At 44.1% G+C, this 72089-nt stretch overlaps 1 protein-coding gene across 1 annotated transcript; it reads left to right on the top strand.

The window, feature by feature from the left end:
- The first annotated feature begins 16299 nt into the window (after nucleotides 1-16299).
- Nucleotides 16300-68074, top strand: SRD5A2 (steroid 5 alpha-reductase 2). The gene is made up of 5 exons (XM_077811881.1): nucleotides 16300-16583; nucleotides 55997-56160; nucleotides 61081-61182; nucleotides 66079-66229; nucleotides 68008-68074. Exons 1-5 carry the CDS (start codon nucleotides 16300-16302, stop codon nucleotides 68072-68074), a joined length of 768 nt encoding a protein of 255 aa, XP_077668007.1.
- The last annotated feature ends 4015 nt before the right edge of the window (nucleotides 68075-72089 follow it).

Raw genomic sequence — 72089 nt, 5'->3', positions numbered from 1 at the left:
CCCACAGTGCCTCTGGATTACCTTGCCTGATGCTTACCACCGGCCAGACTCCCAGGGAATAGAACGGAGAGGGCACTAAAGAGGGGGAGAGAAGAGAACAAAAAGGCAAGTTAAAACAAAAATATAAAAATACATAACAAACATAGAACATCTTAACTTAGTACTAAGCATAGTAGATCACAATGAAAAGGAAATGATTATCAAATAAACACTTAACACTACAAACAAAACTGAACCAATCGTAAGTTCCAGAGGTGGCAGGCCAGGGAGACACACCATACAGGCCAGGAGCTCCATCAATATCCATTATCTAAATTATTACTCTTTTTAACAGGCATCCTATTTTCCCCATACCGCAAAGTAGTAACTACATTGTAAGGAGATAGAAAGGGCGCACACGCTCCACAAATATAATATTTCTTAACCTGGTATGTAGAGGGTATGCCTGTGATTTATCCCATAATTTGAAATTGTAAACAGGGTCTGAATGAGCTCTTCCCTGACATCTAGTGATGAGCTGGGGGAAAAGAGCAAACCTTATTTTCATAGACATGCCTATTCTGCCTAGGTACACCGCATGATCGAGCTGCTTTGCCAAAATGATCACTTTTGGCTGGCGCTGGGTTACAAATCAATTGAATGTAGGGGTAATGAAATGTTATCCTTAGTGTATGAGTAAAGGGCAGCAGAACTGTACTTAGCCTGGGTTGATTGAGAGGGTCACTCTAAACTGAACCTTACTCGCTAAGCAGGGGGTAGGGATGCCAAATTATGGAGGTTGGGAGAACAGGTGTTCTTACCTTGTGGTGTATGCCCAAAGAGTCCTAGAAACCATGTGACCTTCCCCTCTAGTGTTTAAAGACAGAACTAATTAGACTCAATTGAGAGTCACTGTTTCGGTTCAGTGAGTACCAGAGCTGACTCCCTGATAAGCCGGTCATGAGGCTACAGCTTAGGCCTGGTGTAGAGAGAGTGGTGAAAGAAAAGACAACGCAGAGGCTATACTGGCAGTGAGGATCCCTGCTGCCCTGTGCAATCACTAAGAGCTGAAATTACTGAAGACCTGGGCTAAGCAGTGGCAGCTCAGAACATGGCGCTGCAGAAGTGGCAGTGAGCATCCAGCATCGACAGCACACAACCAGCAGCCGCAGAGAAAAGCCGTGGAGGCAGCAGCAGTCAGTTGCAGAGGCACACAGGGACCACAGAGACATTGCCTGATGCCACCCCCACCCTGTTTTGGGATGAACCCCTAACCAACGACAGCCAGCTGTGAGTAGGGTGCAGCGGAGGGAGGGAGGAGCGATGTGTTAAAGGGACATTTGTTAGACTTTCCCACCGCAGTGGGAACAGTTAGATTTTTCCCTGTTAGCTGTGTAACCCTTCTGCCAGGCCAAGTTGATAGCAGCAAGGGCCGGGTTCAGTACACAGGGGTTCCCTCTCATTAAAGCAAATGCAAAACTGGCTCGAGCCCCCACCCAGTGACCTGGGAAAATCTTACACACCCCCTGGGCGCCTCAAGGAGGCAATACTTCCCCTCTCGCAAGCACGGCGTCTCGGTGTAGTAGAGAATCTTTAATAACATGAGGTAAACAACATCAGCATTAAATTGGGGAAACACCACAACTAGTGTTCATTAACCAAACCATGAACACCGACCCACCCCAGAAAAATTGGGCCACATCCTTTCCCTTAGGCCCTTGAGTCCCAGAACCCAAACGTCTCTTGAGTCCAGCAATCCACAAATCACCCAAAGTCCAAAAAAGTCCAGCCCCGGAGTTCAAAAGTTCATCTGCAGAGTGTTACTCCCCAGTCTGGCCGGAATGTGCCTGGGGGTGGGGGGGGGAAAGAGGTAAGGGGCACCTTACGTGTCCTGAAGCTGACTGCCCCACAGGGCTCTGCTCCGCTCCACCACGACCGGCTCCGCTCTGCACAGCTCGCCGTCTCACGACCGGCTCCGCTCAGCTCGCCGTCTCACGAACACACCGCTGACTCACGACCAGCTCCGCTCGCCGTCTCACGAACACACTGCTGTCTCACGACCAGCTCTGCTCAGCTCGCCGTCTCACGAACACACCGCTGTCTCACGACCAGCTCCGCTCGCCGTCTCACGAACACACCGCTGTCTCACGACCAGCTCTGCTCAGCTCGCCGGCTCACGAACACACCGCTGTCTCACGACCAGCTCCGCTCAGCTCGCCGGCTCACGAACAGCTCCGCTGCACACTAGATCTTCCGACTCCCCACTACTTGACACAGTGCTCAGTGATTTCAGCTCTCAGTGATTTCAGCTCATAGTAGTGGGAGCCTTAGTGCTGGTGCACCATAAGGCTGAAGTGAATTCAGCACAGTACCTGTAACAAAACTCTTAATAGACCCAAAATTAGCTCTGACATTCCACAGTGGAGAGAGACAGAGGTGCAATTGGTGCTTCAGGCCCTCACAAAGGGGCCTACACCACCAGGCACTAATACCTGTCTCAAGTCTCTCTCAGTTCACAGAGTTTTGGAACCCATGTCCCTTGCCTAGCGAGTGCTACTCAGTTGATGGTGAGTCCTCCATCATAACAAAAAGGCCAAGTACAGTTCCAAGCACAGTTCCCATAATCAGGGTACTAACAATTTATTCTTCCCGCCCCAATAACAGAGACACTGGGGATCCCACAGCAGCCAAAGTGACCATTTGGGCAGTTATGGCCTCATTCTAGGCGGGGTGGGTGTGCCTATGCAAATGAGATCAGCCCCTGAAGTTCTTTTCCACAACTTGCCACACCTCACCACCAGATGTCAGGGTGGAGCCCACCCTGTCTCTGCTTACAGCTGTATGTTCTTTTAACGTGGGGAAAGGAAGCTGAATATATGGTTGTAAACTAAAAGGGAGAGGGAGTTTGTGGCCCTTGGAAAATAATCCCCACAACATACAATGCCACCGAACTGAATTACCAATACTCTGTTGTTTGCTTTGGCAAACTGAAAAGATTATGTAACCCTTCTCTCAGATGGAATCAGCAGTACAGGTTCAGTATTTAGGGGTTCCTCTTAACAATACAAAACCGAACCAGCTCAAGCACCCACCCAATAATCTGGAAAATTTAACACCACCCCTTGAGGCATCTAAGAGGCAAAGGACACTGCCCAGTGCACTGTGGGGTCAGGTTTTACTTATGGTTGCATGCTTTTGAATGTGGTTGTGGTGTTTTCCCAAACTAATACTTGGTTCCCTTTCCCTTATATTAAGAGCTCTCTTTTGTTATACACAGACTCAGTGCTTGTGAGAGGGGAAGTATTACCTCTTAGAGGTGCCCAGGGGAAGCAGGGGCAGGGGGAGAGGGAGGAAGTAGGGGGTTGGTAGGGAGATCAGAAATCATTGTCCATGTAGCTCAGCAACCCACGTTGGTCTTCACTGCTCTGTTAGTCCACAGGGTGTACAACTATGTTGCTCAGCGCCTGTGCAGCTTTTCATGACATCTTGCAGGGAGGAGAGCCATCTCTCACACTTACAGCACACAGGATGCCAAGCTCCTGGGCTATTAGGACCCACAGAGGTAAAGCATGATGACACAGCAGAGTTTTACACTGCCAACAATTTTAAGAAGTGGTATTGGAGCCCTCAAATTTCTACAGAGCAACAGAAAGCTATCCTGCACCCTGGTGATCTCTTTGGTGTATGCTGGTGACGAGCTAACACGCAGGCCTTGTATAATCACAAGCAAATGGTTCCTATTGATCTGTTCATTGAGGGATGTTGTCAAATGTTTCATTAATTTCCAGGAGCAAAGGCACTTTATATTGTTAATACATTATTTAAATAAATCTTTTCTACAGTCAGTTCACTCCAGTGAGATCAATTTGAGATGAGGCATTCCCTTAACTCCATTGCTGAGGTGCTTCACATTCAGCCATTTGAAGATAATTGATCTATATATCCCAAAACTTAATAAATATAAGCTTGGAGCAGAAAAGATAATCCAAATCACTAAGTAAGTTAGTCACAGTGACTGTATAAGCTTATAAGTACAGATAGGGCAGATACAACAACTGGTAAGTAAACTTGGTATAAAAGAGAGCAAGTACTCAATTTAAAAAAACTATTCTGCTTCTTGTGGCTTTTAGAACAGATGCATTTATTTACTAACGTTGACATGAAAGTCAGCTGGAACCTATAAAATATTTGAGGCCTCGTTGCTTGGCAAGTTCCCCTGCCCTTCTCAAGACTGATCTCTGTTCAAGCACATCTTTTGCAAACCTTGAAAAATCATTATCTTATTTTGTGGCATCCCTCGTTAAGTTCTTTATTTTTTCTTCCACAAGTCAGCTGCAACGTTTTTTCTTTTACAGTAAATCTAAGAAATCTGGCATTTGAGGTGGGCTTAGGGGCCAGGGACCTATGTGTTCTCTCTAAATCAAAATTTAAAATCAACCAGCAGGCTGAGCACTTCTGAAAGGAGTTGGGGAACAAATTCTAAGGTGTTGCCTTTCTCTTCTCCTTCAGGGACTCTTATGATTCTCAAAGCATTGCCTTGAGGTCTGCCACTTTAGATTTAAGAGAAGATAAGTCTGCAAGGCTTCTCTGCAGCTGGGCAGAGAGCCCTTGTATGTGATCTTCCACAGTTCACATTCTCCCTTCTGCTTCGTTCATCCATCCTGTCACAACTTGCAGGCAGGAGTCATTGTCAGATGTATTGTGGCCATTGTGGTCTTGATATCTACTGTGTCTACAGCAACTTTATCCTTCATCATAGACATAGTGTCCTGGGCAGCAGCCATCTTGTTTAGGGTGTGGGGAGCCTCCATTCTCCTTGCTTTTCATCTACGTGTAGAGCTCCCAGCAGACAAATCTTTGCCCGCTGACATCCCAGAGATCTGGGGGTACCTGTTCCTTTTTATCACAGGAGTTAGCTGAGTGGCCCGGCATAGAAATGGATATTAGTGAATGCTTCTGGAGCTCCAGGGGTCTACTCCTCCATGCTGCACTGCACCTCCCAGAGTACTTTCTGCTCTCCTATTTAAAAATAACAGCTAGCCACACATTTAGAGAGTAAACCAAGTGACTTCTGATTTGTCAGTTTATTTTTAATACCGCACTGAAATACAATTAGAGAATTAATTATTTGGAATGCATATATAGTTGCCACTTCTCAACTATTACATATTAGGAAATGTATTCAAAAAGTTTAATGTAGCAGTCTGAATTTACAGAATTCACAATAGATCACTGTCCTTGCTGGGACAGAGATGGGGGGGAAAAAAGGTAAAGGCGGCGGAGTTCATTTTCCCTTTGTTTGGCTTGTTGTGCTTAGCATAGGAGCCAGAACTCTCACCATGCACTTTGTGTATCTGTACAGGGCTGTCCTTTTTATTCTCTTGAACAATGTCAATGAAACTTTCAAGGAGACAGTGTTCAGTCCCCTCGCAAATATTTCTAGGCCTTGTTTCTTCCCCCGTTAGAGGAGACATTCCCACACCCCTCTGCCTTGAGTTCTGCTGGCACCATTGCAGCAAACAGGTTAGCAGCACACAGCCCTTGGTGGCTTCAGGATATCAGTAACAGCTGCATTCTCTGGGCTTTTGTCACCCTCAGGAGTGAGATATCAGCCAAAACCAAGACTGCCTGTGAAAATATCAGCAACATTCACTGCTCTTTTCCTATATTCAATTACAGGCCAGTAAGCCTGACTTCAATACTGGGCAAACTGGTTGAAACTATAGTAAAGAACAGAATTGTCAGACACATAGATGAACATAATTTGTTCGGGAAGAGTCAACATGGTTTTTGTAAAGGGAAATCATACCTCACCAATCTACTAGAATTCTTTGAAGGGGTCAACAAGGATGTGGACAAGGGGGATCCAATGGATATAGTGTGCTTATGATCTGCAAAAAGGGAGTAAACAGTGAGGTGGCAAAATTTGCAGATTATACAAAACTACTCAAGATAGTTAAGTCCAAAGCAGACTGTGAACAGCTACAAAGGGATTTCACAAAAGTGGGTGACTGGGCAACAAAATGGCAGTTGAAATTCAATGTTGATAAATCAAAGTAATGCACATTGGAAAACATAATCCCAAATATACATGTAAAATGATGGGGTCTAAATTAGCTGTTACCACTCAAGAGAGAGATATTGGAGTCATTGTGTACCATTTTCTGAAAGCATCCTCTCAGTGTGCAATGGCAGTCAGAAAAGCTAACAGAATGTAGGGAATCATTAAGAAAGGGATAGATAATAAGACAGATAATATCATATTGCCTCTATATAAATCCATGGTACACCAACATCTTGAATACTGCATGCAGATGTGGTTACCTCATCTCAAAAACGATATATTGGAATTGGAAAAGGTTCAGAAAAGGGCAACAAAGATGATTAGGGGTATAGAACAGCTTCCGTATGAGGAGAGATTAATAAGATTGGGACTTTACAGCTTGGAAAAAAGATGACTAAGGGGGAATAAAATAGAGGTCTATAAAATCATGATTGGTGTGGAGAAAATAAATAAGGAAATTTTATTTACTCCTTCTTATAACTAGGGCTGTCGATTTAAATGCAGTTAACTCATGCAATTAACTCAAAAAATTAACTGCAATTAAAAAAATTAATCATAACAAATCACACTGTTAAACAATAGAATACCAATTGAAATGTATTAAATAGTTTTGGATGTATTTCTACATTTTCAAATATATTGATTTCTATTACAACAAGAATACAAAGTGTACAGAGCTCACTTTTTATATTATTATTTTTTATTACAAATATTATCACTGTAAAAATGATAAACAAAAGAAATAGTATTTTTCAATTCACCTCATACAAGTACTGTAGTGCAACCTCTTTATCATGAAAGTGTAACTTACAAATGTAGATTTTTTTTTGTTACATAACTGCACCAAAAACAAAACAATGTAAAATTTTAGAGCCTACAAGTCCACTAAGTCCTACTCCTTGTTCAGCCAGTTGCTAAGACAAACAAGTTTGTTTACATTTATGGAAGATACTGCTGACTGCTTCTTATTTACAATGTCACCTGAAAGTGAGAACAGGTGTTTGCATGGCACTTTTGTAGCCAGTGTTGCAAGGTATTTATGTGCCAGATATGCTAAATATTCATATGCCCCTTCCTGCTTCGGCCACCATTCCAAACAACATTCTTCCACGCTGATGATCCTCATTAAAAAAAAATGCGTTAATTACATTTGTAACTGAACTCCTTGGGGGAGAATTGTGCAATCTCTTGTGTCTCCTGTTCTGTTTTACCCGCATTCTGCCATATATATCATGTTATAGCAGTCTTGGATGATGTCCCAGCACATGTTCATTTTAAGAACACTTTCACGGCAGATTTGACAAAACGCAAAGAAGGTACCATTGTGAGATTTCTAAGGATACATACAGCACTTGGCCCAAAGTTTAAGAATCTGAAGTGCCTTCCAAAATCTGAGGGAGACAAGGTGTGGAGAATGCTTTCAGATGTCTTAAAAGAGCAACACTCCGATGTGTAAACTACAGAACCTGAACCACCAAAAAAGAAAATCAACCTTCTACTGGTGGCATCTGACTCAGATGATGAAAATGAACTTGCGTTGGTCCGCTCTGCTTTGGATCGTTATCCAGCAGAACCCATCAGCAGCATGGATGGATATATTCTGGAATGGTGGTTGAAGCATGAATAGACATATGAATCTTTAGCACATCTGGCATGTAAATTTCTTATGATGCCAGCTACAACAGTACCATGCAAACGCCTGTTCTCACTTTCAGGTGACATTGTAAACAAGACTTGGGCAGCATTATCTCTTGCAAATTGTAACCAAACTTGTTTGTTTGAGCGATTGGCTGAAGTAGGACTGAGTGGACTTGTAGGTTCTAAAGTTTTACATTCTTTTATTTTTGAATACAGTTTTTTTTTGTACATAATTCTACATTTGTAAGTTCAACTTTTATTATAAAGAGATTGCACTACAGTACTTGTATTAAGTGAATTGAAATATACTATTTCTTTTGTTTTTTACAGTGCAAATATTTGTAATAAAAATAAATATAATGGTATTCTATTATTGTTTAACAGTGCAATTAATCATGCGATTAATCACAATTCAATTTTTTTAAGATATGTTTGTATATTTGTCAGTTTCTTCTTTCTTTTGTCTCTTATGTTAAATTGGCTTTGGCTTAGCTGTATAAATAATTTATCTTGAGCCTTAGAGAGGGGCTCACATCTGGGTGCATTAGCAAAGCACTTTACTAATAAACAGAGTGGTCTGACAAATTATGTGAGTCCTGAATCTGACTTTGACAAACTTAACTGCCTCAAATATATAAAGGGAATGTAAGATGTAAAAAACAGGGCAGTGTGGAAGGGATGTTAAGGAAAAGAAAGTGTGTGTGTAAATATGTGAAGTTCTAAGGACCAATTGGTTTTGTTTTTGTTTTAAATAATGCCACTAAAAATCCATTTGACTCTTTAATTCAAAGTTGCAAGACTAACAGACCTTTTTGCTAGACACAGGTAATTAGTGTTTGGCTTTGGGATTTGGCATTTAACCCTTAAAAGGTAATTCGATGCTTTACAAAATTCAAAATGTTTTTAAGTTGTGGCTGAAGCAGGGCAGTCAAAATCAGGAGAAAAAAAAATTCTGGATTCTTTTTGTTTGGTTGGTTGGTTTTCGTTTGGTTTTGTAACAAAATAGCAGATGACAGCTGTAGAAAAAAAATTAAAAAAGACAGTGCCCCTCTGAAGCAACAGCAGGGGTGATGTGCACAAAACAAAAAGAAGCAATGTTAGAAACACTGAGTCTTAAAATGGCTCTGAGTAATCAGACTGTCACTTTGATAAAGGTACGTGAAAACTCTGTAAGCAAAAAAAAAAAAAGAAAAAGAAATAGTTACATCTTATGTAAAAATTGATATGGATAATGTTATAGAAGTTAAACTATGGAAGGAATGTGCATTTGCCCCAGAACATGTGCAGGGTATATTGTAGAAAGGGCAAAAGAAATGCAAACATACCATGCTACTTAATTAAAATGCTATTAGGGCTCCAAAGGGAGCCACAATAGGTTGGGATTTCTTTTTCAGATTGTTGTGTGTTTTGGAAGGAGAAGTTAAAAGTAATCAAAACTCTGGTGAAAGTTGATTGTGTCCCTTTTAAGATAGAGTCTCTGAGCGGCTGATGGCTTTAAATCCAAAAGCAGGAAGCGTCTGTGAAAATGCAAATTACCTAAATGATAAAGGAAGGAAAGAACTAGCAAAACAAAGGAGCTGCAGATAAAGGACATGCCTGATCACAAACATAAATAAAAATAAATAAAAGGCATGGGATAACAAGATAATTTTAATAAATTTAATGATAATAAGTACCCCTGTAACAATGTATAGTGTGTATGATTTTTGGAAAAACCCTTTAAGGTCGTATGGTAATGATGCTTCTCAGCTATTACCTGTAAATAAACTTAAAGCTTAACACAGCAGGAAAAACATTATAAACTTGGTCTGCTGTATAAAAAGGGAAACTGGGGTACCCCACCTCAGGGATTTAATGACTAAACAGTGGGATAATTTCCCCATAACCCTTAAAAGACAAGCTATTGGAACCTGGCCTGCCTATAGAACAAAAACAGGAAAATGTGGGGGTAATTCCTCTGTTTTGCCTGCAATCAGCAAGGGTATTTGTAAAAGAAATATTTTAAGCAATAATCTGCCACCCCAAAAGGGGTAGAAACATGTTCTTTTTGTCTTTCAGAAAATCAGGAAAAGCTGATGCCAGCTGAAGAGCAACCCAATACCATGAATCTATTGTCACAATAGAAATTGTGTTTTGTGTTCTATGTTTTGTCTTGTGTTTTGTCTTGTTGCTAGCACTGTTGTGTGTTTAAAAAAAAAAAATACTGAAGACCTGCAGGTACTTAAAAATAAATTAAGCTCTCTGTCCCAGCTACAGGACAGCCTGATACAAAAACAAGTACATGCCAATGTAGACTTGGTCCAAATTGGTCTGGGTAACCTAAAAGCCTGATGGAATCTTTGGAAATGGCTTAATACTACCACATGGCTTATGCATAAGAAAAAAAAATTTAGAAATAGGAAACTACACAGCCATAGCTATGGTATACACTGAAATGCAGATACTTGCCCTAGCTACTTTGGAACATGAAATGTTCTGGGTCATACTGGGAAATATTAAGGGTTTGATGCATTTGTTAAAACAAAGAAAGAGATCATTGTCTGACACTTATCAATATGAATGGATGCAATACATTTCCAGTATTGTAAACCAGACTTGTTAATGGGAGAAATTGTTGTCAGAATTGCACACCAACAGTCCCTGGAGGCAAAGGTATTGAAGGTTAGCCCACTCCCCATATTACACATGGGATCCTTCTGGCTACCCTGGACCTCAAGCCAGTGGGCTGGGGAGGGAGGGAAGCTATTGGACACTAGAGGTTGTACCGAATGGACTCCTCAAAAGTGGGAGTGCCTCACCTTGCCTGTTGCCCCAGAACCTTGTAGTAAAGATACATCACTAGGATCATGTATGTGGGATGAATTGGAATCACAAACTCAAATTGCCTCACAGTACCTTCTCTTGAATAGGCTACATAGAAAGTGACACTGACGATTATAAATCTTAGTGTCAAAAGGGGGATTATGTTGGATCATATTAAAGAAGTTCTGTATTAAAATCACAAATTAGTTTGATTCCCCATAGTTTAAATTCCAGGGTATTACTAATTAAGAGGTCTCTTGGTTTTTGGTACTGTTTCTCTACCTCTATGTGTGAAACTTGCAAGCTGCTAATTGTTTAGCATTCTAAGACAGAGTCTGTTCTCAAAGCAATTCTTTGTAACAACTACTCACACAGAGAGAGACTCAAAGCAATACTCTGTAACAATACAAACAGCACCCAGAGACTCCCCACCCTTTTGTTGTATTCATCTCACTTTGTTAACAATTGTGATTAAAATAGAGATAGAGGATGGATGTGGATGGATGCTTGGTGTGGATAATAACTGAACGTTCAGGGAGGTGCCAGCCTAAGAATGCTGTGTCCATCGGCTGAAGAAGGTGTCAAGTGAAAATAACCAGAGGACCCCCGGAGGGCAGACTGGAATCCACCCAACAGTCTCAAGAATGAGAGAACCAAAGAACAAGATAACATCTGGCAGCAGGGAGCCATCAGGAATGTGCCATCTGCTGACTGATTTATATAGCATCACACTTGGGCAGTCTGCCCTGAGGTTGGCACTCACACTCGTGAGCCCGCTTGACAGTATCAAGTCTGGAGAGAGGAGTTAAAAGGGGGAAAGCCCAGCTCATTGGGAGCTGATCAGAATGAGGAAGGGATTAGCTTGTGTTAGCGCCTTGAAAAAAGGCTTAGCTGGGGCCAGGGACTATGGCAGGAGTCAGGAGCCTCACTAGGGGACTCTTACATGGACTTTGTTTTCCGGGATTATGGGATTTTTCCTTTTGGGTTCTGTGGAGGAGTACGCCCAGGTGGAAAGGCCTAGAGGTAGGCTGTGGTAGGAAGTGGCTCAGGGAGGAAGCAGAGAGTCTGAATAGCTTCTTATTACAGGTCCCTGGGCCAGAACCCAGAGCAGAAGGGGTGTCTGGGTTCCCCTACTGACCCAGGGACACAGGTGGCATGGAGACACTAGAGATAAAGGCTGGAAAGGATTTAAGTCTATAGTTGAGCTGAAGACCTGGTCTGAAGCCTCTGGGTGACAGGCAGATAGGACTTGGTTTACCCTGAAAGTGGTGGGACCACATGTGACCCAGCCGGTGGGCAGAGTCATGAGAAGAAGCAGAGCACTGTAGACCTGGAGCAGCTGTCATCAGAGGGAACCAAAGGAAGAAAGCCTGCTACAGTGCACCCAGGCATGAGGGATGTGCCACGACTGACTCTACTCTTTGACAGGCCCACAAGAAGGGGGCAGGCACGACTGGTTGATCTGGAGCGTCCCAGCGGGAGCGCATGGCAGTGGTGTAGTGGTAAAAAAAAGAAGAAGTGGGTAAACTAACCTTTTTTGTATTCCAGGTTGGGCAGTGGCATGGCAGGCACTAAAGGTGTGCAGTATCAGTAAAATAACAGTTATACTTACAAATTAATAATAATTAATAAATGAAGGCAAGCTACAATGTGTATAGGAACAGTTCGATTTCAGAAACCAAACTCAAATTTGTTGAGGAAACATTTTGTTTCTTCCCCAAAAATAAAAGAGGGTTTGATTGCTGATGCTTCCTTTTCTACAAATTAAAAGTAAATTCTGTAAAGTTGTAAAAAATAAATGTCATACTTTTTAATGGTTGGCAGATGTATTCTGTCAATTCACACATGCAGTAGAACTGGCTTGTTGCAGATTTTTACAGGCCAGCATTTCTGTGACTGATCAGTTGCTGAGCATAACCAGCGGTAGATAACTTGCACATCAGTTGTGTTGGTTGTGCAGCCAGGATTTGTTTATCATAGGAGAGTAGGATGAGTTAAAGCTTTATTTCTTACATAAGAAGTGGGTAAATGCCTTATTCCCCAAACGAGAAGTGGGTAAACTCCAGTTCTCTGTGTTTACCCTCAATTACACTTACTGGCACATGGCACAGAAATGGATGCCCTATTTTAGAGCACGGGTTCCGCTCTGTGCAGGGAGCCAACCATCACCACATGTAAGGAGGATTTGCAGGAGAGAGAGGGCAGGATGAACTCTGCCCAGCCTGTAACTCTGACAAACCACAGAAACTACAGAAGTGTTGAGCTCAGACTTGGGGAAGGTGTGTTTCATGACTTGTTCTGTCATTTTCAAAAATTAATAGCTCTTGAGGGCTTTAAGAATAAACTGCCTGTGGCTAAGAAACTCCTTGGCTAAGGCTATGTGCCTTACTTTCCTACCATGTCGTCCCCAAAGAGTGAAACTAGAATCTCAGTGCGACCACAGCCCAGGTGGAGTTCTGGGGGAGCATGTGTAAGTGACTAGAGGGCTCAGATTCAAACAGTTCTGAAAGTGGTATGAATCAAAAGTCATCTAGATTTGCAGAGATTTTGTAACAGGCTCCTCCATATTCGCATAGCTGCTGCAGCTTCATACTCCTGGTTGATTTTTTTTTTTTTTTTCTGAACTAAGGTGCGTGACAAACCCAAATCACATGTCCTCTTACAACAGCTCCTACATGTCAAGTATTCGATAAACACAGCCTTGGTTGATGTCCTTGTTAACCAACATATATTTCTAGAAGGTTCTGTACTTATGCTAAATTGTATAACTATGAACTCTACATCCAGAATGCCTTGTACTCGTGCTGCACTTTATAGTGGAATTTACTAGTGGGTAAACTTTGTATACAACCTCTGTTCTTTGTATATGTAGAATCTGTCAGAAACAAGATGTATGTTCAGTTGAGGCTTGCCAAATATGAATAGTGGGCTAGCTACAGCTGGTACAGAGTGCTAGGGACAGTTGGCACAGATGTCTTTGTACTCAGAAAAATAGGTATGAAACTAGATAAGTAAAGGTGAGTAAGGTCTGTAATAATACAGTGGAATTTTCTATCTGTTTTAAACAAGGGGAATATAAATATGAGCAGAATTGAGCCCACACTTTAGAACAGATTGAAACTGCTGCAGGACTGTTCTCCAAATTGGTAATGTATGAACCTCTCTGTTTGCACTGATTTATCGATATTTAATAAACTGATTGAGCCAAGTTATCTGATGTCTCATGAATTGATCATTTAAAGTGAACAACTAACATCATGTTCTAATTGATAAAATCATGGCTCCTTCCAAGTTTCTCTGCCTTCATAAGCTTACCATCCCTTGTAGTCTTTATCTGAGGATTGGACAATCAGATACTACTAGGACAAGCACTGGTAGATTAGTACCAGATTTACAAAGGTATTTTAGGTTTGGGAGCATATCAAAGAGCAACCACCCATCCTTCTCAAAAAGAAAAGGAGTACTAGTGGCATCTTAGAGACTAACCAATTTATTTGAGCATAAGCTTTCGTGAGCTACAGCTCACTTCATCGGATGCATTCAGCGGAAAATACAGTGAGATTTATATACACACAGACATGAAAAATGGGTGTTATCATACACATTGTAAGGAGAGTGATCACTTAAGATGAGCTATTACCAGCAGGAGAGCGGGGGTGGGGGGCAAGAAAACCTTTTGTAGTGATAATCAAGGTGGGCCATTGCCAGCAGTTAACAGAAACAGAGTCTGAGGAGCAGTGGGGGGTGGGGGTGGGGGGAAATAAACATGGGGAAATAGTTTTACTTTGTGTAATGACACAGCCACTCCCAGTATCTATTCAAGCCTAAGTTAATTGTATCCAGTTTGCAAGTTAATTCCAATTCAGCAGTCTCTCGTTGGAGTCTGTTTTTGAAGTCTTTTTGTTGTAATATTGTGACTTTTAGGTCAGAGATCGAGTGACCAGAGAGACTGAAGTGTTCTCCAACTGGTTTATGAATGTTATAATTCTTGACATCTGATTTGTGTCCATTTATTCTTTTATGTAGAGACTGTCCAGTCTGACCAATGTACATGGCAGAGGGGCATCGCTGGCACATTTTGCCCCATATCTGCACTACAGCAGGGGTCTCAAACATGGGGCCGCAGGGTTCTTCCCTGGGACCCAACAAGCTCCCCGCGGCCCCCCAGCCCCTCCACAGCGTGCCACGTCCCCAGCCTACATCCTGGACAGGGGTAGGCAATCTATCGCCCAGAGCCGGATCCAGCCCCTCAGGGCTTTGGAGCTGGTTTGCAGATTTGCGAACCCCGTGGTGCTGAGGACGCTGCACCGCTTCCCTGCGGCCCCGGGTGGAGGGGGAGCAGAGAACTCCTGTGAGCTGTTCTTGCCTGTGATTACCTCCTCCAAAGCTCCCACTGGCTGGGAAAGGGGAAGCGCGGCCAATGGGAGCTTCAGGGGAGATATCCACAGGCAAGAACTGCTCACAGGAGTTCTCTGCTCCCCCTCCCCGTGGGGCTGCAGGGACAGGGTGCCCACCGCTTCCCAGAGCGGAGTGGAGTGGCACGGGGCCGGGGCTGGGGCTGGGGCCAGGGCAGGCAGGGAGCCTACCCTGGCCCCGGTGCACGCCCCTGCCACCCTGGAGCCTCTAGGTAAACAGCGCCGTGCTGGAACCCAAACCGCTCCTGCACCCCAACTCCCTGCCCTGAGCCCCCGCTGCACCCTGCACCCCAACACCCTGCCACACCGTGCACTCCCTCCTGCACCCCAACCCCCTGCCCTGAGCCCCCTGCTGCACCCCGTGGGCAGGGGCGGGGGTGGAGTGGGGGATGGGGGCAGTGGCCCTCGGGTCAACGAACGAGTCCTCATGTGGCCCTCCTGGCGATTCCAGTTTCAGACCCCTGCACTACAGCATCTTTCACCCAAAGATCTACAAATGGTTTACAAATATTAATGAATTAATCCTTACAACAGCCCCATGAGCCAGGGAATAAAGAATCATTATCCCATTGTAGAGACGGAGCAACTCTTGTACAGTGGATAAGTGCCTTGCTCACGGTTACTTGGGTAATGTGTGGAAGAGCCAGCCAGGACTACAGACTACAGACCTCCTGTCATGAGCGCTGTTCCCCGAAGCATCCTTCCTCCTGTCACGTCTTCTGCTTAGGTCCAGTATGTGCCTTTCAACTGGTGGATGAGCTTTTGTGTTTCCTTAGCCTCCTCTCGCTCAGTTCATTTTCGAAAACCACCATCCTGTTGAAGCGCAGGTTGGTCCTGTGCTGCGAGGGTGCTCTGGGTGGCTCCCTGGGGCGGGGCTCGCTGTGCAGTAATGTTTTTCTGTTTGACATTTCTATTTCTCGGCCCTTTATTGCTATAGCCTAACAGACATTTTAGTATTAACCCTTGCATGAAGCACAGCGCTACATATTCCTACTGAGCTTCTGACACCTTTATATACTTTCCCGCCTCCAGTGGTAACCGGGTTTTTGGTCCAAAGATTGTCTAGGGAAAGGGAAAGACGCTGACATAGGGAGCCTGGTCCAAAGCCCACTGAGATCAATGGGAATCTTCCCAGTGACTTCAGCGCGCTGCGCAGCAAGCCCTCTCCAGACGCCCACAGGAGGGGCAGATGGTCGGAGCGCAGGTGAGGGGCGCGGGATTCCCGGTCTGAGGGGCCAGTCTAGTCGGGCCGCCCCTCCCTGCCCCAGCTCCCCCTCCCTCGAGGAGGGGCTCCGCAGTCTAGTCAGCCCAAGTGGAGGCAGCCCGGCTGGGCGGGGTGACCGTTGCTCTATTAATGCAGGGGCTGGCGGTGGCTTGGGCTGCCCTGTCGCCACCCCTAGCATGCAGTGCTCCCCGAGCCTGGTGCTCGCCCTCAGCTCCCTCCTGGGCGCCCTGGGGTTCCTGCTGCTCTGCCTCAACCTCCGTGCCCCGTCCAGGTACGGGAAACACCAGGAGAAGCCGGGCAAGCCCTGGGCCAGGCTGCCTGCCCGCTGCGCCTGGTTCCTGCAGGAGCTGCCCTCCTTCTTGGTGCCCGCGCTGCTGCTGGCGCTGCGCAGCCCGCCGCGCCTGGAGCCCCTGGGCTGCCGGCTGCTCTGCGGCATGTTCTGCGCGCACTACTTCCACAGGTAACGCGAGCCCCCGCCGCCGCGGCGTGGCGGGCGGCAGGAGCGGGGTGGGGCGAGGGCTCGCTGCGGGGCTCGCTGGGTGGCGAAGGGTCTCTGGGTGGCTCCCTGGGGGGGTCTCGCTGGGTGGAGAAGGGTCTCTGGGTGGCTCCCTGGGGGGGTCTCGCTGGGTGGCGAAGGGTCTCTGGGTGGCTCCCTGGGGGGGCAGGGGGAGCTCTCTGGGTGGCTCTCGGGGGGGGGGGGAGCTCACTGGGTGGCGAAGGGTCTCTGGATGGCTCACTGGGGGGGCTTGCGGGAGTTTGCTGGGTGGTGAAGGGTCTCTGGGTGGCTCCTGCGGGGGGGCTCGCTGGGTGGCGAAGGGTCTCTGGGTAGTTCCCTGGGGGGGGCGGGGGAGGGCTCACTGGGTGGTGAAGGGTGTCTGGGGGGGGCAGGGGGGCTCACTGGGTGGCGAAGAGTGTCTGGGAGGCTCCCTGGGGGGGTAGGGGGGTCTCACTGGGTGGCGAAGGGTCTCTGGGTGGCTCCCGAGGCGGGGTGGGATCGCTGGATGGCGAAGGGTGTCTGGGTGTTTCCCTGGGGGGGGGGTGGGGGGTCACTGGGTGGCGAAGGGTGTCTGGGAGGCTCCCTGGGGGGGAGGGGTGGGATCGCTGGGTGGAGAAGGGTCTCTGGGTGGCTCTTGGCAGGGGAGCTCGCTGGGTGGTGAAGGGTCTCTGGGTGGCTCTCGGGGGGGGGAGCTCGCTGGGTGGAGAAGGGTCTCTGGGTGGCTCTTGGCGGGGGAGCTCGCTGCGTGGTGAAGGGTCTCTGGGTGGCTCTCGGGGTGGCGGAGCTCACTGGGTGGCCCCCCGGGGGGGTGGGCTTGCTGACTGGTGAAGTGTCTCTGGGTGGCTCTCTAGGGGGACGGGCTCGCTGGGTGGCAAAGGGTGTCTGGTGGCTCTGTAGGGGAGAGGAGGCTTGCTGGGGTGTGTGTGTGTGCGGGCTCTCGCAGTGGGCTGGCGGTGCAGACGGTGGCTCTGACCCCAGTGGAAGGGGCTGGGTGCTGGATTTCTACCTTGGCTCCCTCCTGCGACTGGCGAAGTGATGCTCCTGGCCCTGTTCACTGCCGACTGGATCAGTCTGGACGACCGGATTCGGGTTAAGAGGCTGAAGTTGGTTCTTTACTCCCGGTTCCTTGTTAAGTGCCTCCTTATTCAAAGGCCAAACTTATTTCAAATGGCCACGTCCCACTTTTAGAAATGTCATCCATGGAATGTGGTCAAAACTTTTAATTTCTAATCGCCTGTCAGTGTCTCAGTAATTATCCATGAATTTAAATAATCCAATCAGAGGATGGGTGGTGACGGGCTGGCTGTGACAAAATGAGGCTCAGGTCACCCGGCCCCCCTCAACATGTTCTGAAGGCTCTGGGAGGTATCACTCACTTTGCTCCTGTGCAATGCGCTGTAAGATGTGAGGTCCCTACCACAGTTGCCAAATTTCAGTGGCAAATAAGCATCCTGACTTTCACAATAAGCCAAAAATCAAGCTAATCCCATTTCAAAACAAGGCCAAAACAAGCCAGTCCCTAAGAACCCCAACTCTCTATGTGACTAGATCCCCCGGCACACAATCTGGGGCTGTGCTGGGCCCACTGTGCACCCCTGATTCTCTCACCACCTTACCCCTGCTTGTCTCCCCTTGCCCCTGCTTGCTGGGAGCCGATCAAAAAAAAGAAGCTACAAGCAACAAGCTACAAGCCAAAGAAGCAACAAGCTACAAGCCAAAAACTAGCCAACAAACAACTCACAAGCCAATTAAGCCAAAAACATGCCCAATTTCTGCGTTTTTTTCATGGGTTTGTAATGTCTGGTCCCAACCCCGCTTCCATATTGCAAATGGTGCATTAATAAGGAACTGTGTTTTGCCTGGCTGCATGTGACAAAAATGTCTTGGTCAGCTCAAGTGACATGTCCCTGTGACTGTCCTGTGGTTCCGAAGGAGCTGGGATATCCCACTCTCTGACCTGAAGCTTTGTTCTTGTGCAATATGCTGCCCCATGTCAGATCTCACACCTCTTCCATATTGTACAGGGCTTGAATAGGGATCTGGGGTTTCACTGACTCTAGGTGACAAATTGTGACTTGGGTCACTCCCCACAACTGTCAGACTGTTCTGAAGGAGCTGGGACATGTCACTTCCTGACCCACAGGTTTGTTCTTGAGCACTATGGTGTGAGATGTGATTCCATCCCCCCATTTCATTTTGTAGATGGAGTTTGAATAGGAGCTGGGTTTCGACTGGCTGTGCTTGACAAAATAGGTATTGGGTCAACCCTAGTGACACCTCCCTGTGACTGTTCTTTCATGATGCAGAGTTAAGCATATGCCACTCCCAGAAGTGAACCTTTATTTCCGGTCTGACAAATTTATTACCCCAATTTTAAATATGTGCTTTCTTTGTTAGTAAACATACAATTTTTTTTGTATATTTTCTTTGTAAATATCAACAAAAAGCAGTATTTAGCCAATTTGTTGGAAAACCGGCTGTAAAGTTTTAACAAATTATATGATAATTACAAATGAAGAAGTCTATAGAAACTTTGTTTTGTTGTTAGATTAATTAAAAACGGGGAAAATGGCTAAAGTTACCAAAAATTGTTTGTTATAAATCTAGAAACATTTGTTATGTTTAGTGTTGTCTTTTCCCTGTTACACAACAAAAATAATAGGAAGACACTACCAGGGCGTAGGTGACTCTCAAATAATCTTGTTTATTAACTGTATGCAAATGTACAAGACCTAGCTTAATGCACACTTCTGTTCTGAGTGGTTTCTGATAGCTTCTAAAACATAGAAAACAGTGAGCACCACTACAGCACTCAAAAACTACGTGAAGGAATACTATTCTATATCTTTCTTTGAAGGAGCTAGCATCTGTAGTGTTGCTGTGAAATTCATATAATAGTAATGTGGCTTGGTACAGTTCAATGGAATCTGGAGAACTCTTTAGGCTGGAATATCTCCACCTCGATTCCTTTTTAATTCCAAAATTCCATCATGAAGTCCTCAGTTTTACCAAGTTTCTGGATCCATACAAAATGGTTCCCAGTGTTATATGTTATCCCAACAACTTTGTACCTATAATGACAACACCTTTTCTTTAATAAATTTTACTGTTAATACAAATAACTTTGATGACTTTTATTGAACTAATCAATATTTGAAAAATTATTTTAAATAGTAATGCTATTTTCAAGTTACATGGAAAAGAGCTATAGAAAGGACAGATGAAGGATTTTTCTGGGGTGGGAACATTTCATTTTTGTCTGAATAGTCAGTGAATGGTATTTGAAAATATGCAGGCCACTACTTTGAGATGCATCCACAAAATACATCTTGTTTTCTTTTAACTTACTTGCTGTCATGCACAGAAATCTCTGATGGAAATAGCAGAATGTCAAATTTTTGAATCTTTCTGTGATCAGACTTAACTGTCAGAGTAATGATAAGGTGCATGGTTCACCATTAATGAAATTATACATATTTAGTTGATGTAATCTGATTGCCCTTGTTCACTTTGACTCTGAAATTGTAAAAGAAGTAAAATGTTGTTATTTATTGTTATAAAAATATTTTAATTAATTGAGCAATTGTTGCTGTTGTTAGTGTTTATCACTGGTTACACCTATACAAACAACAAGAAACAGACTTCAAAGAGAAACAGCAGAACTAAAATTCATTTGCAAATTTAACACCATTAATTTGGGCTTGAATAGCTCTTTTCCACCCAGACTTCTTGTTGTTTTTGTTTCAGAGTAACAGCCATGTTAGTCTGTATTCCCAAAAAGAAAAGGAGTACTTGTGGCACCTTAGAGACTAACCAATTTATTTGAGCATGAGTTTTCGTGAGCTACAGCTCACTTCATCGGATGCGTACTGTGGAAAGTACACAAGATCTTTTTATACACACAGAGCATGAAAAAATGGGTGTTTACCACTACAAACTGTTTTCTCTCTGCCCACCCCACTCTCCTGCTGGTAATAGCTTATCTAAAATGATCACTCTCCTTAGCATGTGTATGATAATCAAGGTGGGCCATTGATTAAGGAGAGTGATCACTTTAGATAAGCTATTACTAGCAGGAGAGTGGGATGGGGGCAGAGAAAACCTTTTTTAGTGGTAAACACGCATTTTTTCATGCTTTGTGTGTATAAAAAGATCTTGTGTACTTTCCACAGTACGCATCCGATGAAGTGAGCTGTAGCTCACGAAAGCTTATGCTCAAATAAATTGGTTAGTCTCTAAGGTGCCACGAGTACTCCTTTTCTTTTTGTTGTTTTTGTGGATACAGACTACCACGGCTACCCCCAATACTTGGTTACACCTATATTTGAGCATTCCTGAGGATTTGTATTAAAAGGCCCCGTTTTGCATAAAGGGAATTTTCTTCGTGAATTTCTGCATAGAATTGCTGCATAACTTAGTGGTATCTGCCTCTCCCTAAGGAGGTATTTACAGTCTGTAATCCTGACACCACCATTGACTGCTCCAAACATCCACATGGAGGGGGAAACTGATAAAGGTGTGGGTGCAGAGGGGCTAGTAAAAGCGTTTAATAGATTGAGACATTTTCTGGCCAGAGGAGACCATTAGATCATTAGTCTGTGTCTGACCTCCTGTATATTACCATAGAATTTCATCCAGTTTCTCCTATATTGAGCCTGGTAACTATTCTTTTTATTATTATTAATAATTTTTTATTGATTTTCATAAAGAAGCAGGCAATGAAAAATATAAGAAGATAAATGACTTCCATTTTGATATTTTTTCCAAATATTAGGGTCGAGACTCACAGCTGAACCCAGACCCAGCTCATTGCTCTCAGATGACTCAGCTAATGAAACAGGCCTCCTGATTGGCTGAAGACTCCCTCAGCCACAGTCTTAAACCCCGCAGCAGGCCTGGGTTTCTGGCTCTCAACAGCATTCCATGCCCGCAGCTGCATTTCTATTCCTGCTCTCAGCTCCCATCATGTTCCCCGCACTTGCTCTGGAACCCACTTCTGTATCCTGCTCCCTGACCCTGGTTCCACTTCTGTTTTCCTACTACTGGTTTCCTGTTCCTGGCCCTCCCTTCTTGCTCCTGTCCTCACTCTGACGGATAGTCTGGCTCCAACTGTTGGCTCCAGCTTGTTCCCCAGACTTGGCATTTGGTTTCTGGCCGTTGCTCTAACAGCTGATACCTGGTCTCTGGCTGTCAGCTCTGGCTTGCTCCCCACACTTGATAACTCAGCTCCTGACTTGGCCACTAGGCCTGACTACCTCTGTTCCAACCAGTAGGCAAGGCAGCCACAGACCAGTTGTTATAGCAAATCACTATATTTAGTCATACATATAATCGCTATATGCTTCACTGGATCTACAATAGAAGTAAGCAATTATGCAGTTTTGTAACTCATTAAAGCTGCAAGACCAGACAATACAAAACCAGACAACACTACATAGACATAACATGTTAAGGGGGATTAACAGTAATAATATAGAAAACATATATGAATAGGGAGAAGAAACAAGCAGGAGATGGGGAGGGGAAAGAAAGAGGAGGGGTTAGGTAGACTGGAGGTTTGGCATTCTTTGAGTCATCTCAATATTTTTATCCAAATGTATCTAGAAAGAGGATCCAAATTTCTTCAAAAATCATATAATTGATCTATATGGCAATACCAATAATCTGTGTTTGACTAACATGTATCTTCTAGAATGGCATCCACTCTTGATTTGAAGACATCAAGAGATGGAGAATCAACCACTTCCCTTGGTAGTTTATTCCATTGGTTGATTGCCCTCACTTTTAAAAGTTTGAACATAAATTTCTAATTTGATTTTGTCTGCCGTTAACTTCCAGTCATTGGTTCTTGTTCTGCATTTCTCAGATAGATTAAAAAACCCTTTATTACCCATGTGTACTTGTATACCATAATCTAGACATGTCACAGTCATCTTTTTGATAAACTAAACAAATTGATCTCTTTAAGTCTCTCACTGTATGGCATTTTCTCCAGCTTTTGAATAATTTTTTTGGCTCTTTTCTGTGCCTTTTCCAAGTTTTTCAACATCCTTTTTAAAATGTGGACAGCAGAATTGGGTACAGTATTCTAATATGAGTCTCACAATACCATAAACAGAGGTAAAATCAGTTTCCTACTCATATATCCAAGGATCACATTTGCTCTTTTTATCACAGCAGTGGGAACACATGTTCAGTTGCTTGTCCATTTCATTCATGACTTGGATAATGGAGAGGAGACTATGCTTGTAAAATTGCAAGGATTTTGGATGACAGAGTTAGCATTCAAAATGACCTTGGACAAGTCTGAAATTAACAAAATGCCATTCCATAAAGACAAGTGCAAAGAAATACATCCAGGAAGGAAAAATCAAACAGACAACTAGAAAATGGGCAATAGCTGGCTATGCAATAATACTTCAGAAAAGATTCTGGGGGTTATACTGGATCACAAATTGAATATGAGCCAACAATGTGATGCTGTGACAAAAAAGGAGTATTAACAGGCATGTTGCGTGTAAGACACAGGAGGTAATTGTTCCTCTCTACGTGGCACTGGTGAGGCCTCAACTGGAGTATTGTCCAATTCTGGGCACCACACTTTAGGAAAGATGTGGACAAACTGAAGAGTGCCTAGAAGACAGCTACAAAAATCATAAAGGGCTTAGAAAACCTGACAAATGAGGAAAGTTTTTAAAAAACTGGGCATGTTTAATCTGGAGAAAGAAGACTGAGTGGGGACTTGATAACATTCTTAAAGTATGTTAAGAGCTATTAGAAAGAGGACGGTTATCAATTGTTCTCTGTGTCCACTGAAGGGAGGACAAGAAGTAATGGGCTTAATCTTCAGCAAGGGAGACTTAGGTTAGGCATTAGGAAAAACTTTCTAATTGTATGGATAGTTAAACTCTGGAACAGACAGCCAAGGGAGGTTGTGAAATCCCCATCACTGGATGTTTTTCAGAACAGGTTGGACAAATACCTGTCAAGGATGGTCTGGGCATACTTCGTCCTGGCTGTGTATGGGGAGACAGACTTTATGGATCTTGAGGTCCCTTCCAGCCTTACAGCTCTATGAAGTTATGATCCCTAAATCCTTTTCAGAATCACTGCTTTCAAAGACACAATCCTCCCGTCGCCTCCGTTTGGTACTTACGGCATGCATTCCTTGTTCCTAGATGTATTAAAACATATTTTGTTTGAATCCGACTGCTCTGTCCTCTTCATTATTTACCAGTCCGCTAATCTTTGTATCATCTACCAAACTTCAACAGCAGTGATTTTATATTTACTTCCAGTTGTTAATGAAAATGTTGAATAGTGTTGCGCCTAGTATTGATCTCTCCAAAACCCCACTAGAAACACCCACATTCTGTGATGATTATCTACCATCAACTATTTTTTGAGTCCTGCCAATTAGCTATTTTGTAATCCATTTAAAATGTGCTTTATGGGTATTGGATAGTGCTAACTTTTTAACCAGAATGTTGTGCAGTTCTAAGTATATTGTATCTATTCTATGGAGGCCCTTATTCTGCAGTGATGAGCTTGGCATCTGAGCACCTTCCAGCAGTGCATAAAGCAATGTGACTACACAACTCTTGTATGGTATTTTTTCTCTCATCCGATCCCAGGGATAGGAACATGTGAAGGGGAGTATATTGTTTTGGCAGGGTTTTAGCTTTTTTGTTTGTTTGTTTTTGTTATTTAAATATATGTGTTGCTTTGTGTTTGTTAGAGAAGGCAAGATCAAAGAAATGTGCCTTGCAGTTGGAGCAGAAGGTGGTGAGGTTTGTGATGGTTCCTGAGGGAGTTCATTCCACAGTTTAAAATTGACCGCAGAGAAAGTTCTTATCTACTACACAGACAAGCTTTACCCTACTGCAGAGAGTTCCGTTGTGGCTGAGGAGTGGAGTTGTTGACCATAGTCTCTGTTCCTGGAGCTTAGGAAATCGTTTGGATATCCTGGGCCCACACCATTGTGCACCTTAAAGATAAGGAACGGGACCTTGAACTTGATTCAAAATCCTATAGGAAGCCACTGTAAGGAGGAAGGACAGGTATGTGATGTATGCATGATAGCCTCTGTTGCTGAGGAGGTGCCTTGCAGTGTTCTGTACTACTTGGAGTTTCCTAAGTGCTGACAGCTTCATGCCCAAGTATATTGCATTGCTGTAGCCGAAAGGTGAGGAAGGCATGAATAACTGAGGCCAGGTCATTGTCTTCTAGGATGGGATGGAGTCTCCTAGCTGGTTGGAGATGGCAGTATATCTCGCGCTGCAGCATGACTGCAAATTCTTTACCTTTGTTAACCAAACTAGAAATGCCATTAAAAAAAAGAAAAATCAAGTTTGTTTGACAAGACCTATTTTCCATGAAACCATGTTGACTGTAATTAATTGTATTCCTATTCTTTAATTCTTTAGCAATTGAATCCTATATCAGCTTTTCCATTGTTTTGCCCAAGACTGATGTCAAGCTAACCTGCCTACAGTTACCCAGGGCATACTGCTTGCACTTTTTGAATATTTCACAATATTAGCATTCTTTCAGTCTTCTGGAATTTCCCTGGTATTCTAAAATGTATTTAAAATTAAAATTGATGGGCCAGAGATCTTCCTAGCTCACTTTTTATAACTCTTGGGTACAAGTTATTAGGGAATTCTGATGGTCTGGAAAGTAGTTCATCAGTCTCATGTGATACAAATATATCATCCTGCTTCTTTTAAATACAGACAGAAATATTTATTGAACGCTTTCTGCGTCATTGCTAACAGTTCTACCAACTCTATCTAATAATGTGTCTCTTCACCTATACCATTGCTGGGATTTCCTTAGTTACTAATATTCTTTAAAAACTCCTTCTTATTGTCAGGTTTCAGAGTAGCAGCCGTGTTAGTCTGTATTCGCAAAAAGAAAAGGAGTACTTGTGGCACCTTAGAGACTATCCAATTTATTTGAGCATAAGCTTTCGTGAGCTACAGCTCACTTCATCTGATGCAATATTGCGACTTTTAGGTCAGAGATCGAGTGACCAGAGAGATTGAAGTGTTCTCCGACTGGTTTATGAATGTTATAATTCTTGACATCTGATTTGTGTCCATTTATTCTTTTACGTAGAGACTGTCCAGTTTGACCAATGTACATGGCAGAGGGGCATTGCTGGCACAGGATGGCATATATCACACTGGTAGATGTGCAGGTGAACGAGCCTCTGATAGTGTGGCTGGTGTGATTAGGCCCTATGATGGTGTCCCCTGAACAGATATGTGGACACAGTTGGCAACGGGCTTTGTTGCAAGGATAGGTTCCTGGGTTAGTGGTTCTGAGGTGTGGTGTGTGGTTGCTGGTGAGTATTTGCTTCAGGTTGGGGGGCTGTCTGTAGGCAAGGACTGGCCTGTCTCCCAAGATTTGTGAGAGTGATGGGTCATCCTTCAGGATAGGTTGTAGATCCTTGATGATGCGTTGGAGAGGTTTTAGTTGGGGGCTGTGGGTGATGGCTAGTGGCGTTCTGTTACTTTCTTTGTTGGGCCTGTCCTGTAGTAGGTGACTTCTGGCTACTCTTCTGGCTCTGTCAATCTGTTTCTTCACTTCAGCAGGTGGGTACTGTAGTTGTAAGAATGCTTGATAGAGATCTTGTAGGTGTTTGTCTCTGTCTGAGGGGTTGGACCAAATGCGGTTGTATTGTAGAGCTTGGCTGTAGACAATGGATCGTGCGGTGTGGTCTGGGTGAAAGCATGGCTTTTTGTTCATCTAATAAACTCTCCTTTAAGAATTCCCAATTTTCATGCATGTTTTCCTGTCTATCTTTTTCTTCCAATCAATTTCACTCATAATTTTCCTCATCTTTGAGAGAGTAACCCTCTTGCAGCACCAAGTTTATATATTACTTGTTCGGACTGTCCTCTGTTTGCCCATATTGAATGTAATCAGGTTATGATCACACATCCCTAGGCAACCACCAACATCCAGTCCAGTGATTAATTCTTTATCTGTCCTATTGAGGACTAAAATAGAGCTACCTTGTATTGGGTGCAGCACCTTCTGTGCTAGAAAATTATGATCTGTAATTTTTAATTACTGGAATGATGTTTTATTACTGGCTGCATGAGTTCTCCAGAATATGTCTCCCAAATTGAACTCCCCATAACAACATTGTTTCTGGCAAAACATTAAGCACCTGTCTGTAAAGAGGAACTCATCCTGTTCTCTGGTTTGAGTCAGTGGCCTGTAACAGACCCCCACCAGATGCCAAATTGGGCTTTGTTAGTTAGCACATTGAACCATATACATTCAGAATTCTGTGGTTCTGAGTTACTGATAACTCTAAAACAAGTAAGATGTCTTTAATATCATGTGTCACCCCCATCCTCTTTTACCCATTCTCTTCTTCCTAAACACATTCTAGCCAGTCATGTGAATTGTCCCACCAAGTTTTAGTAATGCCAGTTATATAATTTTTTCCCTCATCAATGAGAATTGCTAATTAATTCTTAGTTGTTACCCAGACTCCTAGGTTTGGTATATAAGCAATTGAAAAATTTCTTCTCTTCACATTCTTTGCCACATCAGTGCCATTTGTTCATGACATCTTGAGTTTGAGTTTTGTACTGCATTTGCCTCCTTAGCACCCTACCCTGGTATTGGTAGTTTAATGCCCTCCTAGCTGCTCCAGCTAGTCTCCAACAAAGCTGTACCATTGTGACCCAAAATAATCATTAGTGAATTATTGAGTCTTTGTGTGAGTCAGAATCCCAGAAGAGATTTTAACAGGGAATCAATTTAACCTCCCGTATGATGTGGGAAGTCTGCAGCTTGTTGAAGATGAAGACCCTTTGGATATCTGCATACCACCCTCAGACTGATGAGCTGGTTGAGTGGTTTAATCAGACCTTGAAGAAAATGCTCCCAAAGTTATTCACTCAGGACCTTCGACATTGGGATCAGCTACTCACAGCATTACTGTTTGCTATTTGGGAAGTACTACAGACCTCAAAGGGGTCACCTGCAATGTGATTACACCATAATGACATTGTGGGGATCACCCAGATGGGTAAGAAATCCTGTTATCACCTGCCCTGTAATGCTGGGGGCCTTTGTGCTGTGCAGCATTGATTCAATTTCCTGACAAGTACAAGGGCTCCCCCTGGCTTCTATCAGCCTAGTTACTTTTTGCAGGATGACACCAACAGCCCTTCCAGTCCCGAGTCTCCCCAAATCCATTCTCCCCGAGATCTTAAGTACGAGGCACTCGGACTGTTCCCCCAATTATCAATTCCCTTTGACACACAAACAGCACAAGATTTGCACACCAGACACTATCTTGGGATCAAAATAAACAAAAGGTTTATTTAATAGAAAAACCACAGAGTCAAAGATGAAATAGTCCTAGTTCTTCTAAACCAATTAATTTTACATCCAACAACTTCAGGGTGCTGGGCATGTTTTTGCTGAATTCAGGCTGATGTGGCACAGTTGATTTAAGAAAAAGAAATTATATCTGCAAGGTGGACTATTTGGGCAAAATTCACCCCTGGCCTAATTGCATTGGATCAGATTCTGACCTCAGCTACACTGGCTTAAATCTGGAGTTACACCAGTGACTCCAAAAGGAGTTACTCAAAACTTAAACCAGTGTAGTTAAGATTATTGGGGGAAGGAGTCCCTTATGGTTAAAACATAGAACTGTGGACCAGTACATCTGGATTCTATTCCCAGTTCCAAAATTTAAGCATTCAAAGATTGCTGGCTGTGGCTGCTGAGTTTGTACTCCACTGCGGAACAGAGAGCTGTAGCAGGAAGGAGTGCTGCTTCTGAAGAGGCCAAAGAAAGGTGGATGCTGAAGGCTGCCTAGTGAGTGTGACTGCTGCTTTTGAAAGATCATGGAGCCTAAAATAAACCCAGGAGGGCTACAGAGAAGCTCAGGAGAAAAGCAGAAGACTTGTTGGACTTTGATACCCCGGTTAGGGTTTCCAGTTTTGGTTTGACGTGTTCCTGGAGATTTCATCACATGACATAATCTTTAATTAAAAATCAATCTTTAATTCTTGGAGACTCCAGGACAATCCTAGAGGATTAACAATCCTAATCCTGGAAGAGGTGGACTCATGGGGCTTAGGAAGAGAGCTAAGTCACCACAGTGATTGTCATCTGAATGCCTTGGGGCTGGTGAGTCCACGGGTTCACATTCAGCTAAAACGGTTCAGCCCCTTCTGAGAACAAGGTTATGAAAAAATACATTGTTTGGCCCACACTCAGAAAATTCTTATAACTGTTTTGTTGAGACATTCTAGCCTCCCGTGCACTGGAGCAGGGACTTTAAACTTTGCAGAGGGACCATTCTGAGTCAAGGACGTGCCTTTGATTATTCCTGTAAAAAGCTGTCCAAATCTGGCCAAGTCATAAGCCTCTGTTAGATTTGACTCCCTAAATTTTCTGAAGATTCTGTCCTCAATGAACATGCTCCATCCCTTCACAGTTCCTGCTTGTGACTGAACAGTGCATGTGCCATCCTCACAGAGCAACTGAGCATGCTCTAGCCCATGGTTGCAGAGGCTGAGCAGGACTTTATTTGCAATTGCTACTCTTGGCAGTGGCCCCAGGTACTGGAACTGAGAACAGTGACTGTCTCCCTGGTCCTTGGTGCCAGGTGGTGTGGAATAGAATCATAGAATCATAGAATATCAGGATTGGAAGGGACCTCAGGAGGTCATCTAGTCCAACTCCCTGCTCAAAAGCAGGACCAATCCCAATTAAATCATCCCAGCCAGAACTTTGTCAAGCCTGACCTTAAAAACTTCTAAGGAAGGAGATTCCACCACCTCCCTAGGCAACGCATTCCAGTGTTTCACCACCCTCCTAGTGAAAAAGTTTTTCCTAATATCCAACCTAAACCTCCCCCACTGCAACTTGAGACCACTACTCCTTGTCCTGTCCTCTTCTACCACTGAGAATAGTCTAGAACCATCCTCTCTGGAACCACCTCTCAGGTAGTTGAAAGCAGCTATCAAATCCCCCCTCATTCTTCTCTTCTGCAGACTAAACAATCCCAGTTCCCTCAGCCTCTCCTCATAAGTCATGTGTTCCAGACCCCTAATCATTTTTGTTTGAGGAGAAGAACAAGTAAGCAAACTGATCTGAATGCAGGGGGAGGAGGAAGAGCTGCAGAGCCAGCTGGAGAGGAAAGGGTACCCTTAAGTCTGGCATTTTCTAACTTTTGTGCTTGGCTTTAAAACCTTAATGTTAGCATATTTTTGATGTAAAGTTATATATAGACACACATTCTGGGGGTAAAGGAAGGTTAATATGAGCTATTAGAAATCAGCCCCAGGCAGCCCTCTTTATCTTCTTTAGAAAATAGATTTAAAAACTAATCTATTCTATTTTTAATGGAAGTACACACTTGGCATCTAAACTCATTATTTCAAATTATACTCTCCTTTACACTATGTAACCCCACCTGCATTTAAGTGCAGTTGGACTACTACTTTTCAAATGTAAGTCAGATGATTTAGCGAAGATATAAAAAAATGGGTTCAAAAGGATTTAGAAACCTAACTTAATTTTTGCACCTAATTATTTAGGAGCCTAACTTTATTCACCCATTTTTGAACAGACGTTTGAATTATTGAAGGAGAAGGACCCCTCAAATAAAGTTGGAGAGGCCAATTTTTGAATGGCAGCATTGTTAACTTTTTCCCTGATGATGGTTTTTATGGAACCATCTTGCTACTGTGCTTTTCGCAGAGTCCTAAACTGCTTCCCCCCCTTTTTTTTAGGGGGGGGGAGAGATACTTTACTGGTAGTATTATTCATTTTCATGTGTAATTAATAAAAACAATCAGAATTTTAAAAAGTTAAATGAAGGTACTGCAGAATTTCCAGTCAGCTGTATCAGAGTTCCACCAAATCCAGGAATGTTGCCACAAAATGTAGATCAAGCAAAATATACAGGGCCCTGATTATAGGCAGCCAAGGAGCAGTCCCAGTGTTGTGGGATCTGTATGAATAAGCAGCATCTGTGTGCAGGCACCAAACCAAGCCAGGGAAGAGAAGAGGCTTAAAATGCAATGATCCACTAAGGAAGGAAGAGAGACAGATGTTAAGATGGAAAGAACCATAGTGAAGAACTGTGAGGTAAGGAGAATCAAGAAGAGGAAGGGGGCAAAGAAACACAGGCAAAGGAAAGGACAATTAATGAAGAGCAGAGGACAACAGGAGCAAGAATGGGAGGTTAGGGATGAAGGAGACCATGAGAGAGGGGAAGTAGGACAGAGTGGAAGAAGCAAGATGAGGGGATTTTAAGGACCATCAGATCCCCTGTCAAGCACAGTTCCACCCTAACCCACTCCCTCCAGGGAGTTTCTCAATATTTGTAAGGTATAGCATAAGTCAACATGGGTAGAATCTGACTAAGGTTTGACATTGGGCAGGCAAGTTTAATATCTTTGCTCTCTCTGTGTCATTACATGGCCTCATGTGGGTCACATATTGAAAGTAATTGCACTTTCTCTGATAAAGGGAGTTTTCAGAATAAATGTCTGCCTATCCTTGGAATTTGTACCACTTTTAAGTAGAGGAGAGTGCTTTTGCGCTGTTCTCACTTTGATCCCTCATGAACTCTTTGAACTCTCTGCTCCAATGGAGCAACTAGTTTTTTGAAGTTCATAGCACTGTGTCTCACGAAGTTACTGACACACATTTTTCATGTTTTTGGCAGAAACACATTTTTAGCAATAGGAACAAAGTCATCTGTCTCCATAAATATCAAATGGTTATTTCTGGAGAAGAATAGCGTGGGATATATTGTTGAAATATACACTTGTGTTTCCCAGCTGACTATGCCTTTGATGTATTTGCTAGCGCGGCTGCACTTCAGATACAGCAAACAGGAAGTAGCAAGGGCAGGCATGAAACATTGTGGTATCAGTGGGTATGTCTTCACTGCAGAAGTAACTTGGGCTCTTGGGTAAAGGTCTCTAACCCCTTTCCCAGCCACATACAAAAATCTCTGACCCTAGTTTAGTGGTGCTTTCAACCCAGGGTTACTGGGCAATCCTGGAGTATAAGCTAAAGCCTGAGTGGGGCTTTCACACAGGCTGGTAACCCCCACCCCCCCCTTTTGTGATGGGCACGTGGGCTAAACCATTTGAATACTGATAGTCTTCTAATGTCATCCCACAATTCCCCCCTCCTCCCCTCATGTGCCAGAAGAACAGAAAAAGTTCTTCCACAATTCACTGGGAAACAATTATAGAGCAGCTCAGCTTACTGCAGCTATGGGTGAGTGTAGCACCAATGAGGCTCCAGAAACTCAGCTATGGCTTTGCAGTGTGGCTGTACACACCTGGGCTAGCCTAGCTCAGGTCCTCAGGCTTGCGTGCCAATCCCCTGAGTTAACCCTGGAGTGAAGACATACCCAGTGAAGCTCTGCAAGTTTGAGGGAAGATCAAAGAACACTCACCTCTTATTTGCAAAAGGCCGGAAGCCTGTGAGCACGTAAAAGAGAGATTAGAGAGAAAACTATGTCTAACCCTCCACAACAACAAAGGTTACTGGAGATAAGAAGGCAGCATTTCTCTCCCCTCACAAAACAAGGAACCTCCCTTACTCCCACTCAAAAATAAAAAAACCACATTATTTATGAATTGATGAGTATTAGGTCAATAGATGGTAACTGTATAAAAATGGAAAGCTGTATAGGCCTAAGACTGACCCCTTCGAGATCAGTGCTGTTTTTATCATTGACTTCATATGTAGGATTGGGTCATAATCAAATAGGTTACTCATGATGGAAGAATATATCCAGGCATATATCAATGTATTAAAAACAAAGACCCCTTCAAAATAATTTTGACTTCCACTTTGAAAAGACCATAACGTTTGCAAATTGTGATGGGGGTATATAAGTCCCACACTGGTCAACCATGGTTAACAGGAGCCTGAGCCCAATTAGGCTACCAGGTGGCACCTGGAGAGGTATTAGACATAACTGATGATCAAACCCAGCTGGGAAGGAGCTGGGTCTTCATAAAGGAGTAGTGGGGAAAAGGCCAGGGAGGAGACTGGTAGTCAGGTGTCTCTTCTCTTAGCTAAAGGCAGAGAGATGGCTAGGAGGCAGATGTAGAACTAGAACCAGAGAATCCTGAGCCAACAGGAAGCCTGGGGCAGAGGTGGGTGGTTCTGAATGAGGGGGGGAACCCTCAGATTGTATAGCCTAAGGGGAATCTGGACTGATGTTTGAGGGGCTCCAGAGAGAGAGTGAAGAACTCTGCAGTTTCTCTTATGATAGTAGAGAGTGGGTGGATCTGTGGGGAAACAGGCTCATGCAGAGAAAGGAAGAAGCCTGAAGAGGTCCAAAGTTTATTTAAGTTTGTACTTTTTGTTTGGGATTTTTGTTGAGGGATTCCATTGGACAGCCCTAGCTCTGGATGAAGGATGCATCTCAGGAGGCTGTGGAGAGAAGGCCTGTAGAAAAGTTGTAGTCGGAAGAAGTCCTTGGAGGCACTATCAAGGAGTCTGACAGAGCAGATGTTGGCTGCTGGTTATAGGGTCCCTGAGCTGTAAAACCGATTGTAATGGGAGGGCTCGGGTTCCCCTACTGGCCACGGGGGAAGATGGGGTAGAACTAAAATGTGACCCAGCTGGAGGCAGCCTGAGTCATGAGGAGGCAGACCACTGCTGGACTGAAGCAACCATCAGCAGGGGCCACCAGACTGGAAAAACCTGCTCTGCCATATCCACCCACAAGGGTGTGTGTCTATAGTGAGTGCAAATCTACACAAGTAATACAAATATGTATTATAGTCTTTCATTACATGGTCATATACTTTTTTCCACAGATATTTGCTGACAGCAGAGGAATGATGAGATTTGAACCTTGGGATCCAGTCCAGGTTTTGAAGGGGAGGGTGCTCTAGGGGGACAGATTCCTCTACCCATTCCTTCAAAGTTTGACCCCATCGGCTTCATCCTGTCTCTGTCAGTTCTGTCTTCCCCAGCCCTGGCTCCATATACAAATCTCCTCACCTAGTCTCCACTCCTCAGATATCTCCTCTCAGTTTCCTGGCCCAGCAAGTCCTAGAGTCACCCCTCTGGACTCCATGTTACAGTCTTCTTGCCCACTCCCAGCGCTCACCTCCTAGGTCCTCAATTGATCTCTTTTTGCCACTCTGGCCTCCAATTGCCTCTGTCCATGTTCCCTATCCTCACCGGCTGCCAGTCCCAGTCTTCCTCCTTGGGCTTCTTGTCCAGTCTCAGTGTTTGTCCCTGTCTTCCACAGATCCTTGTGTCACACACACACACCCCTCTCTCTCCCACCAGGGTCCATGTATCAATCTGCTTCCTGTCCCAGGTCCCGCTCTTTGGCCCTTATTCATTTGAATCTGGTATCTTCCTTCTCCATGTTGCCTGGGCCCAGCAAGGGGACATTGAGAGCATGGGAGGCACAGTCTCCCTGCTCTCAGTTCCACTGACCCAGCCTACAGCATCCCAGATCTGCAGTTGCAGGAAAAATCCTGCTTAGTCCTGGGCTGCATCATGCTCAGTATGGATGGAGTCTTCAGGGAATTTAGCTCCAAAGCTGTCTACTGAGCATATGTGAACTCTGATTTCTTCTCCCCCATCCCCCAAGGCTTATAACTTGATCAAATTTGGGTGGATTTTCATAGGAACACAAAAAGGCACATGCCAAATTTTGAGTCCCCGGTCCAAAAGCATGGGGCACCCTAGGGCTTCTCAGAGAAAAGATCACATGGGCAAAACATATTTTTCCCTAGCCTTGTTCTTGGAAACAGCTGAACCAATTTGGCTTAATTTTTTTCAAAGGTTAAAGTTTGGCAAAGTTGTAAGCAACTGAAAACGGTAGTTTTATGGGAAGCCTCGGGTAGCCTTAGAAATAGGTGGTACTGCCAGTGTTGCCTGTAATGTGCATAATGTATGTAAATGCCTCCAGTAATCAAGCCTGTTTTATGATAAATATCACAAAGCTAAACATAGAAAAGACAGAGAGCCCATCCACCTGCAAGTGCAAGATATATTGCATTTGCAAAGGAGGAAGATGTAGTAAATATTAAAGGGGGGTTGGCCTTCCAGACAAAAGAAGCGTGATTGTGTCCCAGGGACATCTTGGTGACAACTGGCAGAGGGCACAAGGAGTGCTTAGAGTTCTATAGGAATCCCCGGGTCAGGAATATACATAATTCACTAAAAGGTAGCATGTGAAGTTGTAACACACATACCTCCTCCTGAAGTCAGAGAACACTTCAATCTCTCTAGTCACGCAATTACAGACATGAAGGTCGCTATCTTAAAACAAAAAAACTTCAAATCCAGACTCCAGCGAGAAACTGCTGAATTGGAATTCATTTGCAAATTGGATACTATTAATTTAGGCTTAAATAGAGACTGGGAGTGGCTAAGTCATTATGCAAAGTAGCCTATTTCCCCTTCTTTTTTCCTACCCCCCCCACCCCAGATGTTCTGGTTAAACTTGGATTTGTGCTGGAAATGGCCCAACTTGATTATCATACACATTATAAGGAGAGTGATCACTTTGGATAAGCTATTACCAGCAGGAGAGTGAGTTTGTGTGTGTGGTTTTTGGAAAAAAAGGGGGGGGGGTGAGAGAACCTGGATTTATGCTGGAAATGGCCCAACTTGATTATCATACACATTGTAAGGAGAGTGATCACTTTAGATAAGCTATTACCAGCAGGAGAGTGGGGTGGGAGGAGGTATTGTTTCATGGTCTCTGTGTATGTAATGTCTTCTGCAGTTTCCACAGTATGCATCTGATGAAGTGAGCTGTAGCTCACGAAAGCTTATGCTCAAATAAATTGGTTAATCTCTAAGGTGCCACAAGTACTCCTTTTTTTTAATTAAAGAGTATGTCATATGATGAAACCTCCAGGAATATGTCCAACCAAAACTGGCAATCCTATGTATATTGTTCACTTCGCAACAGAGGCCTATCTACAGAGGGACCCAAATGCTAATCAGGAAATTGTGAAATTGACAAGAAAGCAGCATTCAGGGGAAAAAACAACCAGCAGGGGATGTTCTGCTTACCAGTATAGAGAATGAATTGAGGGGCATAGCTGGGGGTGCAGGAGGACACCATGAATCTTTTCCACTGAGGAGGCAAGCTGACAGCATGACTTGTCTCATGCACAGAAGATCATCACCAAGCCTGGCTGTAATACTCTGAAAGGATTGTGGGGAGTCTTTCCCTATAAGACATGAAAGTAACTAGTTAAGTAAACCCAGGTTTTAGAATGCATGTTATGTTTTTGTCTTATATGTATATTTGTTTCCAGTACTTCCACTTGCTATCATTTCAATCTATCCTCTTTGTTAATTAAACTTTTGCTTGTTTTCACTACAAACATATCTAAGTGCTGGGTGTTAAGCGGGGCAGAGATCTGAGGTGTAACTGGTAAGCTGGGTTGTACTACTCCCTTTGGGAGCAGTGAATCTGTGACTACAGCAAGTTTGCAGTGGAACAGGGGCTGGATGCTCCCGAGGGACTCTCAGAGGGTACATGGGTTGAAGTGTATCTACCACTAACCTGCAGATGGACAGTGGAGCCTGCACAGGCTGAGAAGGGAGTGTTTGTATTGCCTGTAGCCGGTGGAATCAGGAAGCAGGCACAGACAAGACTTCCTCACGCTCAGGACAGGTGGTAACAAGGTGCCCCTCAACCCTGGGTACTCCTGGGAAGTATGTCAATGATATTCCCATTGTAGGATTTTAAGATCCAGACAGTCCTGCAGTGTGTAGTGTGTGGGGGCTACACAGAACCATGTTGACTCCAGTGTGGGGTCTGCAAAGATGTGGCAATCCTCTTGCTTATTACACATTGCAGAATCAGGGCCTTTACATTTCTTATAGCCTCAGTTTATCATCTCTGGCGGTTACGGACCAAAATATCTGAGGCACAAATCCTAATCTTTTTGAGAAAGTTCTCTCCCCAGTTCAGTTGACCAGTTTGGCAAGGAGTGGTGAGAAAGAGATTAAACAGCCTGTTCTGATATCATATGTTTATCTTTTTATGATGGGCATCCAGTCCCATTGTTCCCAACTTTTATTAATCTTAAGATTTCATCCAAAACTTTTTTGCAGATTAAGAACAAGGGGTAAAACACTAAAAATTATCTAACAGCAAACATAAATAAAGTAGAGTCTTAATCATAGAATATCAAGGTTGGAAGGCATCTCAGGAGGTCATCTAGTACAACCTCTTGCTCAAAGCGGGACCAATCCCCAACTAAATCATCCCAGCCAGGGCTTTGTCAAGCCTGACCTTAAAAACTTCTAAGGAAGGAGATTCCACCACTTCCCTAGGTAACGCATTCCAGTGCTTCACTACCCTCCTAGTGAAAAATTCTTTCCTAATATCCAACCTAAACCTGAGACCATTACTCCTCGTTCTGTCATGTGCTACCACTGAGAACAGTCTAGATCCATCCTCTTTGGAACCCCCTTTCAGGTAGTTGAAAGCAACTATCAAATCCCCCCTCATTTTTCTCTTCCGCAGACTAAATAATCCCAGTTCCCTCAGCCTCTCCTCATAAGTCATGTGCTCCAGCCCCTAATCATTTTTGTTGCCTTTTGCTGGACTCTTTCCAATTTTTCCTTTTTGTAGTGTAGGGCCCAAAAGTGGACACAGTACTACAGATGAGGCCTCACCAATGCCAAATAGAGGGGAATGATCACGTCCCTTGATCTGCTGGCAATGCTCCTACTTATACAGCCCAAAATGCCGTTAGCCTTCTTGGCAACAACGGCACACTGTTGACGCATATCCAGCTTCTCATCCACTGTAACCCCTAGGTCCTTTGCTGCAGAACTGCTGCCTAGCCACTCAGTCCCTAGTCTGTAGCAGTGCATGGGATTCTTCCGTCCTAAGTGCAGGACTCTGCACTTGTCCCTGTTGAACCTCATCAGATTTCTTTTGGCCCAATCCTCTAATTTGTCTAGATCCCTCTGTATCCTATCCCTCCCTTCCAGCGTATCTACCACTCCTTCCAGTTTAGTGTCATCTGCAAACTTGCTGAGGGTGCAAGTTAAGGGTAAGGGGATTTGAAACCTATATGGTGGTTGTGCCCTAACATGGTAAAATTTTGGAAACAAATATTCAGGTAGACTTATTACCAATCATAGCTTACTGATTGATTCTATTTTTGGTCTTCCTCTGGATAATCAATATTTGAAGTAGAGAGCTTAATCCTGCACCCAGTGAAGTCGGTGGCAAAGCTTCCATTGCATCAGTAGTTCAGGATCAGGCCAATAAAGAGTTAATAGCACACTTACTTGTTGCAGCTGGGTGTCCTGCTGGAAGTCACTGGAAGATAACAGGGTTTCCAATGACTATTTGAGAAATACAGGAGTGGATGAGGGGAATCACTGACACCACAATTTTGGAAAGTATTTTTAAATTTGGCTGTTTCTCTAATGAATTTCCAGGATCTAAAATAACTATCTAGCAACTGAGTCCAAACAGCTGTAGTAATCTTTTGTATCGTGATTAATAACTATCCATTATTGGATCTTGTTGAGTCAACTTCTTTTATTGTTTTCAGTTGTTGTATTTGTTTTTATTGATACAGAAAAGGTAATTTTTTTATATCTAATCTATCTAAAAATCTATCCTCATTTTCATTGCAAAACTTTATTTGCCCTTCTTATTTTCCTAACAGCTTTTGTAAAAGTTGTAATCATCACATAAACAATAACAAGGGAAATCATGGCAGTTTTGGCGCTCCCCGATGCTAAGATAAGATAATGATTAGTACCTGCTTGCCAGAATGACTGATGCTGGATCTACATATAGTATTTGTATCCAGGATTATATAACCCAGAGTCTTTAAATTTCTCTTAGAAATACTCAGTTGATTGATATTAATGCATCTTGTATATCTGATTAGGAAAATTAGAAACAAGCTTTTGCAAAATATTTATAGATTTATTTTTTTTATTCACATACTCTATCGAGCTAATCTTTTCTAAGCCAGTGGCGAGGATCTTGTTTTATATTCTGAAATCTCTGAGTCAGTAAACAAAGGTCAGGCACATTTGCTGATTCTTTTTGACTGGTGGTCTTGAATACTGTTGGTTGCTACAAGGTGCTGCTGTCCTGCCTTTAAAACCCACCTGGAATTCTCCATATTAGTCTGGTGTGACTCTGTCCTCCTTGACTGATCCCAAAGGATAGTGTTGGGCAATTGTTCGTCTGCTCTGTCCATTCTCCTCCTGTTCAATTTGTATGTAAGGCAATTATGGGAGATGTGAGACTTTTGGAACAAAGGAGTTTCTAAACTGGATCAGACTAGAGGTCTGTCTAGTCCAGTATTCTGTCTCTGACAGTAGCTAGTACCAGATGTTTCAGAGGAAAGGGCAGTAAACCCTGAGATTACCACAGAAGTGGTTGCTTCCTAAATCCCTTTGTTAGAGGGACAGCTTATCCCCTGAAGTGTAAGGGTTTATGTACATTTGAAATTATTGGATATTCTTCATCTTTATGAATGTAACTCTGGATGTTCTCATTATTTATATAAATGTCTAATTCTTTTTTCAATCCTACTAAACTCATGGCTGCAATGATATCTTGTAGAAATGAGTTCCATGGGCTAACTGCATGTTGTGCTAAAAAGTGTTTTTTCTTCTTCGTATTAAGCTTGCTGCCTTCAAATGTTCTACCAATAAAATAAAAACCAGCAGGATCTTATTAAAGGGAAAAAGGCAAAATGCCATATTTATTGCGAATACAGAAAGAATCATGGTAAGAGTTAGTTATAGCTATAACATTCCATTCAATTTCATATTTATTCACTCATTCATTCATACACACACATACACACAGAGGTTCTGCAAGGTTGTTATCATAGTTACCAGCCTTAGAGTTGCTCATGCCAAGCCACTGGCCAGGTGGTCTGGACATGAGGAGGGAGCAGGGCCTTGTCAGATGCTCATCTGATGCTCCTGGAAGTTGGTTTGCAGAATCAGACCCCAAAGTTCTCACTTTCTAGAGTCCATTTTTATAGGAATTTCTTCCTATGCCAGTCTATGGGAACTGCTTCATTATGCTGTTGCTGAATCAATCAGCAGATGGCACATTCCTGACAGCTCCATGCTGCCAGATGTTATCTTGTTCTTTGGTTCTCCCATTCTTGAGGCTGTTGAGTGGATTCCAGTCTGCCCTCCGGGGGTCCTCTGGTTATTTCCACTTGACACCTTCTTCAGCCATTGGACACTGGATTCTTAGGCTGGCACCTCCCTGAACATTCAGTTATTATCCATACAAAGCATCCATCCACATCCATCCTCTATCTCTATTTTAATCACAATTGTTAACAAAGTGAGATGAATACAACAAAAGGGCGGGGAGTCTCTGGGTGCTGTTTCTGTTGTTACAGAGTATTGCTTTGAGTCTCTCTCTGTGTGAGTGGTTGTTACAAAGAATTGCTTTGAGAAGAGACTCTGTCTTAGAATGTACTAACACAATTAGCAGCTTGCAAGTTTCACACATAGAGGGAGAGAAACGGTACCAAAAACCAAGAGACCTCTTAATTAGTAATACCCTGGAATTTAAACTATGGGGAATCAAACTCATTTGTGATTTTAATACAGGACTTCTTTAATATGATCCAACACAGATTCATGGAGCATTCCCTCTTTGTGTTACAAGAAAGTGGTGAATAGTGGTGCCCAATATTTTCTCAATACCATTTATTTTCAATGCCTTTGTTACATCCCTTCTTCTTAGCTTCCTTTCTAAATTAAACAGTCCCAGCCTTTTCAATCTTTTTTTTTTTTCCCATATGGAAGTCTCTCCAGGCATCTGCTCATTTTGTCATCCATCTCTCAATCCCCTCTATTTCTTTCAGTCCAGAAATGACCTGAGTATTCCGGGTGTACCAGCGTTTTGTACAGCTGCTTTATAATTTCTTCAGTATTGTTTTCTTTCCCATGCATTAAATTACAGTGACCACAGGCTTATCCAAATGCATTTTGAGGAGTGCTGTAGGAGGGAGGTTTCCATGTAACTGTGAAAGGAGAGTGGATTCAAACTTTGTGTTAGGAATCCTTGATCTAGTTCTGGAGCTAATCAAATAATAAAGGACGTGTTCCTGCTCCCATCAAAATCATTAGTCAAACTCCTATCTTACTTCAATAGGAGTTTACAAGATTGGGCACTAAAACAGCAAGTTACCACAGGCAATTCATAAGTTTACACAGTTCCACTGGTGTGGGTGTTCATTAAAATAGAAATGCAGGGTGGCATGCAATCTAGGAGGGTGAGGGGGACGACATGTTTTTTAAATCATACCTTAGAAATGTTAACTTGTCGTCCTATGAGCAGACACCACCACATGGTGCCCCAAACCTTCCTATTCCCTGTAGAGCTTATGTTGCTTGCAGTTAAAGATCTGAACAGCATACGCACGCATCGCCCGCTCACCAGAAGTTACTGTACAACTGCAGCATTATAAGTAAGGCCCTACTTGAAGTGCTTGTCAAATAATTGCATCTGAGTCATGAATAAGAGATGGAAAATCATGGAAAAATAATAATGGAACTTTACTAATTGCAGTAATTTGGAAAAGTCGGAGAAGACCTATTTGTTCAAGAAAAATTTGCTGGAACAATATAAGCACTCAAGTATTATGTTATGCCTGCTAATTTTTTTTGATAACCAGACATTTTGCTGCAACTATATTACAGTCATTAATACATGGGGCTGCCAGCCAGGGCTCCTGCCGTCAGATCCCAATGGCTGACAAAATTGCAGTGGAAGCCTAATAATGCGTAATCCACAATATCACAAATTAAGTAGGGCATTTATTATAAGGTAATAAATGAAGTGATCTGCCTTCTGTTCTGGGTCTACTTTACACACATACATGACTAGCCCTATTGATTTCAGTCCTGCAAGCAGGACTGGGGCCTTGGTATTTTGTGTTTTGTTTGGACCACAATATTTATACAGCTCAATTTTTATTCCAAGCTTTTTGGGGCGGAGACTGTATGACTCTGTGTGTGTGTGTGTGTGTGGCATTAAAGGACTCTAGGCACTAACAGTGCAAACAATTGTTAATAATGTACTTGCTACCCTTGTGGTTCAAAATACTCCCAATTTGTTGATCTCATGGGTACACCACAAAGCCTGTTTGCTTGAACAGACATTTGGGGAAGGCAGAGGCACTTGGGGGTGGAAATTTGGAGGAAGGAGTAAAACGGATGTAAAGATTCTAACTTGCTGTATGATATGTTCTTGCAGCCTGGTTGTTGGCAGCGGGGAATATGTTGCTGTTTTGCTTTTGAAATAACTTTTTGCATTTTTTAACTGACGGCGATAGCATTTAGAGCTTGGGATAGGCATGTTAAATGTTTACTTATAGCCATACATGTATTTCCAGTAGCAACCCTTACACATTTAAATGACTTGTGTGCTCATAAATCTTAGGCACCAAGTTATGCCTACAGTTTTACACCTGCAGAATGTAAGTGCAGACATTTAGACCCAGGAATTGAGACACTGTCTGCATAACTTTCATCTGGAATCAACAAAATATAACTCAAGTATAATCAAAGTTAAAAGCATTAACTCTGGACCAGATCAATTCCTATCACAGAAATACCCAGTGGTTGGGGCGTGGCGAGAGAGGGAGAGAGGGAAGGAGTCTCCTGGGAGAGGATTCTTACCCAGATCCTCTAACAAAGTCTTCTGTTAATTGTTCCATCTGGAGTATGTGTTTTCAGTATCTCTAGCTCCCAGAGTAGGGAGAGGTGTTTTTTCCCCAAATATCACAGATTCCCTAGCAGCCAGTACTGCTGTTTTGGGTGCTCTATATCTTGAAATGAGCCAGAGGCAGCACAGATCCAGTGGAGTTGGAGGCATTCCCAAGATGATAACCATTCTTTAAACTCGGGTTCGCGTTGGCTGAGGCTGCATTACTTTCCTGTCAGATTCCCTGTGGGACTTATGGGAGGAGTGAGATGATGTGTACTCTCCCCCTCTTTGATCACTGATCTTCTTCCCTGTGGTGCCACAGAGATCAAGTAAAATCCAACCCACTCAAGCCTAAATAGGTCCTTGCAGGTCTCACTGGACCTTTGGTTAGGGTAAAATATGATCCCACTGCACCTCTGGATCTAAAAGCAACAGCTTTGACTGCCCGAACTGAAGAACTCAGGGTCCATAGTGCAAAGGCTGTTGCAGACACACAAATCTCAATTTGTGAACAAGCCACTGGAGGACAGACAGCACCGTTGTTAGTGGGTTATGTTAACATTATGAAAAGATTAGCAGCTTCTGTAAAAATGTACTCTTCAGGTGAACTGGACTAAACTATGAAAATTGACTGGCTTTTAACTTACTTTTCTCTTTAAAATATATTTTGTTGGAAAATAAGAGATGAAAAGCAAGACACATGATTTATTGTTCACTACTTCAAAAGGGAAAGTTGTTGCAGCTGACTAAATAAATTTCATCATAGCTTTGGCTGATAAAGATAATTAAGTGGTGACAGGTTAGTCATCCATACCACACAGAAAGGAAAACAGGTTAGGTCAAATCATCGCTGATATAACTCCATAAAGCCAAATTTTGCTGTTATTCTGAAGCAAAGTCTTAACTGGGTTGTTCAGACGTAGCGAGAGCAGAATTTGGCCTTGTGGAATTACACCCAGGATGAATTTGCACCACACCATATAGAAAATCTTAATAAAACCACAATATGGATTTGAATTCACATCCCTCTAAATCTATAGGAGATGCTATGGGCAGATTCTGTTCTGTTACATCTACGGAACCTTGCTAGTTATTTTCATCCTCCACAACCTTACTACACAGGTATCCAGCAGACCACCTCAGAGAAGTAACTCCATAGGTAAGATACTTGGGTGAAATCCTGGTTCTATTCACATTAATGGCGAAATTCTCATTGACTTCAGTCGAGCCAGGATTGCACCACTTGAACAGAACAAGACCTGCCTCTGGTTCAGTTCGGATAGAACCTGGGAGCAGAGTACAAACACATTCTGGCTGATCTCCATTGCCTGGAAGGGTATAAAGAGTAAGTTACAATGGCTTTATGTACTGTAGGCCTGCTTTCTCCCTCCTTTCCTTATAAGGACTCCTGGTAAGTCTATTTCAAGGGGCATGCAGCCTGGGTGCCCCACTGTTCTACAGCAGTGAATTCAGGAAGTGTTTTGGTTGCACTGTTGCTTAATTCTGGGTCCAGAGGAACTGCATTGCATTCTGGAGATAATGGGGAATCTGGGGAAGGGAAACCTCTGTTCACATGTGTGGCAAAAGGTTAGAAATGCTAGAACTCAATTTGTGTACTAGAAGGTTTAAGTCAATGTGGCTACCGTACGTGTTGTGCGAGTCCCCTTTGTAATAAACTTAACATCTGCTGGTTCTATACAGTTAGGCTTTTTCCCAGATTGCGTGGTGCAAGTTTCCCTAACCTGGGCAGGTTAGTTTGCCAGTGCAGATCTCCCCCAGTCATATCTCCAACACCACATTTCTGAGGTGGATAGGATTTTTTTTAAAAAACAGAGTAAGTGGCAATACAAATCCAAGCAGCACCACCTTCCACTGGATATTAAAAATGGTGATTTTTATGCCATTGTCTAGTAAAACTTTTCAACAGTTCTAAACTTTCACTCCTGTTTTTGGAAGTATTCAGCACTTTTTTTGTACTCTTAATCTCTGTCATAATTGCTGGAAACTTGGCTTTCATCACTGTGGTTCATAAAGGAATTAACACAATAACAGAGCTGGTTGTAGTCACTTTATTCACTGCTTGACATACAAGATAAGATTCAAGCTAAACTTATAGCTTTAGGACTGCATATACTTTTATGGCTTAACTTATTTTTGATCAAACTGGCTTCTTTAAGGGAGGTCATCTATTAGTAATACTCATATACTACAGCAATAAATGTCATAGAGAGCCCCAACAACAGAGAATACTAGGAACAATTGCTAAGTGTTAAAGCCCATTTCCTTTTTCATTAAAGTTCACCTGCTGAATAGGAAAAGTAACTTGTAACACAACATGAAGTTGTCTGAACAGTGTCTCCACCACACTATTCCATTCATGATGTGGAGCTTGCAACTTCTGGGCACAGGAGACAACTCTGAGCATGCTATCCCAGCCGCTGTCCCAGCAGCCAAGCCTGGGCAGGAGGCAGCCCACTGCTGCTGCAGCCAGGCAGCATCCAGGAGTGGTTCTATTCTGCTCCCTGCCCGGCTCCGGCTGCCAGGAAGAGCAGCCGAACGTGCCAGAGAGGGAACCAGCGCAGCGGGCGGATAGAGCTCCCCTCCCCCTGGTAACATAGCATGGGGCTGGGGGAGAGAGCACGGGGACCCCAGGCTGGGGGTGGGGCAGGGAGGAGACATATGGGGAGATCACGTGTCCTCCCTTTAGCTGGTCTGGCATCTTCCATGCTCCAATGTGAGATTCTTATATACAGAGGCACCAGCTTTGTCAGTCACCACACTTTTTCTCCCACACCAGAGGGCTTCTGCTGCTCATCCTTCTTCCCCAGGAGACTCCTACCACTCTTGCTCTTTCATTTGTCCTCATTATAAAAAGCCCCACCTTGGTTTGCCATCAGTCCAGCCTCAGAAATCTGTCCACGAAGGCTATTCTACAGGTCAGAGGCACCGTGTGTAGCCACACTGCACCTGTGCCTAGGTCTAGTCCTGTCCCTGTAAGGATGATCTGGTGGTTAGGGCACTAGCCTGGCATTCAAGAGTCCTGGATTCAATTCTTTGCTCTACCAGACTTTATTTGTGACCATAGGCAAGTCATTTAGTCTCTTGGTGCCGCAGTTCCCCAGCTATAAAATGGGGATAATAGTGTTTCCCTGCCTCACAGGATAATAGTAAGGACAAATACAAAAAGATTATGAGGCGTTCAGCTACTATGGTAATGGGGGCTATATAAGTACCATAGATAAATGCCATTTCTCTCCCCCTACACACACACACAATCTTTGTTTTTTCTGGTCATGTGAGTGGATGGAGACATCCATTTGTTAGTTAGGAAACAGCCTTATGTCAATTTGCTCCGGGCTTTATGTAGCAGAATACATCCACAGCGATCTGTGCCACTCAGCCCTTTAAAAGTCATTGATGCTGACTCATCCCCCTGCTTTACACAATTGACAATATCCCACAGTACTGTCTAGTAGAGATTTTCAATCCATCAATGCACATCTTCTCCCTCCAGATGCTCTGACGATGGCCACACAAATCACCGGATTTACTAGGTCCCTAGGATTCAAGAAAACCCATTGTGCTATAGTGCAACATGGTATCTAAGGTGTCCACCTTGGACCCTCCCCTACCTTCCACATCAATATGTTGGCTAGCTAACAAAGATAAAATCAATTAGGAGAGAATCAGAGAAAATAGCTAAGGGATGTGATACTCCCTGGGGGTATTTGGGGTTGTGAAGCACCTTGTTACTACCTGCCTTATCATGAAGGAGCCTCATTTGTACCTGCCTGGGATCAACTCCCTAATGCCACTGGCCATGGGCAACACAAGCATTTCCCTCCAGACCTACTCAGGCCTCGCTTTCTCTTTACTGGTTAGTGATAGGCACACTCCAACTCCCGAGTCCTCCAAACATCCCCTGTAATGTCCAGCCCATTTCATTGAACACTCACAGAATTGCCAGGCCCATGTTTCCCTTAGGAATAAAACATCACAGCTCACTAGTTACATCTCAGAGCACAGCTTTGCTTGACACACAACACTTAGATTTGTTTATAGAGAAAACAAGTCTAAGTTTATTTAACAAAGAGATTCATACCGTAGCAAACAAAAATATTGGATACCAAGCGTTACCTCGAAAAGAAAAACAAAAGCTTTCTATGGCCCAAACTTAACTACAACTTTATTTTTCTGTCTTAAAAAGTTTATCTCATCCAAAGTTTCTTCCCAGGGTTTTCAGCCAAGTCTGGCTGAGGTCCATTTTTCATTATGCAAGCCCACTGCCACTTTACTTTCTCAGGAAAGGATAGCTGGGGATCCCTCTGCACCCTAGATATAGTTTCAAAAGTTCCTTGTCTGTACTTGTAAATAGGATACCCCAGCTGGTTTTGTTTTTGTCCTGCAGGACTCACAATCTATTGATTAGTATTTGCTCGGAGTGTAAAGGGACATCCATTGTGAACTGCAGTAGTATTTGGCATCCTTCAGTCTCAAGAGACCATGGATATGTGCCTCTGAGAGGTAAGGAATTTAGAGGAGTGGCGAGTTGTATGGACCCATGGTGCCTGTGCTCCAGGAATATTCAGAACATGGGGGCCCGGCTCCACCAATGTTCAGGGCCAGGTCTCTCCCCCATCCCCTCCTGCTGCCCTGGGCAATCTAAAAGGGTCCGGGGGCCCCTGCCGCCACCACCAGCAGTGCATCGGGGCTAAAGCGGCTTCCTGCCCGCCCTCGCTCCACGCGCTGCTCCCACCCTGAGCGCCAACTCTGCCATTGGAACTGTGGCCAATGGGAGCTGCAGGGGCGGTGCCTGTGGCCCTCCCCTGGTCTACCTGCCTAGGAGCCACTGCCAGAGGGGTGTGTGGGTCACTTTCAGGAGACGCCCGAGGTAAGTGCCATACCCCTCACCCCCTCCTGCACCCCAACCCCCTGCCCCAGCTCAGAGCTCGCACCCCACACCCAAACTCCCTCCCAGAGCCCGCCCCCCTGCACCTCCTCCTGCACCCCTGCCCCAGCCCTGAGCCTTCACCACATTCCCTCCCAGAGCCTGCACTCCTCCCGCACCGAAACTCCCTCCCAGAGCCTTAGGCAGGAGTGGGAGGAGGGGCAGGACTTAGACCCGTTCTGGGCACCACCAGAAATTATACAAACTTGTTGCCCCTGGAATTTACTCAGTTGGTTTTATGGCAGCCGCGAATATGGCTGAAGAGACCCACTTGAGAAAAGCAATCTCTGCCGCATCTGTCACGTTTAAAGGTGATGTTTCAACCTTTTGGGCTCTGCCTTCTGTGAGCTCTTTTCTCCTCTGTGAAGCTGGACTGCTTCCTCTCATAAGTCCAGAGATCTTTGTTAAGCTCTTGGTTCCAAAAGCTGCAGTTTTGAGTGTGATTTTTCCCATTTGTCCACATCCATGTCCATTTCTTCTCACTTGCACACATCCTTGAAACGCAATTTTGAGCTCCCTTTGGGTCTGTTTCCAGATGCCAATTGACTATACAGGATGTCCTTTAGGATGCACCCTTCATTCATTCGGCACCCATGCCCAAGCCAGCAGAGGCATCTCTGTTTGAGGAATGTTTGCATGCTGGGTAAGCTGGCCTGCTTGAGTACCTCAGTGTTGGTGATTCTGTCCCTCCAGGAGATTCCAAAGATTCGATGAAGGCAATGCATATGAAGGCTGAGCATCTTTTCTTGGGGAGTATAAGGTCCACGTCTTCCTCCCATACAAACATGTGCTGATAACACACACACAATACACACAGATCTTTGTTTGTTCTGTCAGTTTGTTGTTTTGCCATACCCTCTTGCTCAGTCTAGACGTTGTGGTGGCTTTTCCAATGCTGATGTTGAGTTCCGTTTCAAGTGAAAGGCTGCCTACAATAGTGGATGTGAACTTGTTCATCACTTCATAATTGTTCATAATTGTTGATCTTGGTGAAGGGTGCTTCCTCAACTGCTTGGCACATTATGTTAGTCTTTTTTAGGCTTATACTAAGCCCGAAGTCTAGGCAGGCTTTGGAAAAACTGTCCATTAGGCTTTGAAGATGAGCTTCTATGTGGGTTGTCACTGTTGCGTCATCCGCAAAGAGGAGGTGTTGGATAAGGGCCTCCCGAGTCTTGGTTTTAGATTTGAGTCTTGCAAGATTGAACAGCTTTCCATCCAATCTTGTGTGCAAATAGATCTTGTTTCAGTAGCAGGGAGAAGATCCCAAGCAGAGTTGAGGCAAGTACATAACCTTGCTTAGCTCTACTATGAAACTGGAAAGCCTCAGACACTGAGTCATCATACTGGACTGTGACGTACATGTTTTCATGGAAGGATCAAATCATGCTTAAGAGCTGGGGTGGACATCCAATCTTTTCTAGAAGTGTGAAAAGTCTACTTCTACTGACAAAGTCAAAAGCCTTTGTGAGATCAATGAAGGCTAGGTAGAGGGGCTTTTTTTGTTCTCTGCATTTCTCTTGTAGTTGTCTTAGCGAGAAGATCATGTCGATAATAGACCTTTCAGCTCTGAAGCTGCACTGTGATTCAGGACAGACTCTGTCTGCAAGGGTCTGAAGTCTGTTCAGAACAACTCGGGCAAAGGCTTTTCCCATAATACTAAGAAGGGAAATGCCACGATAGTTGTTACAGTTGCTCCTATCACCCTTGTTTTTACAGGGAGTGATGATGTTGGTGTCTCTCATTTCTTGTGGTACTTCACCTTCTTTCCAGCACAGGAAGAGCAACTCATGAAGATGTTGCAGTAGAATAGGTTTTCTGCATTCTATGACCTCGGACGGTATGCAGTCTTTTCCGGGGGCCTTTCCATTGTGAACTGTATAATACCTAATTTGCACATGACCAGGCAAGGAGAGAGAAGCATCTCTTAGCCCCTGCTTGGCAGCACAGGTGCTGGAACGGGGGGGGCCAGGAGGCCAGGCCCGTCTACTTTTCACCATGGGTCCCACCCGTGCCCCTCCTCTTCCCCTGAAGCCCCACCCCCTGGAGCCCAGGCAGGTTAAGAGCCATGCAGGCAGCTGTGAGGAGCTGCGGACCATCCACCTGCTCTAGGCAGGAAGTTCAGGGGGTGCGGACAAGGGCCAGGGGTTGCTGTCATGCCCCCAAAACCTGGGCAGGTGGAGAGACCCGGGCTCCCTGGCCTTGCTTCAGCTTCAGGCTTGTCCAGGGATGGGGTCTTGGCGGGGGTGGGGTGGGAAGAAGGGGCAGGGGTGGGGCCACAGAGGAGGCAGGGGTCCCTGGCCCCCTCACTTTTGGGAAGTCTCCTCAGCCCCTGCCTGGCAGGTTTACGTGGCCTGCCTTAACTCACAGACCTACAGAACATAATTTTCAGCATATATACATAACACCACCTATTTTCCATACATACTTCTTGCACTGATTACACTACTAGCATGATACAGGCTTTCATTAGAGACCTTACATGCGATTCTTTGTACGCATCATTGTTGTAGCCATATTGGTCCCAGGATATTAGAGGGACAAGGTTGGTGAGGTAATATCTTTTATTGGACCAACTTCTGTTGGTGAGAGAGACCAGCTTTTGAGTTTGCACAAAGAGGTATGAGAGAGCTGTATATAGTGTCAGTTACAATGACTTGTATTTTGTGCACACCTACCTATCTATCTTCGATTCTTACATGGAGCCCATTGCTATTGTATCTGTATCATTTCCACCTGTCCACTAGGAATTAGAAGGAGATGACTAATTTATTTCACAAAGGGCATCTATAGAGCCTGTAACAAAGTTAAAGTTACTACTGACTTGTGTCTGATAACCTAGAGGTTAAATATTCTGTATCCAATTACCAATCTGCAGAGCCACCCAGATTTTTGCCCAGCAATTTCCTAAGGAACTAAGTATTCTAAGGCAGTTTACGTGGAATCCTGTTAAAGGGAAACAGCAAGTTTCTTTTTCAGTGGTCTTTCATGTCTTTTGTACTGCAAACAGATTTGTTCTGCCTCTCACAGTCCATCAGGTCACTGTTGTTCTGGCAGGATCCCTGGTCTCTTGGTCTGGGGACTGATTTATTTTGTCTTTGATGGACTGCCAAGTTGTTTTCCTTGCTGCATATGCTGTTTTCTCCTCTGCAGCGTAAGTTGTTAACTTGGCAGTATGCAGGACTGTGATACTGGCTTGGTGCCATCCTTCTCTTAATTAATTTGAAGCATCTATTGAGGCCACACTTTGAGTTTTTTGCTGGGTGTTGGCATATTGCTGACCCCCTTTTTGGTTCATAGGTTTTCCATTTTTTTAAAGATATCATTGCCAAAAAGCCCTGAGACCAGTTCATGTAAGTATAAACCCCTAAATGAAGTTTCTCTTGCTCCTGCTGATCCCACTGGAGGACTGAGGCCATAAACTGCTTGAATTTCCAGTTGTATAGATATTTACCCTACTGCTCACATGGGGTTTGATTACACGAGGTTGGTACAGTTGTATTTTCTGATCATTGCCAACCCCAAGCATTCAAAAACCATAAATCAAGCTCCCAAAATCATGAGATTGGCTTAAAACTCATGAGAATTAAAAACAAAAAATGGTTTCTTTTATCTGCCTTCTGGTTTTTGAGCTTTTAGCATTCACTTGATTCATGTTTTCAAGGTTTTTTCCACAACCATGAGGACTAGAAACTTTACTTTTTTATTGTTTGTATGGTGCCTAGCACAATAGGGTCCTGGTCTGTGACTGGGTCTCCTGGTAATAGTAGTACTAAATAAATAAATGAAAGTTGTCATTCTGGGGCCATGGGCTTCTGTGAGGAGCAGGGGCTTCAAGAAGAACATCAAATACGATGAGATTTGTAATAAAATTGTGAGAGTCGGCTCTTTACTGTGTTCAAATTATTTTGATTTAGAAATTGTTACCTGACTGAGGCACCCATTTCCCACTATATCTGTGCTGTACTCATGCTCTGGTTTGAACACAGACTGTGGAGTGAAGTTTATTTTCTTGTGAGGTTTCCTCTACTATGCTTTGTCAAAAAACTACAGAAATATTAAATGGTTTTTGTTTCCCAAGAAGTGTGTTGGCTGGAGGAGGTGAGGGGGTAGAAAGAATATTCTCGTGGTTAAACCATTGGATTGATAAAGATCAACCTCTCCCAATTCTTTCAGATTAGATTAACCTCAGTGTTGTTCCCTGCCGTCATTTAGGATCCTCCTTCCCACCTCAATCATGACCATCTGCATCTAAGCCTTGCATACTTTGCAAAATGTGCATGTCCTAACATGCTCTTTACAAAGTCTACAGCAAACTGATGTGTGTAATATATGAAACTGAAATCTGCATTAAATATACTTTAAAAGATACACAAGTATATTTAGGAATGTGTTGCATTGTGGTAGTACCATGAGGTCCCTTTGTATAAAGCACAGTACAAACACATGACAAAAAGATGCTCCCGGTCCCAAAGAGCTGTATAATACAGTTTAAAAAATGTTTATTATATTTTTATAAATTATGGTTTTTAAAAAGTGGTTATGTCTTTAGTTTTGGGTACTTATGATAACTTTTTAAATCCTCTCTGATTCTCACATATACCAATACTTATTAGGGACTCTTTGAGAAATGATGTTTGAAGCTCTTACAAGAGTCTATTTTGCAGATATGACAAACCAAGAAATTGTTAGCAATGTTTCTGAAAAGTTATCATGAAAGTTTCTATACTTTTTCTAGTGTATTTCAAGTACATTTCTACTTGTCCATTTCCCATATCTCAAACTTCTCGTGTAATATGGTCCAAACATTTCAGATAAATCCTGACTGGCTTGATTTATTTCTAGTGAAGCTGAAAGGCTGATGGGTTAGCTGAAAATTGGTCTTATTTCTAGTTAGCTTCACCTTTAACTGTGGAAGGATTGGATCTCTTAATAATATTAGCCTTCTCCTTTGCATAAATTTAATAATAGTGGAAGTCTTGTTACTTTCTTCTATTTTATTAAAAATATATATGGCTTAAACATTTGGGAAAACCCTGTTGAGGTCATTTTCGTTACAATGGTGCAGTGAAGGCAGCATCTTAAAAATACTGATAAATTCTGGTAACTTCCATAAAAGCAAATAAGTGTGTTATAGCTAGGGTGACTATATTTCCCAAAAGGAAAACAGAATACCGCATGGAGCTAGCCCGAGCCACTCGCCCAAGCCCCCTTCCCCACGCGGGGCTAGTGTCACTGCTCACCCAAGCCCTGCCTGCCCCCTGGCATGGGGCTGGCATCATCACTTACCGCTCCGCCCCCCACATGTTCTTCCACACCCCACTTTTTTTTTCTTTTTTTACAAATGTGGGCATTTGTCCTATTTGCTCTTGCCAACTGATGAAGTTGGCAAGAGCAAACGGGACAAATTACCACTTTTGCCAAAAAAAGTCAGGACGGCCAGGACTGGGCTTAAAAAAGGGACATACAGTCACCCTAATTAAATTGTAACAAGTGGTTTGTGAGTGTGTGGCTTATCAAAGTGAATTGGTTAGCAGTTCTCAAATTTCATTGCACTGCGCCTTCCTTCTGACAAGCCCCACTGCTCTGGGCAGAGGGGGCCAAAGCCTGAGGGCTTCAGCCCCAGATGTGAGTAGGCCGAAGTCTGAGCCCTGCCCCCCAGGACTGAAGCCTTCAGTCTTTGGCTTCAGTCCCAGGTGGTGGGGCTCAGGCTTCAGCTTCAGCCCAGTACCTGAGCAAGTCTAACGCCAGCCCTGGCGACTGCATTAAAATGGGGTTGCAATCCACTTTGGGGTCCTGACCCACGGTGTAAGAACCGCTTAACCTAATCCCTCAAGTAAAGTTTTAAAACAAATGGTAAAGTGGCATTAATCACTCCAACCCCTATATACAATGTATAGTTTAAAGAAAAAAAATAAGCAAAGGGGTGAGGACAAGTGAATACACAGAGAATAAACTTCCCCCTTCACTGATGCAGTTTCTCTGCAATCCATAGCAGCACAAGTAAATTGTCCTTAGTGAACAAATCGGTCTAAGGCATGAGTGAAAGGTTTTAATTACATGAATTTTGCAAAAAAACCAATCAGACCAGGAGTGTTTCCAGGGCTCTAAATATTATTTGGATCCTAGTATAAAGATTTGTCCCCACAAATAAATAGTTCTGCACAAGAATTACGTCAAGGCACAGATACCACATTTTTAAGGTAGTCTTGAAACTCAGAACAAGGGTACCATCACAACAATGATAGGAAATAGTTTTATTCCAATGCAGATGTTTCTGTGGGTGTTTAAAAGAAAGCTTTCTGTTGTAGGTAGAAGATCTTGGGAAGTGGCTTTGGGGCATTTTTTAGCAGTACTTTGATGTACTGTATGTATGTAGTTTCAGAGTAACAGCTGTGTTAGTCGGTATTTGCAAAAAGAAAAGGCGTACTTGTGGCACCTTAGAGACTAACCAATTTATTTGAGCATAAGCATCCGAGGAAGTGAGCTGTAGCTCACGAAAGCTTATGCTCAAATAAATTGGTTAGTCTCTAAGGTGCCACAAGTACTCCTTTTCTTTTTGTATGTATGTAGATGCTTGGCTTTTGAGGAATACCCTACAGATATGGCTAGATCAGACCTCAGAGGGTGCCACCCAGACGGGCAATAATGAGGACATAAAACTATCATAAACTGATGCTTTTAGTGGAAGATGATAATACTGCTGTGGCAGGCATCCATCAGGTGCTGCTGTAACAGTCTCCCATGTAATTTTTCATAGTTTGTGAGTACGTTTTTGGTCTTGGAAGAAATGTTTATGGTAGTTTTTTAGTTTTACAGGGTTCTGTGTAGATTAGAAAGTGCTGTGTGAACAACAGGGGAGTTTGGTCTCTGCCTTGGTTTCTGATTAGAGTCAACTCTTGAGGCAGAGTTGTTCCTTGTGTGCTGTTTAACATCTTGTTTCAGGACTTTGTAAATTAAGCAAATTATACGTAGAATATGCCCAGATTCTGTTTCACTCATTTTTTTATCCAATGAGGAGCCAACTTGCAAGGCCCTGGAATTCCGCTTCCACTTGGGAGAGCGGGACACTAGTGTCAGAAGTCAACAATATTTAGCATTCATATAGTGCACTATAAACACCAATCAATTTTTACAACACTTCTATGAGGGTGGATAGAAAATGTGATCTCCATTTTATAAAGAGGGAAATCAAGGCAGAGAGGTCAATTGACTTTCTCAAGAATAACAGGAGTACTTGTGGCACCTTAGAGACTAACAAATTAATTTGAGCATAAGCTTTCATGGGCTACAGCCCACTTCATCGGATGCATGCAGTGGAAAATACAGTAGGACGATTTTATATACACAGAGAACATGAAACAATGTGTGTTACCATACACACTATAACGAGAGTGATCAGTTAAGGTGAGCTATTACCAGCAGGAGAGGGGAAGAAAAACCAAAAAACACCTTTTGTAGTGATAATCAAGATGGGCCATTTCCAGCAGTTGACAAGAACGTGTGAGGAACAGTGGGTGGGTGCGGAATAAACATGGGGAAATAGTTTTACTTTGTGTAATGACACATCCACTCCCAGTCTTTATTCAAGCCTAATTTAATAGTGTCCCAGTTTGCAAATTAATTCCAATTCAGCAGTCTCTTCTTGCAGTCTGTTTTTGAAGTTTTTTTGTTGTAATATTGCGACTTTTAGGTCTGTAATTGAGTGACCAGGGAGATTGAAGTGTTCTCCAACTGGTTTTTGAATGTTATCATTCTTGACATCTGATTTGTGTCCCTTTATTCTTTTACGTAGAGACTGTCCAGTTTGACCAATGTACATGGCAAAGGGGCATTACTGGCACATGATGGCATATATCACATTGGTAGATGTGCAGGTGAACAAGCCTCTGATAGTGTGGCTGATGTGATTAGGCCCTATGATGGTGTCCCCTGAATAGATATGTGGGCACAGTTGGCAACGGGCTTTGTTGCAAGGATAGGTTCCTGGGTTAGTGGTTCTGTGGTGTGGTGTGTGGTTGTTGGTGAGTATTTGCTTCAGGTTGGGGGGCTGTCTGTAAGCAAGGACTGGCCTGTCTCCCAAGATCTGTGAGTGTGATGGGTCGTCCTTCAGGATAGGTTGTAGATCCTTGATGATGTCTAAATGAGGCACTCCTAGCTCCCAGTCCTCTGCTCAGACAACTAGGGAATGTTGCATTTTATAGATGAGTATACATTTCTGTAATGCTACTTGTTCTCATTGGTAGTTATTTGTATTACTTATGCTAATGTAGTCTTACTTAGTTTGATCATCCAGTACATTTAGTAAGGTTTGTTTCTCTACAATACAGAAACTATTAGTAGACATATCATGAGTAGTGTAAAGATGCTCACACTGTAACATGGTAACATCCCATTAAATAGAGAGATCCATTGATTATATCACTGTATAATGTTTCTCTAAACAAAAGCTCACTGTTGTAATGATCATTATATTGTCACTAATATTTACACGGTTAGGATTTGTAAACCTGTTATAAACTTCCTAATAAAGACACAGTGGAAAAAAAAATAGTAAAAGAATTATGTTAGGGTAGTGTTAGCACACATAAGCTGAAAATGTTATTTTTTTTAAACCCAGCATTTTACCAAGATCTATTTATGTATGTGTTGATATGTGGTGTTTACTTCTGGTTTGATTGTGTTTTTTATCTACCTTAGGACGTTTATTTACTCATTCTTCACGAGAGGCAGACCTTTCCCACTGCAGATACTTCTCTTTGGCATACTATTCTGTATCTATAATGGTTTCCTTCAAGGGTACTACATGATTTACTGCGCTCAGTACCCAAAAGATTGGTTCACTGACTTCAGATTTACATCAGGTAATTACAGACTACAGGATTTCTAGTATCTACTCTCCAAGCAGTTTGTAAGCATTTTGAACTGTGTTCTAAACTTTATTGCACTTGTGAGTCAAAGTCAGTGGTGACAGGAATCAGCACAAAACCTGCCTGCTGGCCCAGATGTAAAGACTAAAAAGAACCATTTTCACAATGAAAATAGAGGAGTTAAATGTAGTAGCTTTTTGCCAAGCAGCCACCTTTGAAAACACCAGCTATTAAAGCACAGACTCAGATCATTAGCCTTGCTATATCCTTCTTGGCACCACATTAGACTTTTGTTAAGGCCTGAGGAGTTGCAAATTCCAAATGAACTTCTCAGGCCTTGTCTACACTAGGGATTCTCCCTAATTCCATCAATTGGCCATTGGAGTTGCACTGCTGCGGACAAAACAAAGCCACAAGCTCCGCTGACGCAAATTGTGGCTTTCCTTGCCCATATGAGGGGCTTGCACTGATACAGCTATACCGACGGCTGGTCACTGATGGATGAAGTCAGGGCAAATACCCTATGTAAACACGGCTTCGGAGACTAACCTCCTTCTCCACCTGAGGCACATGGAAAGTCTAAAGAACAAATTTGGTCCTGGTGTAAGTAGGTTCAACTCCACTGACTTCAGCAATGTAGTATGCAGGCTGAATTTGACCCTGGAAATTCACTGAGAGTGAGTTATTTAGCAGAGGAAGCCAGTTGATGTTGTTACTCATGTTGTGCTCAGCTCAAGGGAAGATTTTAAAAAATGTGAATACAAGAAATGATGATAAATGGGGGGCGGGTGGGGGGTTGAGCAAACCTTGCCTTATATAAAATGCCTTACTTATAACTAGGGCCCTATATATTCTGCAACATGCTGGGGATCTATGTTCTGCAGAAAGATCTCGTGACTTACTATTTGAATTGCAGTAATGCCTGGAGGCTTCAACTGAGGTCAGAGTCCCATTGTGCTAGACATTCAGAACAAACCTCGCAAAAGTTTCCCCCTGTTTACAGTCAAAATAGACAAAACAGAGTGGGGAGGCCAGAGAGGTGAAGAAACTTGCCCAGGGTCACACCACAAGTCAGCAGCAGAGCCAGCATAGGGCGAGGTGGGGGTGAGTTATATACAGTTAGTATTATACTCCCCTTTCTTGCACCTCAGCTTAACCCCTTCCTGAAAGCAAGGCCAGAGTTGTCTTTTCAGAAAGCATTACACAGTATAAAAACCCTGAATTTTGGTGTAACAGCTTCCAGTCACTTTCAGAAAAAGAAAGTACCACACAATTTGCCCGATAAACAAATATTTATATTTAATGCAAACAAAGAAAAACAGTGTAGTTGAAGTATTTAAATATTAAATATTTAAGTATTAAATATAAATGTATTGAAGTATTAAATAACTTGTAAACAAAAAGCTATTGGCTAGTAAATCTACATAAGTGTCCTTTCATACAGACTTTCACAAACTTGCTGCTATTAAAAATGTAAGGTTTTAGCATAACACCTACACTCTACTTTCACACACAAATAAACAGTCTTGTTTTCCTCCTGATCATCGTCAGAGATGATTCTCTCAGTCTATAGTGTGGTCCAAAAGGTAGCACATGTCACCTGAATTTGTTGGACCTGGAATGAAGCTTCAGAGGCTCTCCATCCCCAGATCAAATACTTCCAGCTTGTCAGCCAAACAGATATGGTCAATGGATTCTTCTAGCTAGCAGTTCTCAGTACTCTGTTAATAGAAGATAGGCTTTCCTAAGCTTGTGCGTCAGACAGGAAGATTGTGTTTGTAGCCAAGATGTTAGAGGTGCTCATGACCCAGCCCTGACAACCAACACTGACCTGCTAACTATAACGTAACTCACATGACAGTCATGCACTTAGCAGCCCAGTACACTTTCCCACAGGCCTGCTTAGATGTGGCTTATTCAGCTGAGTGGCAGTAATGTCTGTAATTGTGCCCAGCAGCCAGCAGGAGTCACTGTGATACACAATCTGCCACATACTCTGTTCCTCCTGATGAATTACAGTGGGAGAAGCAGCTGCGAGAGGAGGACCAGACAGCAGTCTTCAGGGAGAAGATGCCGGTTCCGAGAGTGCCAGGCTCCCCTAGCTTCTCACAGACAGATAACACTCTCTAGCCTCCAGCTAACCCTTCCAGATGCCCAGCCCTGCCAGACTCTCGGTGATCCCGTTTCCCCCCAAATATACCCCCTCAATTTTCCACCCAGTTATCCTCAGGCACCTGTCAGCAATTCCAGACACACCAGCGCCCATCCAGTGTCTCCAAACACCTTCCAACACTCATTAACCACCTTCCCCCAGACTTCTAGCATTGTCCAGCACCCACCTCTCCACATCCTAGATGCCCTCCAGCACTCACCCACCCATATACCCTAGCCGCCATCCTTCTGTGACCTATCCCAACTACAGCAGCCAAGTTCTGCACAACCCCATATCCGGCCCCTGTCACTGCTCAGGGCAGGGTCTGTTGATCATAAGATGAATTTTATAATCATATACAAATGATTGTCTATTATAAAAAAAAAATACCTATTTTGCTTCAGTTTTCACTAAGAAGTTAAATGGTGACCAGATACTCAACACAATTAATACTAACAAAGGAGAAGGGAATGCAAGCCAAAACAGGGAAAGAAAAGGTGAAAGAATATTTAGATAAGATAGATGTGTTCAAGTCATAGCGTTTGAGGCCAAAAGGGACAACTAGATCATCTAGTCTGACTTCCAGTATACCACGGGCCACCAACCCCACCCAGCACCCCCACACTAAGCACAACGACTGAAATTAGACCAAAGAATTACAGCCCACAGGAGACTGGACTGTTATGTGCCACATGCAGAGAATAGGAGGGATCAAGGTGCACCAGGGCCTGAGGCTCCCGCAATCACAGGGATATGGTTAAGTGAGATACACTCAGATAAGCTTGGCAAGTGACCCACACACACATGCTACAGAGGAAGGTGAAAAAACCCCACGGTCCCTGCTAATCTGACCTGGGGGGAAATTCCTTTCCGATCCCACTTATGGCAATCAAGGTACCTGCACCATAAGCTTCCTGAAACTTTGTGAGCAGCATCTATTGGGTCTACTCACCTCTGTAGGGCCTGATGAAATTCACCCTAGGTTACTTAAGGAACGAGCTGAAGCAATCTCAGAACAGTTAGCAGTTATCTTTGAGAACTCCTGAAGGAGGGCAAGGTCCCAGAGGACTGGAGCAGGGCAAACATAATACCTATCTTAAAAAAGGGAACAAGGATAACCTAGGGAATTATAGACTAATCATCCTAACTCGGATACCTGGAGAGATACTGAAACAAATTGTTAAACAATTAATTTGTATGCACCTAGAGGATAATAGGGTTATAAAGAATAGCCAGCATGGATTTGTCAAGAATAAATCATGCCAAACTAACCTAATTTTCTTCTTTGACAGGGTTACTGGCCTAGTGGATAGGGGGAAGATGTGATATACCTTGATTTTAGTAAAGCTTTTGACACAGTTCCACATGACATTCTCACAAGTAAATTAGGGAAGTGTGGTCTAGATGAAATTATATTGGGTGCACAAATGGTTGAAAAACCATATGCAAAGAGTAGTTATCAATAGTTCACTGTCAAACTGGGAGGACATATCTAGTGGGGTCCCACAGAGGTCAGTCCTGGGTCTGGTACTATTCAATATTTTCATTAGTGACTTTGATAATGGAGTGGAGAGTGTGCTTATAAATTGGGCAGATGACATCAAGCTAGGAGGGGTTGTATGCACTTGGAGGACAAGATTAGAATTCAAAATTGGAGAACTTGGTCTGAAATTGCAAATTGGAGAAATTGGTCTGAAATCGACAAGATGAATTTCAACAAAGATAAGTGCAGAGTAGTGCACTTAGGAAGGAAAAATTAAATGCACAACTACAAAATGGGGAATAACTGGGTAGGCAGTAGTAATGTAGAAGAGAATCTGGGGGTTATAGAGGAGCACAAATTGGATATGATGCAGCTCTGAAAAAGGCTAATATTCTGGGGTATATTAACAGGAGTGTCCTATGTAAGCCTGGGAGATAATTGTCTTGCTCTACTTGGCACTGGTGAGACCTCAGTTAAAGTACTCTTTAGGAAAGATGTGGGTAAATTGCAGAGTCCAGCAGAGAGCACAAAAATGATAAACAGTTTAGATAACCTATGAGGAAAGGTTTAAAAACTGGGCATGTTTAATCTTCAGAAAAGAAAACTGAGGGAGGACTTGATAACAGATTTCCAATATGTTAAAGGCTGTTTTAAAGAGGATGGCGATCAATTGTTCTCCACATCAACTGAAGGTAGGACAAGAAGTAATGGGCTTAATCTGCAGCAAGGGAGATTTAGGTTAGATAGTAGGAAAAACTTTCTAAGGGTATTTAAGGCCAGGAATAGTCTTCCAAGGTTGTGGAATCCTCATCATTGAAGGATTTTAAAAAAGATTGGACAAACACCTGTCAGGGTGGTCTAGGTCTACTTAGTGTGATGAAGATTCTGAGCCTGATGAGTCATCTGAAGTAATTTCCTGCAAATAGTAAGGTTCCAGCCAATCCACAACCAAGGGTCTAACCAAGTGACCCCAAAGCAGATATATAGACTCCTAATGAAAGCACGCTGCTCAATGTCACTATCTTGTCAGGGTTACTTCCAGTGGCATAGTGGTTCTGACAGACTGTTCCTATTCCAGCCTGTTCCTGCTCTTGCCCCAGCCTGTTCCTGCTCCAACAAGGCTAGTTGCCCAGCTGACCTGACACTTGGTCCAGCCTCAGTATAGAGGGCTGGACTTGATGACCCTCTGAGGTCCCTTTCAGCCGTACATTTCTATGATTCTGTAATTAGCCAGACCAGGAGCTATCGTGCCAATCAATATCTCATTTTCATTCTGTAGGTGTTCTTTTGTTTTTGTTTGGCATGGGAATCAATATTCACAGTGACATCCTGCTACGCCAGCTAAGGAAACCTGGAGACCATACTTACAAGATTCCACAAGGTACATTCTCCCTATGTCCCTCACCCAAAAAGAGAAGCACAACTGGATAAATAGTAGGGGGGTGAGGGAGGTTGGCAAAAGTAAAATATACATCAAAACACAAAGCTCTTAAAATTATTTGGAGCCATTAGTTCCACATGGATACTTGACTCAGATGTACCCCCCTACAGCATGAATTAATTGCAGAGGCATGGTAATCATACATCTTTGGCCTAAATTTTGCCGGGGAGAAGTGATGACGGGGAGAGAGTTCAGCAGGCCACTCCTATCCTCTGAGTCCTGAAGAACACTTTCTATGTGAACTTTGCACAGCTTGGGTTTTGGGGGGATGCCCAGCTGTGGGTTTGGAAGTGTCATAGGCTATACCTCTCTAGCGCCCCCTTGGGGCAGGGCAGGTGCTGCTCCTGTCTTGGAATTCAGGGCATCTGCCCCCTGGCAGGGGAGTTAAAGTAGTTAAAACAAAAATTCAGTCTGCTTTCACAGCCCATAAAAAAGTAGAGTCCTAGGCCTTCAAGAAATCAAAGAGAAAAGTACCAGCCCTCCTTCTTTCTGAGAGGGCCTGAGCAGCCAAGACTTTCAAGCCTTGGTCAGTAACCTCCTATTCCGGGGGGCCAGGAGTTCTGAGTTGCAGTCCTGCTCCTTCAGCGTGCTGCTGTGCATTGAGCAGGGATCCTCCCTTTTAAGAACTTGCCCATTTCCAGGCTTGCCAAGTCTCACAAGGTGCACTGTGTCGAGTCTGACTGTGCCCAGAGGATCTGCCCCAGCACATACCCTCCCCCCTTATGATGGAGGTCAGAATCCCATCATCCAAGCGTGACTCCCCCACTTCCCACAAAAGAAGTCTTCATTGCTGTGTTTCTTTCCTGCATGATGTTGTACTCTAAAAATATAGGGTTGGAGAGACAAGTATCATAGCATATACTCCTGGGGGAATTCTGCACTACTGTGCGCATGCGGAATTCATGTCACTCTGCAGAATTTCTATGCTTCCCTGCAGAAAATGATGGGGAAGCTATGGGAAACTGTATGGGGGTGGATGCCGGGCTGGGGATGCCCATGGGTGTAGTGCCACTGTCCCCCACCATTTCAACAAGCGTAGATCTGTCCAGCTGAATGAGGGTGCTGCTTGGCTCCGCTGACTCTGCAGCTGGATGCTGCCTCTTGGGCCCTAGTGCTGGTCATGCTCCCTTTCTGTGTGCTAGAGCCATCCTGTTTTCCGTACAACGAGTGCCTGCAGTGCTAATGGCAATCCCCCAGTTACCTCTTCTGTCTGCAACCTGGATGGCAGTCACGTGGAGCTTGAGCCAGGTGCCAGGATTAGGTCAGAGGTCACAGTCTCCAGTTTTCCTACTTTGTGAATAATTTCCCAGAAATATTCCCAGTCCTGACCAGTAATGACAGGGTAGTGCCAATATTTGAGGAAGGAGCTACCAGGTGGGCATCCATATGCTGACCAACAGTTAACTATAGTCATCAGCTGGGGAAGGCCATCACATCTCCATGAATGCACTGGAGGAAGATTATCTCACTTGCAATCCCTTCTACAGCAGCCAGGGGAGATTGGATCAAGGTCTGGCTACATCTGGAGTCCAACAGACCACGCACTTTTGTCCCATTAATCAATCCAAGTACTGTTATTCTGGCAGGCTCTTTCTTCCTTGCTCTGCTTTCTGTTGTCCACATCTGGGTATACTTGCACTCCATCATGGGACATTCTCTTCAGATGTGTCCCAGTCGCCTACATGAGAAAAAGATCACCATGTTGTGGTCTGAGCCCATCTTCTTGTTCAGCGATGACCCTGCTTGTTGTAGGGGTTTGGCATCTAAGTCCGTAGTAACCCCTACTCATTAGCAGGGCTGGGAATCAACTGTCCTGGTTAGATTTTATCTGGGCCCTTTCTGGCCTGTTGCTGGGACTCCCTGAGAGATTGAAGACAAGGGTATTTGTCCCTGACCAGCATGGGGTGCCTTTCACCTGTCCAGGCTTCACATCAGGCTGGGTCAGTGTCTAAGCCCTAGGTTGTCCCCTTCCATCTGTTCTCTGGGGGTTCCATAGCAGCAAAAAAGTTTTCCATCATTTGTATCACCGTTGTTAATGACCTTGGCGGATGCCTCAGTACCCACTCCCATACCTGAGTGAGGAATATTTGTATGAACCGCTGGACAAGTACTCCAGTTCTCTCCTCCGACTGTAACCACTACCAGCAATGGTCCTTCAGTTTTTGGGCCATCACCTGTGACTGGACTCCTTTGGGACATGTTTGCGTACAGAAGTGGTCGAGGAGCATTTCTTTGCTGATACAGAGAAAGTCCAGAATGGCAGACTTAATCAGTGTGTAATCCCAAACCAGAGCCGTCCCTTGGGTATGGTGAATCGGGGCAACAACCTCAGGCCCCGTGCTTTGGGAAGCTCCACAGGTGGGCGGCCGGGGAGGTGAGGTGGGAGGCAGGTGGCGAGCAGGGTGAGGAGGTGAACAGGAGATGGGCAGGCAGGTGGGGGGGGCAAGGAGGAGTCACGCTATGAGAACCTCCCCCTCCCCCCCCCAGTGCCTCCTGCCCACCGGCGGACCCCGCTGATCAGCACCTCCCCCTCCCTCTCAGCACCTACCGTGGATCAGATGTTTCACTGCATCAGGAAGTGCTGGCAGGGAGAGGAGAGAAGTGACGGTGTAGCACGCTCACGGGAGGGGGCAGAACTGGGCGGGGAAGGGACAGGGGCGGGAAGAGGCAGGGCAGGGGTAGGAAGAAGCAGGAAGGGGGTGGGGTTTTGGGGGAGGGGTGGAGTGGGCGTGGGGCCTGGGCGGAGTCAGGGGGAGCACCCCCTGGCATATTAGAAACTTGGTGCCTATGTCCCATGCCCTGCACCCCACTAGGGACGGCCCTATCCTAAGCAGCCACGGGGTCAAGCCCTCAGCAGGCTGTGTCAGTCAGGTAGGGGGCGAATACAAGGGCCAAGTGCTCTGGAGGCCTGTTCCTGGTCCTGCTTGAAAGTGGTCAAGAAAACCCCAGGGTCATATTTTAAAACACAAATCAGAAAAAGAATTCAGATTTAAGTCATAACTCTAACATTATAATAAGCTTTTACATTAAATCAGGGGTAGGCAACCTATGGCACGTGTGCCAAAGGCGGCCCATGAGCTGATTTTCAGTGGCACTCACACTGCCCGGGTCCTGGCCACCGGTCTGGGGGGCTCTGCATTTTAATTTAATTTTAAATGAACCTTCTTAAACATTTTAAAAACCTTATTTACTTTACATATAGCAATAGTTTAGTTATATATTATAGACTTATAGAAAGAGACCTTCTAAAAATGTTAAAATGTATTACTGGCACACAAAACCTTAAATTAGAATAAATAAATGAAGACTCGGCACACCACTTCTGAAAGGTTGCCGACCCCTGCATTAAATGTTACTTTAGTGTAAATCTTTTAAAACACGAATCAGGCCCCATCTTAGTCAGCTTCACTGGCCGCTGGATCCCTGGCTGCCCGGGCCACCTGTTGCCCCACAAGTAACTGTTGTACCAGGTTTTGTTGCAGGTCTTTCTGCTGGGTCGCCATCTCGGATAGCAGCTGCTGTTGTTGGGTTGTCTGGAGCTGTTGTTGCGTGGCCCATTGCAACAGTTGCTGCTGAAACTCCCGTTGCTGGGTTGACGGCTCTGGCTGGCTCCATGTCAGCCACTTGCACTTGCTCTGGATCCATGCTACGTGGGTTCTTTGTCTCTCATGTGCACAGGCTTCAAATCTCCCTCTAATTTACCCTTATGTCAGGGTTGGGACATAAGCATTCTCCACTGCTATACCTCTGTCACTACACCTAGGCCTTCAGGAAAACAAAGAGGGGAAAAAAAAGAAAGAAGTACTAACATTCCTCCTTTCTGAGGGGCCCTCAGTAGCCTAGACTCTCAAGCTGTATTCTTGGTCAGCAGCCCCCTGCTTCCAAGGCTCAGGGAAACTCTGAGTTGCAGTCCTGCTCTTTCAGAGCGCCATCCTGCACTGAGCAGCAATCAAGCAGCACAGGTGTGCTGGGTTGATGCTGATTGTGCCCAGAGGAATGCTTTAACTCCTTTCTGACTGGCATGTGGAAATGACCCACCACAGGGCAAAAGAGCTGAAGACTTCTGTGTCATGCTCCCCTGCCTATGGCATGTTCCCCTGATGAATCTGTGGCATGTCGTGTAAAAATTGCCCTGACCAATATTCTGGATCTATGTTTTGCCATTGCCAAACCTGGTCATCAACCCCTCTCCTGCTCCATCTTCTGTCCTCTTTAGAGAGAAGTGATTTGGGAGTGTCTTGTCCTTGAGAGAGAAGTGGTCTGAGCTCAATATGGCGATCTAGGATCTTTCTGGTTCTAATTCTGATCTTGACTCTGACTCCTTCTGTTGGCTTGTTGCCTCTGGTAACCTCTTTCTGCCTCAGTTACTAATTTACCCTAACATGGGTTTGGTGAGTAGCAATGGACTCTAGCTCCAAAATATATCCAGAATTTGAGCTCCCCGAAGTTTATAGATTCATAGATTTTTAAGGCCAGAAGAGACCATTCAATCATTTAGATTGACCATCTGAATAACACAGGCCCTATTCCACCAAGTTTGATCTGTGAAATAGGTTCAGCCCTGTCTCTAGCTGTGAGAATTGATGATTGTAAAGTGGTTTAAAGTCTGTGGACTTATTTCTCCTCTCACTTGTGCCAGTTTTACTTTAGTATAATTCTACTGGCTTTGGAATTATTCATTGATTTACATGGGTTCAGTGGGAGGAAAATCAAGCCTTCTAAATGTGAAAAGTGTGACTTACAGTCCCCACCCTGCAATGTTTTGTTGTTGACTTGAAATGAGGGTAATTAGTTTTCACTCTTCTTATATGCACTTGTGACTTTTTTTGAATGCAGGGGGACTGTTCACATATGTATCTGGAGCTAATTTCTTTGGTGAGATAGTGGAATGGTTTGGCTATGCCACAGCAACCTGGTCCTTACCAGCCTTTGCATTTGCACTTTTTACACTGTGCTTCATTGGGCCACGTGCTTATCACCATCACAGGTATCAAAACCAAGATTGCTTCATGCTCACCTACAGTTGCATAATCCCTGGGATGGGGGAGGATTCAAGATAAAATTGAAATGCTCAGTACTGTATATGGAAGCAGAAATGCCTCATTATTCAATGAAAAGAACACTTAATGTGGGGACATCAGGAAAAAACTTGATGTGGTGGTGTTTAGCAAGTGGAGTTTTCAGTTGATTCCCTATTACATTTTCTAGAGCAGGGGTGGGCAAACTACGGCCCGCGGGACTGTCCTGCCCGGCCCTTGAGCTCCCAGCCCCTCCCCTGCTGTTCCCCCTTCTCTGCAGTGATGCAGCAGCGCAGGCAGTGTGGCTTGCTCCCGCCCACCTCCAAGGCTTTCAAATAAGCCTGTCCCACCGCTCTGAGCGGCCTGGTAAAGGTAAGGGGACGGAGGGAGGGCAGGAGGTCCCAGGGGGCAGTCAGGGGACAGGGGGCGGTTGGATGGGGCAGAGGTTCGGGGGGGGCAGTCAGGAGACAGGGAGCGGGGTGGCAGTTGGATAGGGGGTGGGGTCTGGGGGGGGGGCAGTTAGGGATGGGGGTCCTGGAAGGGGGTGGTCAGGGGACAAGGAGTGGGGAAGGGATGGATGGGTCAGGGGTCCCAGAGGGCCTGTCAGGGGGTTGGGGGGTGGATAGGGGTCGGGGCAGTCAGGGGACAGGGAGCAGGGGGGGTTGGATAGGGTGTGGGTCCCCGGGGAGGCAGTTAGGGGCAGGGGGTCCCAGGAGGGGGCGGTCAGGAGACAAGGAGCAGGGGGGGTTGGATGAGTCGGGGGTTCTGAGGGGGGCAGTCAGGGGGCGGAAAGGGGGAGGGGGAGGATAGGGGGCGGGGGCCAAGCTGTTTGGGGAGGCACAGCCTTCCCTACCCAGCCCTCCATACTGTTTCGCAACCCCGATGTGGCCCTCGGGCCAAAAAGTTTGTCCACCCTATTCTAGAGCCTCCATTTTTAAAAGTTACTTATGGTTTGAGGTACATTGATTTTTGGGGGCCCAACTTGAAGCACCTTAATGGGGCCTGATTTTTAGAAAGTATTGACCATCCATCCTCTGAAAATCAGACCTCATTAATGTGGCTTATGTAGCCAACACTGAAATGGAAGAAAGTGTTCCATCAACAAAGGTAACAGCCTCTATTGCTGAGCATTCCTACAAGCCTCTTGAACTTCCATGAGGCAGCAGTCAAGGAAAGTGCTTTAGTCCAGGAGCAGTTCTTAGCTACCATAGTGATCCATACCTGGACATTTTAGGGTGAAATAAGGACAGCAGTAAACTGTAACTCCAAAATAGTCAATGGGCCTGACTGTCATTTACATTAAACCCCTTTACACAGCTCTGGCAATGTAAAGGAGCTTAAAATGACTGTAAGCTACATTACATCTCCCACTCACGTTAAAGGCCCCTTTTGGCTGCCACAGCAGTGTAAAGAGGCTATAGTGTAAATGTGAATCAGATCCTAGCAATTTACTTTGGATTGACACGGGTGTGAATAAGAGTGGGATTTTGCCCTGAGAGCTACAAAAGATATTCAAGAAGAATTCAGATTTAAGTCATAACTTCAACGTTATATTAAGTTTTGATATTTAATGTTACTTTTGTGTAAATCTTTTAAAATGTCTCTTTTGTGCAGTTACTGAAATTGGTTACAAAGTGAGGCATTTTTGAAGGGGATTTCAGGATGGAAGAAGATTAAGCTTTATTAAAGCAATAAGTGAAGTTTTCTGGGCATACATGCAGGTTCACTCTCATTTATTGTCTTTCAGGTACTATCTCAGGATGTTTACAGACTATCCAAAGTCCAGGAAAGCCCTGATTCCTTTCATTTTTTAAAGTCTGAAAATAAGGACTCCTTTGGTTTTTAGGGGTTTTTTACACAGCCTAATTTTAAACTGGGGTTTCACGGTAAAAAACTTGTGTAACATGATATTGTTGGTTTAAATGATCAATAATGTAATTCCGAACTAACACTCTTGTGTTTAACTACAGTATGTACCACAGATAACTTTATTTGGCGACACTGACATAGCTGAATGTGCAAAGGGAGCCCTGCCAAACAATGGGCATGATTGTCAATGGAGTTACACCAATGTAAAACTGATGTAACCCTACTGATGTCAATGGAGTTACACTGGTTTAACACTGGTGTATGAGAGTTGAAAATCAGGCCCAATATCTGAGTTACCTCTTTAAACAATAACTTTTCTATGGCTAGACTACTAATATTTCACCATCAGGGATCATTATGTTGTTTATTAAAGCATTCACAGCTACCTCAGGATTTTTGACTTGAAAATCCAGATTCTCTTCAGACATGTAAATTGCTATTCTTACAAAGACCAGAGGTGCTGAAAGTAGGACAAAAATAAAAACCACATAAGACATCTTCTAGTGAATGAAGATGTTCTCTGATGCCAGTAGTTAATTTTGTCCGAGGAGAACATTGTCAGATATTCTCCATCTTCTGAACTGACGCAGGAACATTTTTGAATTTCCACAGAAGCCCAGTGTGTCTCCTGCTAATTTCAGAAGGTAGTAAGGAATTTTTCCAAAGGTTTCACCAGTTCCAATAGGAACACAATTCCCAAAAGACCCTGATATTGTTAGTTACTTATTAGACCATAACATAGATCACAATAATTATCCCAGTAGATGGGGAAGACAAAGGTCAGACTCCCACAGACTACACACATTATGTGCCTCTGAAACTTGCCTTTGGATTGATTGTATTCAATTTTATACACAGTACAATAAAGTCTATGTAAAACAGTGAGCTGTCACAGTCTGTAACTGCTTTTTATAGGAATAGTGTTGGGGGTGCCACCAGAGCCAGTGCAGGATATTTTGCGCCCTCGGTGAAACTTCCACCTTGCACCCCGGAGAGCTGCAGTAGCAAAGGGAGTGCTCAGAACCGCGCAGTGCAGCCTCCCCGGAAAACTTTGCTCCGCCAGGGAGCCGGGAGGTGAAGGGGGAGAGGGGTCGCGGGGAGAGGCAGTGGTGGCTAGTGCTTGTGCTGTTGATGACACATAAATCACCAAATTCAAATGTCACCATGGTGAGGAGCCCAGGCAGGCAATCTCTCTCTCACACACACCTCTCTCTCCCAGGAAGATTGCAGCCACAGCAGCAGCAAGGCCGGTCTGGATGCGAAGCGGGATCGGATGAAGCACAGCGCCCTGGCAGAGAGAGGGGAAGCCCGTGGCGAGGTGCAGGGACCTCAGCAACTCGCTCGCTTTGGAGAGGCTCTTCCCCGCACGTTGGAGAGCTCCAGGCTGGGGGTGGACAGAAGCGCCACCGGAATGGAGAGAAGCAGAGCGCCAGGGAGAGGGGAAGCGGGGGGACGGATGGACAGAGGCGCACCCTGGAGGGTCAGCCTTGCGCGTTCCACCTCTCCCCTTCCAACCCTGTGTTCCCTGTCCCCTCTGTCATCTCCCCCCTTTCCTGCATCACTGTGTCTCCTTCCCTCCTCCTCCTCTCCAGCGTTTTCCTCCCTCCCCAGAGACAAGGGAAGTGCCTGGGAAATGCAACCGAGGCAGGTCGCCGGAGAGCCAGCCCCACTTGCCCATGAGAAGATGTGCCCTGCCTCAGGTCCAGGGCACAGGCTTGTGATAAAATGCGAGCAGCCATGCCTTGCCGTGGACATCTCCCCGGCAGAGAGAGGCTGGAAGTTTCCCATGGGGGCGATTCCCAAGCCCTCTGATTCCGGCTCCTCTATTTATTTGCCCCAGGAAGAGGTTTTCCCTGGCAGGAGAAAGGAACAAAGATGAACCCTCCTTGCATGCACGGCTGGGTTGCCATGAGGCAACCTGCACACAGAATGGGCCAGAGCTGCCCAATGTAGCGTGTGGAAGAGACAGAGTGCGAGGGAGACCCGGGTACGGGGGAAGGCGGCTTGGGAAAAGGACTGAACTGCGCCCCATCCCATTTTGGATGAAGCAAAAAACAATTTTGGGGCACTGTGTTTTGGCGCCTCCAAATCTTGGCGCCCTAGGCGGCCACCTAGTTTGCCTAATGGTTACACTGGCCCTGGCAACAGGGGATGGATCATTTGATGATTACTTGTTCTGTTCATTCCCTCTGGGGCACTTGGCACTGGCCTCTGTCGGAAGACAGGATAGTGGGCTAGATGGACCTTTGGTCTGACCCAGTATGGCCATTCTTATGTTCTTAACAAGGGCTCTTTGTGAGAAAAACACTGAAGAGCATCTCAGTACCACAACCTCTCCCTCCCCCCAAGCTTTTAGAGGTGGCATGTGTAACAATGCTGGTTCTGGTAGGACCCAACTGAGAGTGCCAATTCAGGACAAATTGCTTTAAGCAGGGCAGTTACAGCCCAAGGCTGGAGTTTTTCCATCTCTAAGGCAAACCAAACCAGCCAGACAGATTGGACTTTTGTTTTACCCCACTGCCACTACAGGACCTTGGTTGCAACAATGATCTATGGGATCTACAGTCCCAGATTATGTCAATAATGTCACAGCATGGGTACATATTATGGTTGCAGACTATCCCTAAACAACCATAAAGATTTGAAACCAAATACCCTTCTCTCTTTGTTTTAACTCCTTTTGTTTTGCCAGCTTTATATGTAAATAGAACTAACACAAATGTCTTTTTCTGGTAAGCGATTTTAATAATTATTTTGGGGGGCCCATTGTTTTCTTCCTCTTTTTCAATAAATGTTTTATTTTAGGTTCTTCCCAATATTCACATTTTTTGCCTTCATTATCTCTGAGGAAGAATTTGGCTTAGATGCTGTTTCTCTCTGAAGGTCATCCCCTAGCACCTCTCTGAGCATAGGTCTTCTACTTACCTTCTGTTGAGCTGCTATCCCTTCATCCATCCCCATGCAGAGAAAGAAACCTACCTGGGAAAATTAATCCATCATCCTAAAGCCCCTTGTTAATTTAATTACTTCTACATTGTTCAAAAAGATGTTCTTCAGAATCTGACTTTCCCTACCCCTGAGCTATACCATTTTGGTGATACACAAATAGCTTAGTCATATGTCTGTCAGTTCTCTTTGTAAAACTCATTTAATGCACCTGACTAAATGGTAAAACAAATCACTTATTGATACCAGAGTTTAGTTATCTACTCTCTCGCAACAACTGTAAAATTCAATTAAATGTTGTTCTTTCTGAAGTTAAAAGAACAATGGACCTTGGCGTTTCTTATTCTCATCTCTTTCCCCTGCATGCACTTCAGTCTTTGCACCAGTGCTCTCAGTGAGAGGTTACACAAGACAAGATAACAACATGAACATGAACAAGACAGCTACAGGCAAGGAATACATTTGTAGTTACTATTATTTTGTTTGTTTTACGAAATATAGGCTTAATCCTGCTCCTATGGAAGTCAATGACAAAATTCTCAGAGATATCAGTAGGACCAGACATGGTCTCTATATGATCATCTTTTGGTTGAGGGGAGTGAGGTGAGGGAAGGAAACTGTCCCAGAAGCAGTGTTTCCCTTCCCCTTGAATTCTGGTGGCCTCCTGTACATGGGACTGAAATTCATTGTGTTCCTGTATAAACTCCACATAATAACATATTCTGGAAGCATAGTTCTACCTATACTTTCCACTGTGAAATAAATCTGTACTAAAGAGCACAATCCTGCCATAAAATAAGAGAACTAATTCATTATGTTTATATCATTGTAACCCCTATTAGTGTAAATGCTGAAGCACAAGGAACCACAACTCTAGGAGTTCACTGTAGTGTGGTCCAATGGATAGGGTAATAAATTGGGATTCATGATATGTGGATTCTAGTCTAGGCTCTATCCCTGACCTGCTGTGTGATCTTGGGCAAGTGATTTCACCACTTTATGGCTTTGTTTGCC

The sequence above is a fragment of the Eretmochelys imbricata genome, chromosome 3 (genome assembly GCF_965152235.1).
Source record: "Eretmochelys imbricata isolate rEreImb1 chromosome 3, rEreImb1.hap1, whole genome shotgun sequence".
Lineage (NCBI taxonomy): Eukaryota > Metazoa > Chordata > Testudines > Cheloniidae > Eretmochelys > Eretmochelys imbricata.
Note: the sequence above shows the minus strand (reverse complement) of the source record. Positions and strands in the feature narration are given on the sequence as shown.

Excerpts from the sequence above, each read along its gene's own strand:
- SRD5A2 (XM_077811881.1), top strand. The coding sequence starts at position 16,300 with ATGCAGTGCTCCCCGAGCCTGGTGCTCGCCCTCAGCTCCCTCCTGGGC. Across the intron at positions 61,183-66,078 it reads TACTTACAAGATTCCACAAG|GGGGACTGTTCACATATGTA; the intron begins GTACATTCTCCC and ends TTTTGAATGCAG. Across the intron at positions 66,230-68,007 it reads CGTGCTTATCACCATCACAG|GTACTATCTCAGGATGTTTA; the intron begins GTATCAAAACCA and ends ATTGTCTTTCAG.